This window comes from Mytilus edulis, chromosome 3, assembly GCF_963676685.1.
Source record: "Mytilus edulis chromosome 3, xbMytEdul2.2, whole genome shotgun sequence".
Taxonomy (NCBI): Eukaryota; Metazoa; Mollusca; class Bivalvia; order Mytilida; family Mytilidae; genus Mytilus; species Mytilus edulis.
In genome coordinates this window covers 2,733,125-2,805,213 of record NC_092346.1, presented here as the reverse complement: position 1 = coordinate 2,805,213, position 72,089 = coordinate 2,733,125, and positions in this window count along the sequence as shown.

Sequence of the window (72,089 nt, the reverse complement as noted above, 5' to 3'; positions counted from 1 at the left end):
GGCTTCATTATCCATTTATAATTAACTCCATGGTAAACATACCCCTCTTACCTTTTGCAAAAGAAGTAAAATAACTTTTCGGGTTTTGTTTCATTAAAAAATGGTTAACGTAGATACAAGAATGTTAGGGAGAGTTATTTCGTACTTTGTTGAAATAAATGCATTTTTTATTTTTATGTTTATTAATTTTTTTTAACTTCTCTGTAACCTTTGTACTTTCATGATTTTATGAGAATAAACTATCTATCTTGAACCCCAATCGAATTTAATCAAACACTTTTGTTATTGTTTTGAGACGTCCTTTGCATCAAATAATCGGCATTGATAGGCAATAGAAGTGATTTCATAGATATGTCGACACATATTAACAAAAACAGCAGTGCTAGATATAGAAAGATGTGGTATGAGTGCCAATGAGACACTTCTTCATCAAAGTCACAATTATAAAAGTAAACCATTATAGATCAAGGTATAGTCTTCAAACCGGATCCTTGGCTCACATAAAAAAAACAAGCTATAAAGGATCCCAAAAAATTACTATTGTTAAACCATTCAAACGGGAAAATCAACAGTCAACTTTTATGAAAAACGAGAAACGAGAAACAATTATGAACTACATAAACAAAAGACAACTACTGAACATCAGAAAGCATGCTTTTATGTTTCAAATAGAAATTCCCGTTAACGAGACTTTAAACAGTTTATCTTGATTGTTGATGAGATCGATCAGTGGAAAACTGTATTCGAGAACTTGTTTTATCTGTTTACAGAAAAAAATTAAGATATGTAAATCAAGACTGTTACATGGTTGTACATTTTTTTCGTTAACTGTAAAACGAACAATTTTTTTTATGATAACGACCACAACAGCGGACGGACATTTCTGGGCTTTTTCTTGTTACATTAAAGGTTTGTAGCGAGCGATCAGGCATTCTTTACTCAGTAAACATTTTATTTTTTCTCAATGTTAATCATTATGGCGAATTTTGAAGTATAGTTTTTAAGGCTTAATTACATTGAAAATGTACAACAAAAGTATCAAACTCCAAGAAATTATAAAACGAAAAGTCACTCAAATGGCAAAAGCATACATAAACTAGTTGAATGAAAAACAACTGTCATAATTCTGACTTGGAAATAAGTCAGACCGATAAATCAGAACGACCATTATACACTTCGTGTAATAACAGAACATCTAGATCTTTACCTGGTAGACTAATTAATATAGTCCATCACATAAACGATGATAAAATCAATCATTTGTCTTTTAAAATAAAAACAGGGGGCAAAGAAAATTAGTGAAGTACTTCATTTCATTGTTACCTACCTGAAATTTTACAATTTGTTTGATAATTAATGTTAGTTATCATAAAGTTATACGAATAAATTAACGGATTTTCTACACATTGGTGTCGTAAAATATCAGCCGTATGGATTGGGTCAAAAAAAGGAAGTATGGAAAAACTTTTGCCAGAAAAAAATCTTGTATGGAACCATTCTGGGAGGTTTAAACTACTAGGTATATGGTTTGAGCTTGCTAAAATGGATAAAACTCTATGTAATTTTACAGCCAAGATAAACAGTATCAAGTCATTACTCAATACTTGGGCTCATAGAGAACTAACATATATTGGGAGGGTTGTAGTTATTAAGACTTTAGCACTTCCCATTTTGGTTCAAGTTCTGACTGTCCTTCCTAACCCCCCAGAAGGGGTTTTGAAGGAGATTCAGAATATATTTTTTAAACTTCTTATGGAAAGGAAAACCTGATAAAGTGAAAAGGGCAGTGATAATGTCCGAACACTGTGATGGTGGTCTTAAGATGCCTAATACTTATTATTTTTGCTATAGTGTAAAAATGTCTTGGCTGTATAAATTATTAGATCCCCAAAATTACTCTCCTTGGAAAGTCTTGCTACTTAGTTATATACAAAAATTTGGGGGGGGACAAGATTTTACACTTAAGTCAAGAAGGTTTACTTTATTTAGCGGAAAAAGTTAATCCATTTTGGCATGATATCCTGGTAAATTTTTCCAAGTTGAAAAATAAGCTTCAAGCTGAAAACAATACTGAAATTTTGACCCAGTCCATATGGCTGAATCCGAACATCAAAATGGATGGCAAGATGATTTTGAGGTTCAAATATGTTGGCGAATTTTGAAGTATAGTTTTTAAGGCTTAATTACATTGAAAATGTACAACAAAAATATCAAACTCCAAGAAATTATAAAACTAAAAGTCACTCAAATGGCAAAAGCACACATAAACTAGTTGAATGAAAAACAACTGTCATAATTCTGACTTGGAAATAAGTCAGACCGATAAATCAGAACGACCATTATACACTTCGTGTAATAACAGAACATCTAGATCTTTACCTGGTAGACTAATTAATATAGTCAATCACATAAACGATGATAAAATCAATCATTTGTCTTTTAAAATAAAAACAGGGGGCAAAGAAAATTAGTGAAGTACTTCATTTCATTGTTACCTACCTGAAATTTTACAATTTGTTTGATAATTAATGTTAGTTATCATAAAGTTATACGAATAAATTAACGGATTTTCTACACATTGGTGTCGTAAAATATCAGCCGTATGGATTGGGTAAAAAAAAAGGAAGTATGGAAAAACTTTTGCCAGAAAAAAATCTTGTATGGAACCATTCTGGGAGGTTTAAACTACTAGGTATATGGTTTGAGCTTGCTAAAATGGATAAAACTCTATGTAATTTTACAGCCAAGATAAACAGTATCAAGTCATTACTCAATACTTGGGCTTATAGAGAACTAACATATATTGGGAGGGTTGTAGTTATTAAGACTTTAGCACTTCCCATTTTGGTTCAAGTTCTGTCTGTCCTTCCTAACCCCCCAGAAGGGGTTTTGAAGGAGATTCAGAATATATTTTTTAACTTCTTATGGAAAGGAAAACCTGATAAAGTGAAAAGGGCAGTGATAATGTCCGAACACTGTGATGGTGGTCTTAAGATGCCTAATATTTATTATTTTTGCTATAGTGCAAAAATGTCTTGGCTGTATAAATTATTAGATCCCCAAAATTACTCTCCTTGGAAAGTCTTGCTACTTAGTTATATACAAAAATTTGGGGGGACAAGATTTTACACTTAAGTCAAGAAGGTTTATTTTATTTAGCGGAAAAAGTTAATCCATTTTGGCATGATATCCTGGTAAATTTTTCCAAGTTGAAAAATAAGCTTCAAGCTGAAAACAATACTGAAATTTTGACCCAGTCCATATGGCTGAATCCGAACATCAAAATGGATGGCAAGATGATTTTGAGGTTCAAATATGTTGAAAATAGTATATTCTTCATTAATGATCTGATGTCAGATAATAATACATTATTCTCATATGATGAATTTAAAAAAAAGTATGATATCAATACTAATTTTGTAGAATTTTATAGTATTTTAAGTGCGATTCCAAAGAGATGGAAAAGTATAATAGAAGGTTGTTCAAAACTGGAAATTATTGAAAATAAATTAATAGATAAAGTTAAAAAGGAACCAAAATCTTGTAAATTTTTCTATACAATATTTTTGGAGGATAATAAAGTATTATCTTTATCTTCCCGTGAAAAATGGGAAAGAGATTTAAATATGCAGATTGAGGATTGGAATGCTATTTATTCCATGCCCTTCATTATAACCAGAAACTCTTTTTTGCAAAACTTTCAATTTAAGATTGTTCATAGGATTCTACCATGTAATTCATTTTTATTGAAATGTAAATTAAAAGAAACTGAACTTTGTACTTTTTGTTCAGAATTTAAAGAAAATATTTTTCACATTTTTTGGGAATGTAATGTATCACAAAACCTCTGGCTATCCGTTATAGATTGGATTAAAAATTATGGCATTCTCCTGCCTTTTAGTGCAAAAGAAGTCATGTTAGGTGTGTCTGAGGATTTTGTTAACAGTAAAACAGTTAACAATATTTTGTTGTTATTCAAATACTATATATACAAATGTAGATGTAAGAACATATCCCCCACAAAATATGGTGGGGTAGAATATTTAAAATATTGGATTAATATAGAAAAATACTCTGTATGTTTCTTAACCCCTGTACAAAAAGTAAAAATGGATCAGAAATGGCATATGTTAGAAGCAGCTTTTATTTAATTTATTTGATTAATTAACAAAATCTTTTTGTAATATTTATATATATATATCTTATTATATCCATATGACTTAATTGATTTATCAAGTATTACTTTATTTTTAAAATGTGTATCGAATACTGTAGTATGTAATTTCACATGTTTCATCATCAAAAATAAAATAATTACAAAAAAAAATATCAGACGCGAGCCACAATATGAACCTTTTTGGCAAATTAGCGTAGCGAACGAACTAAAAATTTCACATTGTCGAGCAGCTGATATTTTACGAAATCTATACGAAGAAAATCCAATTACTAGTATCTGTTTATCGTTCTATTATGAGTCTTTTTCCCTCTTCCTAAGACAGTTTTCCGCTTGAAGAAAGAAAGCTTGATAACGCATTGTGACGTCGCTGATTATGTCTGGTCTCGTTTTGAAGTCTTGATACGAGAATTACAGATTGACAGAGCAGGGTGATATAGGCGTAGGGAAGGACAATAATTGCATTTACCTTAATCTAATCGTATTTTTGTCACTTTTATACAATCCAAAAAATTACGTAACTAATAAACCAATTCAAAATATAACAACGTTTTGAAAATAAAACAAATAATAGGATTCATGTACAGACACATTTTTATATAATTTGTCCCAAAAGTAGTACAACACACTGTAAAATATTATTGAGAAAACGCAGGTGGGATTTTTTAAATTTTCATTTATTGTCTAAACGAATGCACTACGAAATAACTGTGTACTCGGACCAAATGTCTGTTCAAAACTTTGCCCATCAAACGCAGCAAGTTCGTTGTAAAAAAGAACCCGCAGTTATGACCTCTTGCTTGTATCAGTTTTTTGCGAATTATACTATATTTGTGACATCTTATTATGTTATGTTGTTCAATGTTTCTTACAGAACACATTTCCGTAAATAATTTGCACATTAAAATGAATTCAATAAAATGAATAAAAGAGGGGCGAACTATACCATAGGGACAGTTAAACTCATAGACCGAAAATAAACTGGCTCTGTGTTGAAGGCCGTACATTGACCTATAATGGGTTACTTTAAATTTATAAATTGTTATTTGGATAGAGAGTTGTCTCATTGGCACTCACACCACATCTTCCTATATCTATTGATAACGCAATGTCTAACAAAGAAAAAGACCAATAATATAACACAATACACAACATCGAAAACTAACGTCTAAGCAACACAAACCCCACAAAACACTGGGAGTGATCTTAAGTGCTCCGGAAGGGTAAGCAGATTCTTTTCCACATGTGGCATGATAAAATACTCTTAGTTAGCTAGTTCACTTCAATAGATATTAACTATATTCCTTGGAAATATCTTTTGTATTTGGAATCCAATAGGATTCCCGTTAAACATTTTCATACAGAACAATCCCTAATCGAACACACCTTCATTCTAAAAAAAACTAAAATATATAAAGTTGTCTTTATCAATACATTGTATAATGAATGAAAAATATTTTTTTGTTTATAAAGTTAATGGAAGCGATAGTTCTATCTAAATTGTCAGTCTTTATAAAGATAAATTCTAACAAGTTCTGCTTTCGATATTTCTGAAATTGTCAGAAACATGATATACTTAATATTTTCCCCGAAACAAAAGTAATAAATAGATCGATACACTATAAAAATAGACAGAAAAAAAGGATAATGGGGCGTTCATCTGCAAAGTATATTGAAAAAAAATCATTATCAAACAACGAAATATTACTCGAATCGTACGTATGATAGGTATGGGATGCGTTTGTTTCGTGATCTTATGTCTTGTAAATAAAAAAAAAAGGGATTCCGTAAAACCACTTGATTAATAAAAATGCAATATTTCTATCATTTTTCGTCAACAACAAAAAAAATCATATGGACGAATATTCCAGTGTGTGATTTTGGAATACTTTGTTTAAACTTAAGAGACGTGACAACCATCAAATTTGATTGAATACATAAATAACCCGTCCCATTACGTCCATTCATCGAGTTACGTACGTATGTCATTTTATTGGAAATCCTTAATATTAAGTGTTGAATGAACACAAACATAAGATCACAATTTCTGTCAGTCCTACAAGCATGAGGAATCATACCCCCACCGAGACATATTGTATCTAAGATTCAAACACAAAATAAAATTATATCATTTATATTTATACTCACATAGACACTAATTTTTTAAGATTTCTGAAAGTGTCATCCTTCACAAAAGTCACATTGTTTTCGCTTAAATCTCTGAAAAAATAAAACACGTAAGAATATGAGAGTTGTTTTCCCTTTGTTTGATATGTTTGAACTTTAAATTTTGCCATTTGATAAGGGACTTTACGATTTTAATTTTTCATGGATAATGGTATTTTTTTTTATGTTACATTTTGCATACAACGAAGAAATGTCATTATCACATCCGTGGTATTCTGTGTGATATACTTATAGAAATTGAAAATCACTCTCTCACACAAACAAACATTATTAAAATATACTTTGAAACCTAGCAGAAAGCAGGTGCATTCGACTACATAATTGTTTGAGTGGCAAAAGGTAGGTTTGTTCTTGAATTTGCTACGGCTTCCCCCCCTCCCCCCGAAATTGGCAATAGAGCAAAATAAAACGTATTTAAGGAGTAAATCATGAAAAAACGTTGATGAAGTCACAGTCAAACGACAAAATTATATCAATGGGCTGACAAAAAAATGCTCACAGCCAATTGTTTTTAAACTGTAAGTAACGGAATAAAACTTTTACTTCAAAAACTGTTGATTAATAAACTGTATAATTTTAAATCTTGACTAGTTTTATTATTAATATAATGGGACTACATTTAACATTGATATTTACTACGTAAATGGTAATAAGTATATAAATGCCTATCGCAGCATTACAATGCGTCTAATTGAAATTTTAGCCATAAAACTAAATTGGCTTTATGGGTGTCTTATAATGCATGGTGCTTGCAATAGTTACAGCAAAGGTCAGAATTTTAACTCACAATACAGAGTTCATTTTGTCATCAAGTTGGATATAAATAACATGAAATTTGTAACGTGATTTTTTTTAGAAAGAAATATCACAGCTTGAACTAGATTAGTCCATTCAGCATTTACAAAAGAGTACTAGAAAGCATTTGCTATCAGAAATTATCATTCTTATCATTGGTTATTACAATGTAATGTTTTTTGTGTGTTTATCTCGTAGATGTGCAATAATTTCTTTCTTATTCTTAAGCAGTCATCAACATGATCAACATCTAAATTTCGCATACTCACAATAATCTACATGGAGAAATATCAAACATGACCGGATTAATGACTTCTATTGTGTTATTCTTCAGATATCTGCAAAAGAATAAAATATGTTAACCAGTTCTTCTCTACATAATAACACACGTTGTATAAATTTAAAATAATTAGCAATTATATATATTCTTACAAAGCCCACAGGTAATTTCTACAGTCCTGAAAAAGAACACGTGTTGCATTAGCACTGTATCAAACAAATTATTTTACCAAATTTACTTCTAGAGAATTCACTAGGGTGTCTGGCATCTCGTTCTAATTTCTTTTTTTTTCTGTGTAAAGGTCTATAAATAACATCACAATATTTTATTTTAAAAAGTAATAATAATAAATTTAGTTTATCGAATAGAATGCAATTGTCGTTCACTTATAATGCTTATTTGTGCAATTGTATTCGTATGTTTAAATTAATTTCCATAAGGACATATTCGGCTTTTGGTTTTGTCTGAAGGTTCTTATTGTAACAACATCAACAAACTGTTCAATTTGTCAAAATACTATGATACTATAACACAATTACTTTTGCTCTATGATTTTAATATTCAAAGTTAATCCGACCTATTGTCTTTTAGTTCATTCAACTCATTAATATTATAGACGCTTCGAATGCATGAACATGATCAAGATCTATTTTTAGTATTAACTAGGACATGGTCGATATATCTACTGGTGGATTATTGGTACCATTAGCTAAAATGTCAGTAATTTTGTACTGCAATGATTTTTAAAAAAAAGAAGAAATTGTTTTGTTTTTTTTTTAAATGTATAGTCATATTCCTCCGAGGTCTACTTCACCAGGAAAAATTAAAACGTTAGTTCTTTACAGTGACTTGACTGTTAGTGTTGCTTTCCACCAATTGCAACTCATTCAAAATTTTGACCAAATTGCAATTTGTTTTATAAAATCAAATTGTTCAACTGGTCAGAAATTTGAACCAACTGCTGTAGAAAACCACAGCCAAGTAATGAAAGTGCAAGGTGATAAAATAAAACATACTTACAATCCTATAAGACTTTAACTCCACTTTAATGATGTTGTGACAAAATTAGTTTATCAGTTTGTATAGTTATATTATATTCATTTCCATGCTGAAGGGGAACTGTTTATTTTGAATTGCTATTAAATTGTCCAAACTAAGCATTCATATAGTTTTTTTTTTTCTAAAAATATTCTATATTTATAAGAATCAGACATTATGTGAATTAAAACATTTCATATTCAGTAAAATATGTGTAAAATTGCAATATATGTTTGTAGGAAGTTTCCATGAGGGAGATAATAACTTTTCTTTCAAAAAGTCTTTATTCAAAAGAATAATATTTTAGGTTATCTCCCCTGAAAACTTATCAATAGCATATTGTTATTCCACACATATTTTACTGAATATATGATGTTTTATTTAAAATGATATCTGATTCTTATAAATATAGAATACTTTTAGAAAGAAAAACTATATGAAAGCTTAGTTTGGACAATTTTATAGCAATTCAAAATAAACAGTTCCTCTTCAGCATGGAAATGACTATAATATAACTATACAAACTGATAAACTTATTTTGTCAAAACATCATTAAAGTGGAGTTAAAGTCTTAAAGGATGGTAAGTATATTTTATTTTATCACCTTGCACTTTCACATTTTGACTGAACAATTTGTTCAATATTCTGACCAGTTGAACAATTTGGTTTAATAAAACAAATTGCAATTTGGTCAAAATTTTGAATGAGTTGCAATTGGTGGAGAGCAACACTAACAGTCAAGTCACTGTATTAGTTTTTTTTTCAAATTATCAACGGAAAATTTTATAATTACAGAAGCAATGACAAAAGAGATTTGCTTTACAACGACACGACCCTGTTTTAGTAACAGAAATTAGCACTATGATGTCTGTGTCCGACAATTTTACGAAGAATTTCTTTATTATCAGTGTCAAAACGTTGATTTTATTTCAAATCTGATTGTTATGTACTTTTCACGAATGTGACCTACCGAATTAGACTATTAACCAGATTTGTTATAACATGAGCAATACGACGCGTGCCATGCGCAGAGAGGGGTCTGCTTACTCTTCCGATGCACATGAGATCACCCCTGGTTGTCGGTGGGGTTCGTGATGATAAGTCTTTAGTTTTCTATGTTGTGTCTTTTGTACTATTATTTGTCTGTTTGTCTTTTCTTTTTATCCACGGCGTTGTCAGCTTATTTTTTATCTATGAGTATGAATCTCCCTCTGGTATCTTTCGCCGTTAAATTACACCTAGATATTTCGAGATCAAATGGTTTCGTGGATGTGGTTATGTAGGATGTATTCGTACATATGTAAGACTCTAAAGTGCGATGGTACTCTAAATTGCGATGGTCACGCTAAAGTACGATGGTGTTTCACGCTAAAGTGCGATGGTTGTTTGTTCGCTAAAGTACGATGGTATATCACGCTAAAGTGCGATGGACCAAAGGGTAAGGTTCTAGGGCTTTATAAAGAAAAACCGTTGAAGAACACTCAATGCAACAATAGTCCTTTTGTATAATCTAGTTTTATAATCTAGTACATAGATGTGAAAGGCAGTATAATTTAACAGTAGTCGTAAGTGAATTATTCTCAAAAAACGACCACGTGATAATTCCTTAAAAGGTAATTTAGGTGTAACAGAACACCATATATTTCTGGTAAGTGAATTTTGGACAACTCGTGCGTATTAATATTGTTATAATTGGTGTAGGTTGCCGTACACAGTCTATCGCTTATTGGAACACCTCCCCTTACAATCGTTCTTTTTAAAAGATACAAAACTCGATTATTGTCGGAATATGTAACATGTATTTGCTTAATTTAAATGAGAGAGAAAGGCGATGTTTGCCGAGGTTAATTTTCTCCTTTTTTGTAGCAACTACACATTCATGTTATATTTTCCGGCAATGTACAAACTAATGTTTTAGCCGGTGATTTATAACTTACGCATGAAAATATTTACCTTTATATTGCACACGTTACTTTTCAATAAAAGTGACATTTTAACGGGAACCGCAAAATAAACTGCAACATAAATTATGTTTTAAATTCATCCGTTCTGTTCCAATAAAAGCAGGATACAGGATATATTTGTGAATACTACTTGTATCTATAGGGAATAAAGTAAAACGGTCGACTGCAGGATACAAGTTCTTCTTCCAGCTACCAAAATAAAACACCTTTGCTTTAGCCGACTAAGCACGGTAATGTTTAAATAAATTAATTCATTAATATTTGGTTGAAATTTCTTAATCAAATATATGTATATTAATGAAATTTATCCTGTTGAACTTACTTTAAATAAAGCTAATACTAACAATGACCACTGCCCTTTTTTCGATCTTGATATCTATATCACTAATGGAAAGCTGAATACTAAAATTTAGGATAAAAGGGATGATTTTTCATTTCCTATCATTAATTATCCGTTTTTAGATGGTGACGTTCCCTTGTCACCATCTTACGGTGTTTATATATCTCAATTTGTACGATTCGCTCGTGTATGTAACAATGTTTTAGATTTTAACGAGAGAAATTTATGTATTACTGAACAATTATTACACCAGGGTTTTCGATATCACAAACTAGTCAAAACATTTACTAAATTTTATCATCGGTATAAAGACATCATTCGTAAATATAGCTCAACATGCAGACTTCTAATACGTTCAGGTATTTCACATCCAATTTTTTATGGAAATATTCTTTATAAAGCACAAAGGTGTCAGTATTCACCTCAGAAACTTACAAAACCTTTGAATAGACTTATTAAGAAAGGATATAATTACGAAACTGTTGTCAAGTCATTAAAGATTGCATATTTTGGCGTTAATATTGAGTCACTGATAAGGTCTTTGCATCGGAACTAAACACATTTATTCTAAAAACAGTTATTGGCATGACACGGGTTATGTTCTTCTTATATATGTTATGATGGTATGATACTAAACCCCTAACGGGAAGGATTGTGCCTGATGTTCATATGATGAAATCATAATCTTTCAGTCAGTTTAATTGAAGTCTGGAGCTGGCATGTCAGTTAACTGCTAGTAGTCTGTTGTTATTTATTTATTATTGTCATTTTGTTTATTTTCTTCTGACATCAGACTCGGACTTCTCTTGAACTGAAGTTTAATGTGCGTATTGTTATGCGTTTACTTTTCTACATTGGTTAGAGGTATAGGGGGAGGGTTGAGATCTCACAAACATGTTTAACCCCGCCGCATTTTTGCGCCTGTCCCAAGTCAGGAGCCTCTGGCCTTTGTTAGTCTTGTATTATTTTAATTTTAGTTTCTTATGTACAATTTGGAAATTAGTATGGCGTTCATTATCACTGGACTAGTATATATTTGTTTAGGGGCCAGCTGAGGGACGCCTCCGGGTGCGGGAATTTCTCGCTAAATTGAAGACCTGTTGGTGACCCTCTGCTGTTGTTTTTTATTTGGTCGGGTTGTTGTCTCGTTGACACATTCCCCATTTCCATTCTCAATTTTATTTGTAATTTGTTTTACGGGGTGTTTATTTTTAGTTTTTATAAACGACTGATAACGTCATAATCCAAATACATTTCTAACGTCTATATGTTCGCGGACCATCGGACTTTAGCGTATGAAAGCATCGCACTTTAGCGTAGACCATCGCACTTTAGCGTGATCATCGCACTTTAGCGTCCCCATCGCACTTTAGAGTCCTACACTTATATCATGTAGTACTAGATGGGTTCCTTTAGTGATTTCTTTTTAAATTACTGTAGCTAATCTTTCTCCAGCTTCAAGTTCATTTAGATTTGATAAATCATATAAGTAAATACTGACATTACGAGCACAGTTTAGTTTTCTGAGTGTTAGAAATGAAAGTTGTATGAAGAAGAGACAGTATTAGGACAATTGCAATGCCCCTTAGTTATCTTGTTGTTACTTGCACTGGTGTTAAAGAAAACACCACTATTTCATAATTAATGTTTGTGTTGGATCGTTTTTTTTTTCTTTGTTAAAAACTAAGAATATGATTATTTTTTTTGCTAAAACCTCAACCATTTGTGAAGGTAGAACTTATGGAATATCTTTTGTGTTATTAAACTATGATTGTTTTTCTTTAGGTTTTGTTAAAAATGTTTGCCAATAAAAAAAAATCTTCGGGTTAGCAGTTTAGTTACATTACAAATTGCTTTGTATTTTCAACTTATAAACCGTCAATCAAATCTGTATTCGAAAAAGTTCCAACAAAATATATTTTAAAAGTTCAGATAAGCTTCACAAATATCGTGGTATAGAAAACAATGTATTTTTTTTAGTCACTTTATTGGCTTTATAAACTTATCCATCAGTTCGAATTATGAAGTAGCGTGTTATGTGCCACAAAAAGAACTACTTGATGTCGGTTAAAATCAGTGCAACAGTAGTAGCATTTTAGCTGCTCACAAGGAAGCTATTAAACCAAGAGTTCCAAATGGTGAAGTTGAAATCATTCCTTCGTAAATTTTACAGACGCAATCACGAGTTGGTTGACCGCTATGGAATAATCGTTTCACAAATGATATCGGATATGTTCGTTACGTCGTAACTACTATCCCTTTCCCTTTCATGAATGTGACCTACCGAATTAGACTATTTACCGGATTTGTTATCACATAAGCAACACGACGAGTCGCAAGTTGAATTCATCGGTAAATGTCCAGATCTTTGTCTGCATTTTCAGGACTGCTGCAGACAAGAGGACAAGTCTGATATTCATCCATCTTTAGGACAAGTCTGTCTAAGACTAGATCTTAAGAAAGATCTAAGTTATGCTCCTGACAAGACCTAAGGACAGGTCTGTTTATAACGGAATGCCATGTTTAAACCTGTTCATATCAGAACGACTGGGTTTTTAACATGTAATCAAAAATCGTATTAGTTTCTTTTTCCAGTACAGCAAAATACTGTACTCGTTAGTGACTCTTTAAACATATTTATACATATTGAAATTTCTTTTTTTTTTCATTTTAAATTCTATACACATAAACTAATGACTATAAAATATCACACTGATTGATTGAGATATATACATGCAGCTGTCATAAAAGACAAGAAATTTATGTTTAATTGGAAAGCGGATAGAACGGTTGGGAATATAATTGATATGATGGGTGCGTACTAACATGAGCAACATGACGGTTCCTGTGTGCCCTTCCGAAACACATGAGATCACATCCAGTTTTCGGTGGGGTTCGTGATGCTTAGTATTTTGTATTCTGTGTTGTATTTTATGTGCTGCGGTTTGCTTGTCCTTGACGTTTTTTACCATTCTTTAGATTTATGATGATGTACCCCTGGAGTTGTTGATAAATTTATGTCTGTATGTCAACCAAATGTTCGAATTTGTATTGCCACTATTTCATGCATATACGAATATAAAATAAAGAAATCATTTAAATATCTGTATGATAAAGAGATCTCAAGAGTATCTTGTTTACTTGTATTTGAAAATAAAACAGTACGGTGAATGTTTATTTAATTAATGGTCAAACTTGATATGAAACGTCTATAGATTTGGTCAGGAGCTTACATATTCTCAAGACCAGTCAAATACAAACCTGTTCAGAGTTTTGGTCTTGAAGGACATGTCCTGGTCTTGAGCAAACTTATTTCGAGACTAACCAAATAAAGGCAAAAGTAGAATACCGCTGTTCAATTGTCATTAATCGATAAAGCAAAAACAAATCCTGGTAACAAACTAAAATCGTGGAAAGTCGTCAACTATGAAAGGAAAACAACTGAACGACAGAAAAACTGACAGCCTAAACTACAACAAAAACAAACGCCAACATACATAGAGACGGATCTATTGAGAAATTTAATACTCAATATACATTTAATTTACAGATAGAAATGTATGATTTTTAAATTTTTGTTCTTGTGTATAATTCGGAGTTTAGTATGACGTCCATTATCACTGTACTAGTATACATATTTTTAAGAGGCCAGCTGGAGGACGCTTACGGGAGTTTCTCTCTACATTGATTACCCATTGGTGGCCTTCGGCTGTTGTCTGCCCTATAGTCGGATTGTTGTCGCTTTGACACATTTCCCATTTCATTTCTCAATTTTATATCAATGATAGTGCATGTCAGCACAAACGTAATGTCCTATGTGACTCTTATTAAAAAGTTGTAAAGCCAAATCAAATATTATAAACTCAAATAGCATTAAACACTCGCAAGTCCAAACAGTGGTGCCATTAACAATGATAATGCTACGGTAATTTGAACATAAGGTAGACAACAGTTTAGCTTTTTAAATACGTTTACGGCTATTCCACAACTATTTATTTTAATCGATACCATATCTTAATAATTTGATAAGTGACGAAAGTTTAAAAATCTCTTGGATGTGTGGATTGTAGTTTATGTTAATTGGTGAATGGTCAATTCCAATGATACAAATTAAAATATAACTTACAAATTTGCGAAATTGTATAAGTTGTAAAACGAATATGTCTCTATCTGCACTATTTCATTTCCATCAAGGTATCTTAAAAGAAAACAAATATTGATATTACTGTTAAGTCTAATTATTACTTTTTGGATACATTCCAGGGTGATATTCAGTATATCGAGAAAAAAGATCGCGAAAGAATATCTAACGGTGGTTAAGTATTGCGATTGGGTCGTGAAAGCTCTGGTATATGATCGTGAAGAAAATCTTATCGAAAAAACATTTGAAAGGCCAATTCCTAAAATAGTTAATGAATTATATGGTTAAATTTACAAATTTACAAAAAATGTAAACAAACATAATTTTATTTCATTCCTCGAATAATGAACCCCTTTTTCTTTGAAATTTCAATCCAATCTAAGGAATCTAATAGTTCTTACAGTTTTGATGGTGGTTTTTTTGGGGGAGGAGGGGGAAGATGGAGGGAGGTTGTCAGCATTAAACTAGACAGAAAAAAAATTGTTTAAAAGCTCATGAAAATGATCATTAAAGATCTGAAGCTACAAAAACGTTCAAATCATTTTTTAATTATATGATAATTTACAGTTTTGATTGGTATAGCAAATATCAGATTTGCATGACTCATTTTAGCTTTCTTTAGTTGGTGAATAGAGCTGTAATCTGTTTAATGGAATTAAATCTTAATATCTTATAATACCACACCGACTAGGTTCCTTATAGCGGTATCAGTCTATTTGTCCGTCCTGCATATTTTTTTTTACTGCTTAAAGTCATATGGAACGAGCACGTGTATTACATCTACAACACGATCAAAGTTTATTTCAATGTCACATTGAAACCAAAACATGTATACACATTTAAACGAAGTAACATTATTATGAAAACATTAAGGCATTTTGGAATTTGAGAAGCAACTGTGACCTGGAAAAATTACGTTTGTGCATGTGGCCGGGGTTTTGATTGTTATTTACATTTGTGTTTTTGGGAGATACTTGAATATAATAATTGTCATTTTTTTAAGTATGTACATGTAGTTGCATTAGAGGTGCATACCACGTCTGTTTAACTTCTCCTAATGTTTCATCGCTAAGACATTTTCACTTTGCTGGCTGTTTGTTCACATAATGAAGTTCGTCTTGTGGTCCGGGTTTTGATTTTTATTCACATTTGAACTTTTCGGAGATGGTTGAACTTTGTCATTTTTGCAGTATAAAATTGCATAATAGGTACATAGCTCTTCCGGGTAACCCCTCCTACAGTTTGAATGCTAAGAAATTTTCCCTTTACTGGCTGTTGAACATTTCTTAAAGGTGTGTAGGTGGTAAAGGTTTTGATTTTTGTTAATGTTTTCCCGTTTTGAGATAATTGAACTTTGTCATATATTATTTAGATCCATCTGATCCATAGTGATTCTTCGTGTGCTCATACATTGTATGTGCAATTTTATGTATTTTGAAATAACACTTTGCTTTTGCGGTGGAATCATTTGTTGTTTTTTTTCGGACATAATAATAAACTCAAAGAAAGTATTACATTGACTTTGTTATAATACCGTTAATTCAGAGTGGAATGCAAGAGCATCACTTTGTCTTGTTTATAGTTAGATAATATCTCTGAAGGAAAAGGGTTGAAGAAAATCAAAAGTGAAAAGAAGTAAAAGCATTAATGTATGTTCTTATTGAAATAATTACACGCTTAAACTAGTTGCAAGTATGCTATCTGGTAAATGAAATATCGTTGAATAATTGTCTCATTAAATTTTTTTTATATTGTTATAATTTCTACATTGAAATAATTTAAGAGTTATTTTGACTCTCAATCATATGTATACTTACAATGTATGAAGATATGGCACATTATTAAACGTTTTTGCTTTTATAATTGTTAGTTGGTTTCTACTTAGTTTCCTGTAAATAAAAGCAACAGAAGTAATGGCTTTTTCAATAGTCATATATCGATAAAGCGAAAATAAATCCGGTTTAAAACTAAATCTGATAAAAACACATCAAATATGGAACTGAAACACTGAAGTGTAACAAAAACAAATGTCAACATATATACATAGTGGGTAAACGATGATTATTATAGTATGACACGTGTACTAACATAAATAAAACAATGGCGAAAATTCCGTTGACAGTAACCAGTTTATCAAATGATCAAACTGTATTTAAATTGTAAGAATTTTGTCTTAATATACTAAGTTTTATATGCCCCAAATCTTGCTCACCGATGGCTTAGTTTCATTTTAAAACAATCAGAGTATTATTAACGTTATGTCTTAACAATCTCATCGCGATTTTAAGTCTTAATACATGTCTTTTATACAAAAGAAAGAAACAGCCTAATCACAAGGCATCTTTTATTTAAAGCAGGGCCTGATTTTGAAAACGTCACGTTTCAAATTATTGACAAAGGACAAAAATTGGGATACACAAAGAAGACAAAAGAGAGAGGGATTGTTGATGCGCTAGTTACAAACTCTTGAACCCGATGGACTCAATGAGAGAGACGAAAAAAGATTGAAAAAACAAATCTTAATAATAATCTTAAACTCATACAAATTAATTTATAGAAATTCATACAATTTATTGAACATCAATAAATATGTTAAGCTTTTCTCCAACTTTATGTAGTTGTAGCCACAAACATATATTTGCTTTATAGATCATCAATAAATATGTTAAATATTTACTCAAATCTTGTGTAGTTCAAGCTACAAAAATATTTTTTTGTCACGCATCCGATTTGAAATTGAGAGATGCACTCGCCTGATGAAGCTTATTTGTTTAAATCTAATAGAACTTTTTAAAGTATTAAATAGCGTGTTTAAGTTATATTCTTAGACAGTTATATAATTTTAATTCAGTAACAGTTATTTTCACGCCTAAATAGATTGAATTTTATTGTTGCTTTTTGTAGACATTATATATATATTTAATTTCAAAATGGTTTTAAAGTCCTTTAATTTTCTACATTTTTTCATCAACCGGTTTCACATCTTTGTGATAGTCATTGATGATAACGTAGCGCCACGATAATAATTCCGTAACAATACATAAAAGAGAAGTAACTATTACAAAAGTAGCGTCTTATCTGTTTAGGCTTGGTTTATAGTTTTGGATGAACATCTTTTCTTTATTTATTCTCATTTCTTCAGTGAATGGTTTGTCACATTGGTAAAATGGGAAAACATACTATTTTGGTAAATTATTGGTAGCGCATAAATCCAGGTGTTCACTTACGTTAAGTATCTTAGTTCCTTTATGTCGGATTTATTGACGGTAAGCTGTAAATCTCTTACGTTATAAGTTTCCTGTTTTGAAAATATAATATTGTTGGCACCCACTACATTTAATTACATAAATTGAATTTTCCGATGCGCATGTAAAAGAATTCTTAATAGTAAAAATCTCTACCGATTTAAATTCATATGGTTCTCCTTCCATAACATTTTTACAAATATCACACTTTGAACGTCCGCATTTTTTGACAGAAGGAGATATATCATCTTTGTTTAATTTCGCACTGGTGAGTAACTTCTTTAAAGATTTTGACTGTCTTTTACTTTTGATAGTTTTCTGTGTGGCAAGGGCTCTTTTCATTCTGTGATCTTTCATCAGTGTTGGTACATTTGATAAATAATGTTACACGTTTCTCAATTTCCCGGGTTGTATGATGAGCCGTATGGAAATACTTGTTGCGTATCAATAACCATATTTTTCGGTCTTCTTAGTTCATGGATCTATAGCTTTTGCACGTTCTATTCCATTATAATTTTTTTTTAAATCTGAAACTGTCTATTTTATAGCGTTTCGTTAATTCTTGTTTCTCATTTCAATACTCGGGACAATAGTACATATTCTTCTCACCAAATTGAACGGTATTTTCGTTCTTGTGTGTTTTGGATGACAAGAATTGAAAAGTAAGTCCTATTTGACGTTTGTCAGTTTTAAGTATATATCGGTTTCAACTTCAGTATCTTTTCGTATTATTAAAATATATAGAAACAGTAACTGTTTATCGCTAAATTTCATGTACATTTGAGTTTCCAAATACGATATTACTAAAATGACATAAGTTGGGGCAATTTTTGTTCCCATTGCTGTACCAGATATCTGCCTATAAGATTCTCTGTTGAAATTGAATTTAATAAATGTCTTTCCTTCAGTAATTAATTCCTTCTCTTTCCGATCAGGTACATAGGAAGAGAATTTTGGCTTGAAAAATTTTCCCATTCCTGACGACTTGAATTTGGTCGGCATTTTGGACTTTGTATTATTTTGTACTATTACTTTGTTCTTTGTGAACGCTGTTGCTGGTTCTGTTCAAACCTATAATTTGGACTGTCGTTTATATTTCCCTGCATAAATCTGTTTCGCTGATTTTGCTGGTTGTGGAAATTGTTACGTTTTCTGTAATTGTATGAATTGGTCTGACTTTTTCTACATTGACATATTTGTTTTTATATATTGACTGGGCATATGTTCTATTTCGAATTACATTCTTGTTTAAATCCAGTTTCGTAATTATGAAACCAATCGTCACTCTTCTCACAGCATTGTAGGGGTGATAGTTCTTCATTTTTGTATACTTCTTTCCAAATTTTAATTGATACCTTGACTTTTTACATTTATAAAACTAGTTAACGAATGTTAAGAATAAGAAATAATTTATACTTATCAAACTTTATTAATACTTTTCATAATTCAAACACTGAATCCATTAAGTCTTACACAAACTGATTGACTTTTAAGCGAATATATGAACTATATTACCATGAATATCGAATAAATATATATATCAAAAGACAAAACAATGAAGGTCTATCTAATGTTTTCAAAGCTAAATGGGAAGATCACTTCAGAACATGATGGATATTAAGAGAGTGACCCAAAATAAACTATGTAAGTAATTACCTTGTAAGATATGTCACGCAATGGGTGGAACGCGAAAAATAAGACGCAAATAATTTTTACGAATGGGTTACGGTTGTGACGTCGTTGATACAAATTGCAACTAAAACCCTGAATGGGTCTATGTAGCAATCATCAATCTTGGTCGTTTGTAATACTCACTGTAATTTCTATGGTACATAGGCACATACAATTTGAAATTTTATTAATAGTGTGCCATAGCCTAAACTTATTCGTTTAAAGTGTTGTAATGTTACACTACTGTCTCCTAAATTATGTGTCTGTTGTTCAGTGGTTGTCGTTTGTTGGTATATATGGTTCATATGTGTTTCTCGTTTCCCGTTTTTTATATGTTTCAATGGATTGACCTGTTTTAATTGTTTTAAACTAGTCATTTAAGGACCCTTTATAGCTTGCTGTTTAGTGTAAGCCAAAGGCTCCAGGTTGAAGGCAGTTCTTTGATCTATTATTTTTTTTTTTTACATTTTGATCTAGACCGAAAGTCTTATACCACACTCATGCCACATCTCATACTAAATATTCTTATTTATATTGACTATTTACTTTGGAACTCAGCATATACTTCTACGGCATCCTAGATAATGATTGATCTGTTTTATGTTTTATGTTTTCTTTGGAATTTCAACTAAATCTAAACATGCTAAAGAACTCTATTTTTTTTATTTATGTATTGAATACCTAACCTTCATTAGTTTCCTTGCAAACAACGGTAAATTACTGGATTTTCCAAGTGCTCCACGAAATTTCTCTCTACATTACACATGAACATTTATTAAGGTAGCACAATACAAAGATTTTATCACTCCCAATCAGATAACTTTAAACTGATGTAATTCATTTCATCCTTCTTTATATTTTATAGATGAGGTACCAAAAGAAAGAAAAAAGATTCATCTTTCAAATTGTGATAATTTCATTATGTCATATTTATTACATAATCAATTGTTATGTAATTAGTTGCAATATTGTGATGTCCACCCTTTAATTAATTTAGCGTCTTTGTTCGTTTTTGAAGATGAGTTGCATGTTCTACATTTGCCATGAGTTTGCTCACAGAAAGATGAGGCCATATTTTCATAATTAAAACTTAAACTATATTGCGAGACTGTACATATGTTACGGCATCAATCATCATTTTGCTATGCACGTATTGATTTTTGGACATGGATGAATATTCCATATTTTTTCTTTGCTGTGATATTTGAATTAGAATATTTTGGAGCAAATCATAACCTTAAATCATGTATTGGCTTCCCAAAACAAAGTCAACTGCAATTGACGGGTTATATTTTAAAGTAAAAAGTTCTATTTAGCCAAGGTAAACTAGAATCTATTTATAAAATATTAAAGATTTAACATTCATTTTAGTATTCTCATAGTTTGGCCTTATTTTGTTCCGCTTTAAGTTTATCCACTCATAAATTAATTGCTGACCCTAATTTTCTTTCCTTAACCTCCAACCTGCCAAACCTGCCAAACCTGCAACGTATACTTACAATTCATTCAAAAACGGTAGATGCTTGAATTCAAAAACACCAACTTTTATTTCTGTTAACTTATTGCCTTCGAGGTTTCTACAAATATGACATTTGATAAATTAGATTTGCTGTCGAACACTTGATTGATTCATGTGTCATTTCCGTTTAAGAATAGATAATATTAATATCTCTATATTCAGGACTAAAGTGTTTTGTTGCTTGTCTTTCAATTGTGCTTTGTGGCTTGTCTGTATGCCTTTTTATGTTTCTTTGTTACATATATGACGTGGAAATGTAGTATATAATGTACTTAAACACCCCGTCATTGTGTTAATGTACTATGGCAAATTTATCAATTCTTGTCTTTACTTTTTTGCTAATATGCTGGGTCTATATGCTGTTTTGTACTTCTTTGTTACATATTTCTTTTTTCTTTGGTGATTATGATTATAAATGTTGACTGCTGTATATTTGAAATTTTACCGATTACTTCTGTGTTTCGTTTGTTTACGCATCGTTGTCGATATGAAGGAATTTGATGCAATTGTCAGTAAACTTTTTCGAATTATAAATCGCAACCTCTTTACTTGTTTGATAATTCTATTCGAAATAAAGCAAATCAGATAACAAAATACAGCTCTTTAATTTTTCTTATGATTAGAGTATTTATTTAAAGTTTTAATCTTTTTTTCTGCTCTTTATACAGTGAAACCTGTTTGAAATTACCAACTTAGGATGAGCAAACAAGTACTCTCCTTAAACAGGTGTTATTTTGATACAGGTTAAGTCCATCAGAAATTTACTACAGAGGGATCGACATAGTCTCATATCACAGATTTTTGCGTAATGCAGGTTGTCTCTTGAGCAGGTTTGACTGTATATGTATACTAATGATCATTTATGTGTAACATATTTGTTTTTCGTTCATTTGTTTACATAAATAAGGCCGTTAGTTTTCTCGTTTGAATTGTTTTACATTGTCTTATCGGGGCCTATTATAGCTGACTATGCGGTATGGGCTTTGCTCATTGTTGAAGGCCGTACGGTGACCTATAGTTGTTAATGTCTGTGTCATTTTGGTCTTTTGTGGATAGTTGTCTCATTGGCAATCATACCACATCTTCTTTTTTATATTAGTCTCAAATCACCCCCGGTGTTTGGTGGTGTTCGTGTTGCTTAGTCTTTAGTTTTCTATGTTGTGTCTTGTGGTGTACTGTTGTTTGTCTTTTTATTTTTTAGACATGACGTTGTCAGTTCATTTTCAATCTATGAGTTTGACTATCCCTCTGGTATCTTTCGCACCTCTTTTAGTCTTGTTATGTTCATCAAAAACATACATACTAGAAATATGTATATGTTTCAAAATGTCCATAAGTATTGATTTTCATGTAGAAAATTGATCATCTCAATTTATGATTGATGGTGATATCAGATGTATGAGAATGAAACGTTAATGTTTATGAGTTGGGGTTTTTTTTGGGGTTTTTTAAGAAATGAACATAATGTCAATTTTTCATTTTATTTCGGATTATCTATTGCCTTTAAATTTGTAAGAATTGGTGGACTGCATATATGAAAAATTGTTATCTTGATTCAAATGAATACACATCCGTACGTTAGACAAAGGCAAAATATACATCGAAAACATCCAATGGTCATCAGACGAATAAAACTGACAACGCCTTTGAAAAAATTGGATGAAAACGACGAAAGACAAAATAGTTTACAATCTACCAAGAGCAAAGACTGGTGTACACAAACCCAAGCAAGATTCGGTGACGAATTCTTCACATAGCACCAATTATGCTACTCTGTCAATTTCAAATTACTATTGTAATCATGATTAAAATACAATACTATACACCGTATGTGTTTGTAATTTTTTTTTATTGATATTTCGATTTATACTGTCAGTCTTACAACTATTCCTAACATCTATATATTAAGTATTGTATTTACTTACATGACGTGAAGTGCTTCTAATTTGCTGAATGCTCCTATTTCTAACGTCTCTATGTTACAATATTCCAAATACCTATAAATATTGTCATCAACCAAATATTAATCCAAGCTCATCATCTTGCAATAATTTTAGTTTGTTTTGTTGTTTTTATCTTGTATTGATTTTTTTAGCTCACCTGGCCGAAAGGCCAAGTGAGCTTTTCTCATCACTTGGCGTCCGGCGTCCGTCGTCGTCCGTCGTCCGTCGTCGTCCGTCGTCGTCGTCCTGCGTTAACTTTTACAAAAATCTTCTCCTCTGAAACTACTGGGCCAAATTTAACCAAACTTGGCCACAATCATCATTGGGGTATCTAGTTTCAAAAAATGTGTCCGTTGACCCGGCCAACCAACCAAGATGGCCACCATGGCTAAAAATAGAACATAGGGGTAAAATGCAGTTTTTGGCTTATAACTCAAAAACCAAAGCATTTAGAGCAAATCTGACATGGAGGTAATATTGTTCATCAGGTCAAGATCTATCTGCCCTGAAATTTTCAGATGAATCGGACATTTCGTTGTTGGGTTGCTGCCCCTGAAATGGTAATTTTAAGGAAATTTTGCTGTTTTTGGTTATTATCTTGAATATTATTATAGATAGAGATAAACTGTAAACAGCAATAATGTTCAGCAAAGTAAGATTAACAAATAAGTCAACATGACCAAAATGGTCAGTTGACCACTTTAGGAGTTATTGCCCTTTATAGTCAATTTTTAATCATTTTTCGTAAATCTTAGTAATCTTTTAGAAAAATCTTCTCCTCTGAAACTACTGGGCCAAATTTAACAAAACTTGGCCATAATCATCATTGGGGTATCTAGTTAAAAAAATGTGTCCGGTAACTCGGCCAATAAACCAAGATGGCCGACATGGCTAAAAATAGAACATGGGGTAAAATACAGTTTTTGGCATATAACTCAAAAACCAAATCATTAAGAGCAAATCTGACAGGAAGTAAAATTGTTGATCAGGTCACAATCTATCTGCCCTGGAATTTTCAGATGAATCGGATAATCGTTTGTTAGGTTGCTGCCCCTGAATTGGTAATTTTGAGGAAATTTTGCTGTTTTTTTGTTATTATCTTGAATATTATTATAGATAGAGATAAACTGTAAACAGCAATAATGTACAGCAAAGTAAGAACTAAAAATAAGTCAGCATGACCAAAATAGTCAATTGACCCCCTAAGGAGTTATTGCCCTTCATAGTCAATTTTTAACAATTTTCTTAAAATTTGATGATTTTCAATTACATTTTCCACAGAAAGTACTGTTATAGATAGAGGTAATTGTAAGCAGCAAGAATGTTTAGTAAAGTAAGATCTACAAACACATCACCATTACTGAAACACAATTTTGTCATGAATCCATCCATTGTTTAATATTCACATAGACCAAGGTGAGCGACACAGGCTCTTTAGAGCCTCTAGTTTAAATGATATAACAATAGAAAAATGATAGGTGCCTTCTCTTTCCGAAAAGAAGCAATACATTATATCAAATGTTTTGTTGGACGTAATTGCAAAATGTGCATTTAGAATATTTAGAATTGATAAATACTTCATGTACAGGTGTTTTCAACGTCATCTCTTCAACAAATTATCAAATCGAAGCATGCAACCACTATGATTTTTCATCCAGGACCGAACTAACCCATTTAATTCTAATGTTCAATCATTATAGAACGATCGATGCAAACACTTACAATTTTTACTTAAATCAACATATTTAGACAAAATACAAATCAAGGTACCGAAATAACTTTTTATTGTTAAATTTCTACCAGAGATAGATTAAGAGGATGCTAGATTAAAGGTAACCATTAGGTTCATACCAGCACCAATACCGTCAAGTCATAAAAGGTCCTAAAGTAAATGAAGTATAAAATATGGAACAAATAAACTGAACAAATCAACGACTTGATTAAAGAAAACAATAACTAAAAATATGACATCCAATCAAGAAAACTGCTTATTTAGACATTTCAGACTTAAGATGTCCACATTTGAAAAATGAAGGCAACAGTAGTATACCTCTGTTCGAAACTCATAAATCGATAGAACAAAAACAAATCCGGGTTACAAACTAAAACTGAGGGATACGCATTAAATTTAAGAAAATAACAACGATACAACATTAAAATGTAACACACACAGAAACGAACTAAGCATTAGACAAAATCCGACGAGAATAGCACTTATAACATCAACGCTAGGTATATGAATTTGGGATAGAAAGGTACCGTGACACGTCTTATAGTAATGTGAATTCACACTCAAATATAAGAGGAAACATTCGACACAACAGAAACACGAGGTAAAAATGTAACACATATGGAAACGAACTATAACATAACAATGGCGGGTTGAACCTGTTTTTTTGGCATGTCAAACCTCCCGCGTTAATGGCAATGTTAAATATAACATTAAAATGACAACATAACATTACAGGACTACAATACAAATAAATAAGAGAACATATTGGACAAAGAAACATGCACACGAATAATAGCTAACAAAAGGCACCAGGTTTAAAATTTAATACGGCAGAAGTGAAAAAAAGAAGAAAAAAACGTGCTGGAAAACATGTTCTTGGCCCCCTATAAATGTCTCTGTGTTGTAGCGATGCACAATAAAAGAAACTGTTAAAAGCAGTCAACTTGCGTCAGCTTAGAACAAAATAATAGCATAAAGTAATACCAAGACGAATATATAAGGAATATATAAAACGAATCTTGCAATTCAAAACCAATACATACTAAAGTGTCATGTAGTGCACACATATCTGACGCATTTAGTATTAAAAGGTTATATAAAAGGCCGATAAAGCATAACCTTGTGCACTACCAAAAAACATGTACAGAATATTCACAGAATTTGTTTTTTACACGTTTTAAGTCATCCAAAACAAAATCAATGTTTGTACCAACGAATACGATAGTCAAAAGTATGTCTTAGCAGATGAAATGATCAAATAAATTCAATAGATAAAGTTTATATCTGACAGCACACAATATATAAGTATAAATATGCTTATAGCATTTCGATGCCCATCTTACAGAAAAAATAACAAAAGTTAACTCTATTAAAAAGATGTTTGAACAAAAAGCTTATCTTCGGAGTTTTTTTAGGATCCATTCCTAAACTTTGTTCTTTGCCTTGATCCTGTAAATGGACAGAGTTTCGTTAAAATTGGTTTGTTCTTTTCTTGACGACTGACGATTTAGATATTTGAAATTGTGTATACACGTGTCTTTTACTTTATACTTATTTACGTGTATTATTCTCGGATCTTGCTGTCTTATTCGTTTACATTCTTATTCTATGCTATTTATTTCAATATGTTTGATATTTGCTCTGGTTGAATGCTGAATTGGTATAGCACACAGATATAAACTGTATTCTTATTTATTTTTTATTTAAACAGTGGTATTAAGAAGCGGTCATAGGCTATGGTTGTGCTAGGAGCGTTTATATCATTACATATGTCTCTCTTGTGTTGTATCAAATAAACATGCCGACTGGTGGTTAGGGATAAAAAAAATCTTTCATAGTTTAAACAATTTATATTTTGTTGATCTTAATAAATAAATACAATTAAATTTTGCTAAGTTCAGTATTTTTGTGATTTTACTTTTTGCCTCTTTGTTTTGCTATAATATCAATTTTCTAAATTAATCTGTTGATACTAGTAAGACAAACTGAAGATTCCTGCCAAGATTGTGGTATTTTTCATCGCGAATCTGAGATCCAATTGTCGAATTGTTTAGTAATCACTGATCATCACACAACATATAAAACAAATAAGGAGGGTTCATTTTTCATGGGAAAAACTTGTTTTGAAAGAGATTTGAAAAAAAAAACATTGATACTAACGCCATTCACTTAAAGAACATCCAATAATCGGTGTCATGTACAACAAGGAAGAACAGTCATAAGTTGAGTTGTATTCAAAATAATTAAAACTACGTTTTTGTCAATTGCTTTATAGTGATTTGTTAAGTGTATACTACAAAACTTACATTGTATGTACTATATATCCTGTAAACGTATTTGCTGTCACTGTTTGAATTGTATTATACTGCAGACGTCTGAACATTTAAATAAAAAAACAAGTCATAAACAAAGAATATACAACTAGTATATCGCGTAACCTTACTTAGCAATTGATGTTGCCATATTTAAAATGTTTATCTAATTACAGCCGATAAGAAGCCGAACATGTATGTCGAGTCGAGCGTGTGTGTGTGGTTTTTTTTTCTTCGGGATATTTACCTGTGATTGATTTTTTATTGTCGTTTAAAGTACAATAAAAACATGGGAAATATTATAACTGACAAAGTCATATTTATAAGTAATAACGATTGCTCTTACATTTCTTTAAGACTTTGCTTTCCTCCAATAATACCAGCAATACTGTTGCCTTCCAAATTCCTGAAATGACAGGATAAATATTATGAAAAAAAAATATATGGCATAATTGCCGATGAGAAACATTCCAACAAAAGACCAAACTACACAGAAATCAAAATACAGTCACAGAAATCAGATATTAATATAATAGACAATGTACATGTAAACTACTCTCTCACAAGCAAAAAAAAATATCCGTAAAAATATATAGATATACACAGCAGGCATGGTACTTATTATGCGAGTGACATTCAGACATAAAAAAACATTTTTAATGCACCTATCTAACACACAGCTATATTATATATCATTCGAAAGGAAATAATGTGTAGATTCCATTTTTCCCGTTCGTAAAATTGAATAATGGTGCAATTCTTTTTTAAATTGGGTCAAAGGTCATTCATAAAAAATTGAAAGAATAACACTTTTGTAGTATATTGTCTCATTTGAAGCAGCTGATAATATAGCTAATTCAAATTTTTACTTTACACGATACTATGATAACGTCTCTCTGATTCTAAGTTGCATATCGTTCATGGTTTGACGATAATTGACGTCATTTTGACGTTTTCACTCTGCTATAGGTAAAACGGTACTTTCTACAAAAACGACGTATAATAACAAATATTTGACCTTAAATGTGTTGACATTTACTATAATTGATGGTGTGCCATGCAAAATAAAAAAATCTGATGAACTATTTGTAAGTTGGAGAGAAAACAACGCAATAAAGACAGTAAAAAGTGGACGTCTTTGTCCCAGCAACAGTGACACTAGTCTCCTGTTTGTTAACAGCCTACAAACCGTGTCAAGATCGGAAGTCACTATTTTACGTGTTTAATACAACCACAGGGAGTCATTGCCCTTTATAGTAAATTTTTAACAATTTCATAAATTTTGGTAAATTTTTTGAAAATATTTTCCACTGTAATGACTGGGCCAAGTTCATTATAGAAATAGATAACTGTAGCAAAAAGAATGTTCAGTAAAGTAAGATCTAAAAACACATCACCATCTCCAAAACTCAATTCTGTCATAAATTTATCTGTGTCCATTGTTTAATATGCACAAAAACCAAGATGAGCGACACAGGCTCTTGAGAGCCTCTAGTTTTATATTACGACTGCATTTATTTTCACTCACGTTTCTGCAATCAAAAGGTTTGCAGTTAAAAATGCAAGCATTAATGTCTTACCAGTATTCAAAACTTAGATATATATAGATATTTATCAACTAATAAGAATTTGAGGGATATAGTTCGGCTAAACCTATATATAGTTTTTTTTTGTCATTCTGGAGGAGTTTCTGTGAGTAATCTATTTCTTTAAAAGAAACGAAATAAATCTAATTTATAACAAATAATGCAATTTTCTATTTTGTGATTTTTAACAATATAAGACAGTCGAAAACTGAGCCTGTGAAGCTTTTGCTTTACTGGAACAATTCTTCATACTTCGCAATTACTGACATAATTCTGTGTAACAGATGCTTACGATGATTTCAGTACATGTACAAGTTCCCTAATGCATATATTTTTCCTTCACAAGAACAAATTTATCAAATCCTGAAGAAAGTATGACGTATTAAGACCACTTTTGTCATCCGTACTCATACTTAGGTAAACCTACTGCCGTATGTGTTTGTTATGACGACATGTCTTTGTTTGCCAGTTTTCAGAACATGTAGTTTGAATGATGATGCACTTGATGGTAGGCGTGACACGATGGCAATTTTTGGTTGGAAGTCTGATATTATGTAGCTTGCTCAAATCGTCTTGATTAGACTTATACATACTTGTTTTTGGTTTTGGACACTTTAGAGTTTTCTTGCAGCACCGATTTACGTGTCAATATGAATTTTGTTCAATTTGTGATAGACCCGTCATCTATTGATGATTTCGAAAGCATTAAAAGAGAGTTTTCTTAAGAAAAAAGATAGATAATGAGCTATAGAACCCGTAAGAGCATGAACTGCTGGTAAAGGTACATATATCTAATAAAAGAAACTATACATGCACAATAAACATGGTGTATCGCCAACCATAATTCCCACTGGTTATAGAACTCGTAAACAGCACGCAGTTGTTCCATGTCTAGAATACAACGAAGTGTCAGGTCATCGTTGACTCTCTGACATTAATCCTCTTAAATTGTTAATCCGTATTTAGAATAAGAAGCCTGATGATATCACATTATATGCCCGTTACCTATTATATTATATGATTAAAAGGACACTATTATCTATGTATACCAGAGACTAAATGCTTTGAGGTAAACAACTATAGCTTATCGTATGGCCTAAAACAAGAAGCAAGAGCCAACACTGTACAATAAGCTGTAAAGGTTCTAAAACAATCTTAATTAGATACCCAAAAGCTTGATTCATGCTCAAAACTACAAACAAAAGCAAAAATCATAAAAAGCACCTTACGACAACCATAATGAATAACAAATCAAATCAATCAGGCATATGATCGATTGTTTACGTTAGACACGCGTTTCGTCAACATGTCGACATAAGACTCATCGGTGACGCTCAAACCAAGTAAAACTTCGAAGAATATTTAAAAACACATAATCCTATTTAAAATACGGCTTAGGTAATAAATACCCCCTGAGGTAGAACATTTATTGTATTTCAAATATCTACGAAAAATTCAAAATTGTCAACTGAATGAATAGATATCCTCATATATTAAAGTATTTATAGCATGTCAACATACAGGCTCTTGACGTGGCCCTATCACAAACGCCATGCATATGCTTCCTCTAAAATACTGACCAAATTTGCACCATCAATAAGTCTACCGTATGCGATGGTTAAAACGGTAGGAAATTTAAAAGGTGGACATATCTCACGTTCAGGTTCATGGGGAAAATATCAGATTTGACACATTTCGGCGTACTTTTAGTTGCAAAACTAAAATGATCCAATTGAGAAAGAAATATTTTTCAATAGTTATTCATAATCTCTGCTTTTTGTAAGTGCAAATTGACTAAGAACAATACCAAGAAAAAAACGTTGACATTTCAGCTTCTTTGGTCCTTTTAATTTAATTTTTTTACACTTTTAGTAATATTTGTACCAAAAAAAATACCTTCATGGTTATTCATACCCTTTTTCGAAGCGTTTAGGTCCCTTAACTTGAGAGAAATTAACAGAGAAAGCGATTTCGGAAATTTGATTGTAAAAATGTATAAAATCCAGAATAATACAGTGATAACGATATGTAAACAAGTAACGATCTTTTGAATAATACGAGCATCATTAATTTGGGTTTTAAGCCGAAAATATCTAAGAAATGAAAAAAAAATATAAAAATTGGCATCATTTTTATAAAAGATTCCAAAATTGTTACAAATATCTTTTTTCCGCAAAAATTACTTCTTTAATTTTTGAAAAGTATTTTTTATACATTGACATGTTAAACGTACATAATTTTTGCATTGTGACAACAGAAAATGAAGTTACATGTTAATTTTTCACGCTTCAACACTGTTGGTAATTTTTCAATTTGGAATTATTTCTCGATTTTAATTCATTTTTCTACAAAATTGCACCGTACGATTTTTTTACGACCGACCAAAAAAGGAAGTTCAGATATTATACTATAACATATAAAATATTCAGCTGTGTGTTAGGTGAGTGCATTAAAATTACTAACTAAGCGTCTATTCTGAAAATATCACTCGCCTATTGTGAGATCATTTTTGAAAATTCTTATGAACAACAAAATTAAATTAAATTAAAAGAGCATATTTTAATGCTTTTTAGATTAGATGTACCTGAGTTCGAACGTCCCGACACCATTGATTACTAAATGCAATTACTGGTATGCTGATTTGTTTCATTACAAGAAAGATTAAGCGTAATGTTTCACTTAAAATGACTGTTAGTTTGTTTGAATAGAAGACATTTTAATGTGAATGCTTAATTTGCATAATCAAACATAGAAAACATATGACATTAATGTAGAAAATGTGAGGAACTATATGTTTCTCCTACGCATTCACAATTTGTTTTGATCCGACGTTATCGACGTCTTGACAACGCCTATTGTTGTATGACGTCAGAGAGTGAAATAACCACGTTTATTTCACATGTGAAATTATCGGTTTTTATTTAACTGGGAAATCAATGTAGTTTATTGCAACCAATGTAATAAATACAAATATTCATAGACAAATATTTTGTACATGACATTTTAGGGACAAAATGGTTGGTTGAACGTGGTTTATGGTACCATACATGATCATTTTCACCAGTGAAATCGAAACAATGGACTCTAATGGAAAAGGCAGACGTTAAATTTTGGATTTTGTCTTCCTTGTAACCAATGTTAACTAAAGTATTGATACATTTGTAGCATATCAAGTCACCGTATTGTATTTCGGTGTTCTTAGTGTTGACATGTCGTCCCTCATACAGATATATTACCACGGTTTTTTTTCTATAATAAAATGTCATTGAATCAGTCTGTCGTATTAGATTACAGTGTATCAACGAACCTCATCAAGGGATGCATGACTTAGTCTCACAATCTTAAACTATATTTTCAACCTTATTTCTTCATTCCGGAACATATTCGATCGGCAAATTATAATTTGAATAGATATACTATTTCCTCGCTGCATTAAAGAACTATTGGTGACCTTCTGCTATTATCTGTACTATGGTCGGGATGTTGTCTCTTTGACACATTCCCCATTTCCATTCTCAATTTTATATTTCAAGAAAAAAGTATAACATCAAACAGTAAATTTGCTTACGACTGTATATTTCAGTTAACAGTCTCATTGATTAGTCTAAATATTTCCTTTCATAGTCAGCTTTTCAGAACTAATGACATTTCCAAAATTTCAAAAGTCATTTGTTGCAGATGACAAAAGAGGTGAAGGATATGAAACATGTCAAAGAGAAATTCAAACTCATACGTCGAAAATAAACTGAAAATGAATGGCAAACAGACAGACAAACAATATTACACTAAACACAGTATAGAAACCAAAGACTGAGCAACACGTGTCTTACAACAATTGATTTAATTTTTCAATGTTAGTTAAAACATGAAGCAGAGTTAACCGTATCTGTTGAATCCTTTATCTCACAATCGATTGGGTAGATGCGTTCGACATAGTCACCAACTTTCAAATTATTCAGTGACAAAACATTATTATATTGCTGAAGGTTAAATTTCCTTTCTGAGATATTTCTGTATACATGGTATAAGTCAGCCTCATATGAACAAAGTAACAAGTCGGCAAAAGGAGCATAGATCATTCCCATGGGAATATCGTTGTTTACTGGAAAACACATCCTTACAAAGTAATAAATATTTTGTCAATCAATAAATCAAGCATATATAAACTTACAAGTATCATTTATCACATTCCTTAGGGTATAAATGTTAAATTGTTTTGTGAATTATTTCAAAAATTCTTATGAAGAAAAATGTATGGCTAGTATGTAGTTAGCAGACCTACTTACAAGATAAGTTGTCCACCTATGTTTACTAGTGGATTATGTTCTATAACTGATATGTTGTTGTATTCCAATTGTCTGTGAAAAGAATGTTATAAAGTTCAAATCTTTCAAATTCATTCAAATATTTTTTAATCATGAATTGCATTATTTTGACGGCTGTCTGCATTAAAATTGTGATTGGATTAATTTCAAATATGTGTGCTTCCTTTTTCAAATGCTCTTTTATTTTCTCAATGGTAACCAAGCCACTGTTGTGGATATCACATTGGTGAGACTAGTCGAAATATCCAAGTATGTTTTATAATTTGCATCTCAATTATAAACCGTGGTTGTCAATACTATAATATTATGGTAAATAGTGTTTTTGTTATTTGAAATACAAAATGTACAATTGACAGTAACAATATAATATGAACACTTCTTATACACCTTGTTACACATCTAGGAACAGGTTAATTTTCAATAATTGATAAGGTTAATATCGTTCATGGAATAAATGTACAATGAATTTTAAATTTCAGAATAAACTAATCAAATTGGTACAAAGAAATCCATAACGATTAAAGATCAATTTGAAATCAACAAATTACATCGGATTGGTAATTTAGCTTAACTATTCAAATAAGGTTAACAGAATTATACCGCTGATCTCATCGTTTGAGAGAAAACAAATCCGGGTTACAAACGAAAATCGAGGGAAACGCGGGTACAACAGGAACATTGAAGTGTAACAAAAACACACTTCAACATACATTGAAACGAACTATTTGATAACAAATGCCATATTGCTAACTCGGTATAGGATATTTAAAGAAAAATGGTGGGTTTAACCTGGTTTAATTACTATCCAAACCTCCGGCTAAAAGGAAAATAATATCACTAAAATGACAACACTGCGTGACATGAATCGACACAAACATACGCAAGAGCATTCATTATAGAGAAACGCATCTTCAAATGATTCAATAGTCGACAAAACATGCAACTGCATAATAACAACGGACATCTTCTATCAACGACAAAAGCCCATGACATCACAAACAGTGACGCACTAATTTAACGAATATGCAACTATTTTAAGGTGGTACACAACACCTTCACTAAAATTGATCAGGTTCGTTTAATTTTCATAAAATTTTGACAAAGTAATTACTTTGACTCGTTGACAAAAATATAAAAATTTCAAAATATTTGAACCAACCAATTTATCAGAAAAATGACACTGGTTATATAGCAGTTTAACAAACTCTAGTTTTGATCATTGGGAAGCTTAATATTCCCTTAACAACAGATTTTACAGAGCTATCTCCCTGTAGTGTTAGATACCACCTTAACAGTCCAAATATTATAAAAGTGTGTTGAAATGTATACATACAAATGCTCCAATATCGGTATGTCTTGAAACGCTTCATATTGTATTGTGGTAATTTGATTACTCCTCAAATTTCTGAAACAAACAAAATTTACGCTTTGCATTTGAAACAGTATGTGCAATAGCTGTAAAATATTTTCACTTTGTTATTTGACTGTTCATTTATATTATGTTAATTTAATTCGTAATAACGATATAAATGTTGGATTATATGTTTCGACCATCAATGTTTGTGCTCCGAGCACTGAGCAAAATTTTATGACTTCAACCTCTAATATGGTCAAATAAAGTAAAACATTTATTAAGACAAAGAGGAGTGTCAAAGAGAAAACAATACAAGGCTATCGACAGATCTTCAACACAGCGAGAAAAATCCGAACCAGGACTCATGATTCAAAAATGTGTACTAGTTAAGTGGTTGTCGTTTGTTGATGTGTTACATATTTGTCTTTCGTTCAATTCTAGAGTTAGGCCGTTAGTTTTCCCATTTGAATTGTTTTGCTTTGTCCATTTCGGGGCTTTTTATAGCTGACTATGCGGTATTGGCTTTGCTCATTCTTAAATGATGACGGCGACTTATAATTGTTGATATTTGTGTTATGTTGTTCAGAGCTGTCGCATTGGCAATCATACCACATCTTCTTTTTATAGTTCAGTAAAAATTAACGTCACACTAAGGAACATAAAAGTTAACTTAAATAAAACAAGATTAGCAAAAATGCGCTGGGTGGAATTTGTTTTGTGAGATCTCAAACCACCTCCTAAAACACGGTCAAACGAACAGAATAACGCAGCTCAAAAGAAATCTCTGAGTCCGATGACAGTATAGGTAACAGAAATAGCTTAATACAATGTCAATGATACATAATTTAACAAAATGACTATTAGAAGCTACTGATATAATAGCTTCACACTACAATATACCTGGTTACATAAGATAACATAGATATAAAAAGATGGGGTATAAACCCCAATGCGACAAATTTCCATCAAAGTCATCATCATTTGATAACCGAGCACATTCCCTCATTTATTTACAACCACTGGGTCGATGCCACTGCTGGTGGAGATTTATTTCCCCGAGGGTATCACCAGCCCAGTAGTCAGCACTTTTTTGTGCTGACATGAATTATCATTGATATGGTTATATTTATAAATTACCTGTTTACAAAATTTTGATTTTTTTAAATACTAAGGCTTTTCTACCTCAGGCATAGATTACATTAGCTGTATTTGGCAACACTTTTAGGAATTTTGGTCCATAATGCTCTTCAACTTCGTACTTTATTTGGCCTTGTTAACCTTTTTGGATTCGAGCGTCACTGATGAGTCTTTTGTAGACGACACGCGCGTCTTGCGTATATACAAAATTTAGTCCTGGTACCTATGGTGAGTTTGTTTACAACCACTGGGTCGATGCCACTGCTGGTGGAGATTTATTTCCCCGAGGGTATCACCAGCCCAGTAGTCAGCACTTTTTTGTGCTGACATGAATTATCATTGATATGGTTATATTTATAAATTACCTGTTTACAAAATTTTGAATTTTTTAAATACTAAGGCTTTTCTACCTCAGGCATAGATTACATTAGCTGTATTTGGCAATACTTTTAGGAATTTTGGTCCATAATGCTCTTCAACTTCGTACTTCCCTAGTTTTTGGTGGGGTTCGTGTTGTTTGTTCTTTAGTTTTCTATGTTGTGTCATGTGTACTATTGTTTTTCTGTTTGTCTTTTTCATTTTTAGCCATGGCGTTGTCAGTTTGTTTTAGATTTATGAGTTTGACTGTCTCTTTGGTATCTTTCGTCCCTCTTTTATTTGGCCTTTTTAACCTTTTTGGATTCGAGCGTCACTGATGAGTCTTTTGTAGACGAAACGCGCGTCTTGCGTATAAACAAAATTTAGTCCGGGTATCTATGATGAGTTTATTTACAACCACTGGGTCGATGCCACTGCTGGTGGAGATTTATTTCCCCGAGGGTATCACAAGCCCAGTAGTCAGCACTTTTTTGTGCTGACATGAATTATCATTGATATGGTTATATTTATAAATTACCTGTTTACGAAATTTATAATTTTTTAAATACTTAGGCTTTTCTACCACAGGCATAGATTACCTTAACTGTATTTGGCGAAACTCTTAGGAATTTTGGTCCATAATGCTCTTCAACTTCGTACTTTATTTGGCCTTTTTAACTTTTTTGGATTCGAGCGTCACTGATGGGTCTTTTGTAAACGAAACGTGCGTCTATCGTATATACAAAATTTAGTCCTGGTATCTATGATGAGTTTATTCACCTTTAGTGGTCATACAATTTATGAGAAGAAAAGAACCGGTTTCGTGCCAAGAACTGGTTTTAGAATAAATTGTTCAGTTTTTGAGGTGAATGACAACATGTGTGTGTTTTGTAAAGAATATTACCATTTTAGATTACATATGATAAATTTGTTTTTATATATATGAGGTAATACAATGTTAAGATCAACAACAACTTATTTTAAATGCCAAAATATTTCACTTATGTCTTTCCTTTTTTTCACTCAGCAATACCCCAACTTGTCAGAGTTAATCGAGATTCAAATTGCAACATTTACCAATTCATATCTCACTTGATAAAAGAATTAAAAAATTGGGTAAGTATATGAAGATTCGATGCTAAAATTCCTATAACTATAAACTAATTATTTCTTTACTTTTTCTTTAGTTCACCCTGATCTTACATTACATAACATTCTACTCCTTAAGTTACTTTAAAAAATGTTACGCAATTTTGAAAATATACATTTGTAGTTAATAAAACATCTACATCCCAATTGTTATTCATTTATTTGTTTACTGGGAAATATCGCTTCTTCCATTTCATAATTACTCGAATATTTAAACATAAAACAAGCTCAACAATCTTATTCAAATTCAATACGGTTTCACTTAGTCCAGAGAATATATACATACAGACGTTTGAGTACCGATAAATCTTGAAACGATCCGTGATGTATTGTAGTAACTGGTTGGTTCGTCACTATTCTGTAAATAACAAATACTGATATGAAAATTTTATCACATGTTTCGATTATTACCACATGTCTCTCCGTAACGTTATCGCATGGCACTCCGATAATATTCGACAAATTCCGTAAAATACACCTCAATGCTACGTTTTCAGTTAAAAACATTATAAGTAGTGTACAAAACAATTATTTCGATACTGGAAAGTATGTAATGCAAAATAATAATAATAATAAAAAAAACAAGCAAACAAACAAACAACATGAACAACTTATTAAATAAATGCATTTTGAAAAGTTTCAAACAGGATTTAGAAAGTTACTTTAAAAATGTTGACCTTTTCAAACAGTGTTTATTTTGCATATTTTTGTCGATTTGTCCATTTTTAAATCTTTTTCGTCTCTGTTGAGGCGTATGATAGAAAAATTTCATATTGAATGTATTAAATTTGGGGTTCGACGTCAGTGAACTTTTCACTCTTTAGACTTCTATTTGGGAACCACGTTAAAGGATCAATATATGAATCTATTATTTTTCTCCATTGTTGAGGCATACGATAAAAAGATCGTAAGATGTCATTTTTCATACCGCATGTATTATCAGCACTCGGTCATGCGGCTCTTGTGCACATATTTAACCTCGGGCTGATAAAAGAGGGACGAAAGATACCAAAGGGACAGTCAAACTCATGAATCTAAAATAAACTGACCACGCCATGGCTAAAAAAGAAAAAACAAACAGACAAACGATAGTACACATGACACAACATAGAAAACTAAAGAATAGATAATACATGCGATATGAAATATGCCATGTTAGTCTGAAATTATTTCATACAGGATATTCTTTTTTGATTTATGGCATGTTTTAATATCTCGTTATTTGGACTTAAGATTTCAATTTTCAGGACACGAATATAAAAGTAAATTAAATTTCCCTGAAAGGTTCTCTGAAGATCTTTCCACGTCAATTTTCTTACTAATTGATAAAAAAAACTTCCTCCGGTTTACTTTAAGTTTCAATTGGCATCAAAGATAAGTTTCCACATACTGATATGATATAAAATAAATATTTTCTCTTTATATTTTTGTGGGAAGTCAGAGAGATTTTGCGATACTTGCGGTTAAGTAAATGTCACTAACAGTCTCATATGATAGATTCTGTGACGCTGATTCTCTAAATATGTGTTTTTTTGTAATTTCAAATTTTTTATCATGCTTGTATCATGTTTATCATAAATCTGATGAAGAACAAAAATGGTCCCTGTCGGTTGCAGACAATTTTTTTTTATATGAGCCAGCTGGAGGTTTTAAAAGTACTGATTGTGTGTGACATGTCAATATTTTGAATAAAAAGAGGACATGCTGGTACCCTGACCTGATGGAGACAAGATTTTGGAGTAATGGTGTTCCAATGTTGCTGTCATTTGTATTATACAATCCATCCTGTGGATTGGGAAACAAGTTATAAAGTATTGCAACTTATATTGACCCCTCTCCACTTTTCAAGTGCGAGTGCTGCCTTGTATCGGCATGAGCCTGCTCTTTTTCAAAATCTATAAGGGTGTATTTTACGTGCAAGAGAAACTGCTCTCCGTCAACATGGGTCAGCCATTGATTGTCCCTTCCGACGTTCATCAAGACCATACTCACAAATGGTGTTAAGGGGAGCCTGAAATTTTCTCCACGGCACGGTGATCGAACCAGGAACCTTTGAGTTTGTAAGCATTGTGTTCTGATATTGCTGTCTTTGTATCATGTCATAAAAATTTACATAATAAGGTGCAAATATGGAAAGTTTTTTGTTGATATTGTCAAATATTTTTGTTATATTAATAAGTCTAAGGTATAAAAACTACTGAAATGTTGTTGCGAGTCAATATTTTGAATTAAAAGAGGATTGTTTGCGCTCTAAATCGTTGCGGAAAACATGTTTAGTCATTCTGTTCTAATATTACATAATCCATCCTGACATAAGAAAAATCAGTGGTTAATTATGAAAATTTGAAAATGCCTGTACCAAGTCAGGAATATGACAGTTTTTGTCCATTTGTTTTTGATGCGTTTTGTTATTTGATTTTGCCATGTGTTTATGGACTTTCCCAATTGATCTTCCTCTCAGTTCAGTATCTTTGTGATTTTACTTTTATGCAGCTGTGTAATTTTATATGATAAGGAGCAAATCGTCTTTTTGGTTGTTGAGGTCAGATAATATAAAAAAAGAAGATATGGTATGATTGCCAATGAGACAACTGTCCACAAGAGACAAAATTGACACAGACATTAACAACTATAGGTCACCGTACGGCCTTCAACAATGAGCAAAGCCCATAGCGCAAAGTCAGCTATAAAATGCCCCAATAAGACAAGGTAAAATTATTCAAACGAGAAAAATAACGGCCTTATTTATATAAAAAAAAATGAAGGAAAAACAAACATGTAACACATAAACAAACGACAACTACTGAAGTACAGGCTCCTGACTTGGGACAGGCACATACATAAATAATGTGGCGGGGTTAAACAAGTTAGCGGGATCCCAACCTTCCCCCTAACCTGGGACAGTGGTATAACAGTACAACATAAGAACGAACTATAAAAATCAGTTGACATCAGATGGACAAACATGCAAGTGGACGTGGCCGGGTACTTATACATCCCGACACAAAAAGACACAATGAACAGATCTGAGAGTACTCGCAGTTATCTGACAGCTAGTTCAAAGCCACTAACAACTAATAAAAAAAATCATGCATCTAAGACTAAACTAGCAATCCGTACACATCCAAAATTCAATGGATTTAGTATAAAGACGTCATAAACAGCCAGAGAAAAACATGACCTTGTGCAATGCCAAGTTACAGGTATCGACAGATTGTAGATCCATGAATATGTATATGTATATAACATACTAGTAATATTTAGTTAGCTTTTAATTTTCTGAGCACAAAATCAATATGTATACCAATAAAACAATATTCAATGATCTTATTACAGTGTTGAATAGGTAACCTTTTAGAATAAGTTTATTTAAATGAGCGACAAGTTTTCATGGATCATTTCTCAATTTCCGGGCACGGTTAACAACATTTCCGTAAAATGAGGATGTCCTATCCCGTTTGAAATAAGTAAACCAAACTTCAACACCAAATCTTTATATCTATGGAAAAATTTAGTAAAGGTTTTAAGTAATTTATGGTAACGATATCCCTGGTTTAATAATTTATCAGTAATACAAAGACTGCGTTCGTTGAATTCAAAAACGTCACAACAGACACGGGCATAGCGAACGAGTTGTGAAATATAAACACCGTAAGATGGTGCCAAAGGAACATCACCATCTAAAAATAAAATTAACAATAGGGAACGAAAAATCGTCTCTTTTGTCGTAAATTTTAGTGTGGAGTTCCCCTTTTTTCCCGTTTAGAACCGAAATATCTAAATCCAGGAAAGGACAGTTATTACCGAATAAATTTGATTTATTTAAAGTAGGTTCCTTGGGGTAAATTACAGCAGTATATTGAGAACATTCTTTATTATTTAACGAAAAATTTCATCAAGATAACGGTAAATGTTGTTGAATTTATCAATTAAATGCAATTTCGACGGGTCTTTACTGAGATTAGTCATAAACTGCGATTCGTAACAGTACAAAAACAAGTCTGCTATTTAAGGGGCACAATAAGTGATCATGGGAATACCTACAACCTGTCGATAAACTTTGTTGCCGAAACATAAATATTATCAAGGAGAACATTAACAGCTATAATCGTCTCATCACACCTCCAGTAAGTATATCTAGCATATTTACGTTTCCCATTAGAGAAGAAGGCTTTAAATGAGTATTTGCATTCAGCTTTACCAAACTTTTGTTTAATAAGATATTGTGGACGTGTAGTGTAAAGAGTAGAAAAATCAAAACTGTCAACAGAATTTAAAGGACCATCAAAAGCACGTAATTTATCTAAAACATCCAAAGAAAATTTTTTCACTCCACAAATGGTTCATAACACTATGTTCATATATTTTATTACAATAGTTTATTATAAGCTCGATCTTTAATAGTAGTTAATGAACTAGTTAAGAGCACTGAAAGATTAGTTGTAGAACACTTACTAGAGGCCGAGATTAAACGATATTTAAATGTGTTTTTGTGTAGTTTAGGTAGTCAATACATAGTAGGGACCTTCAAATGTTCAGAAGAAGCCTTAAGCTTTGATGTGGTTGTGGTATGTTTGTCTACTATATGACTCTCTGTGGAGCGGATGGACTTGAATGTAGATGAATTTAAAATTTCTTTCTTTCTTTTCTTTCTGAACGTCCGTGCAGTATTTACGGCATACCACCACCACATTGTTGGGTGCTTTGTCGGCCGGTACAAACACAAACCGCTTTGAAAGTTCTTGAAGTTTATTTCTTATTTTGGAAATAGGTGTATTATGTACTCTATTATTTACCTCTAAATTATTTTCAAAATGTGATATTCTCTTATCTACCACATTCATACATTTATTTAAGGTAGATCATAAGTAAATCTTTTCTGAGACAGAATTTTCTTATACTTCGCCACAATGAAGATTTTAATATGCTCTTTTCAAAAATATAATAAAAAGTAGGGGTCACCGTGCTATTTTTCAAGCTATGAGTCGTTGAAAATTGCCTAAATTTGGTTAGATTGTTAATGGAAAAACACAATTGTGTGCATAAAAAATAATCTATGAGATAGAATTTTGAAATAAATTGTGAAAAGATAGGTTTTGTAATATGTTTTAAGAAAATAAAAAGAAAAAATGGTGTCACCGAACTTGTTTTCTTGCTACAAGTAAAAGGAAAAAAATTCCCTATCTGTCCAGTATAAATTTTTTACTAAAAGAGTTATCTTCCCTTAATGGTTCATTTGAAAAAAATGAATCAAAAAGCAAAATAAAATGATATTTGTTTAATTATTTTGAATTATACAATAAATTGCCAAGTTTTCTTTATATTATTAAACAGTCTAACCATCAAGTTGCAAATCTGTCTCCAAATTTGCAGATTTAGGAGAACGATATTTTTGTCATTTTCTCAAAAAGTTTCTAACCCCATGTCCTGGACGATACTGAGGTCCCCTGTAATAACATGGCCATAGGGAACATATCTAAACTTCGACGATTCACAGTTTCAAGTTAAGGGAGTATTAATATCTATATTAACGTCCGATGTAACCGACGTATAATTACAAATTAAACTTCTGCTGGTTTTTTTGTATGTGTATGAAATTATAGGTGGTTGTATAATTACAAAATAGGGAGGTATAAATTGTTGAACGGTAGAGTCATTAAATATACTAGATAAGTTGATAAAATCAATACCTCTGTTAAATATATTTAATTTTCAGAAAATGTCGTTTATCATCTTCAGGTTTGTAGATACGCGGGAACAGCCTATGGTGGCAAAAAGCTGTAATTATACGAGAATATTCATACAGTTGGCTGAAGAATGAGATCGTGTCACACTATTTGAAAATATCGTGTAATTTACTAATGGGTATGTGACCCAGTTTACATAATAATTTATGCCTACCATTGTTTTTAGATATAGTTAGATTACCAAGTGTATAATTTATACGATGTTTAACTCGTTGATTTCGATTGATACGTTTCCCATGAGACCTATTATTTCGTTGTTTTTATCAATAATATTCATGATATCAATAGAAGAAGTGGAAGATATGTTCCCTTGTCCAAGTATTTTGTCATTTAGACCCGGGGGATAAGCTGTTTGAAGTCGTTTAATCCAAGATAGTTCGTAATAGGAGCCAGCCTAAAGCCTAAACGTCTGATTTTTTTCACGAGTCAATATGTTGAATAAACATAGGTTATGCAGGCAGTCTTAAGGTGGTATGGGTGTCTTCCTCCATCTTGGATTGTAAAAAACAGAGAATCAAAGGTCCAGATTTTCCATCAAGTTAGCAAAATTTGATGCAGGAATGCAGATGTTTAATGTACATTTTCACTTAAAAGTACCAATTTATAAGAATATAACTTCTAAATATTGATATTTTTGCAAATAGTAATTATTTTTGGTTGTTTTTAAAAAAAAATTAAAATTGGCATTTTAAGGGGAGGTAACTCTAAATAAAGTGCATTTTCTGAAGGATTCTGTATGGAATTTTCCTATTTTGTATTTTAGCCGGAAAAAACGTACGGTGACCCTATCTTTTCTTTTGATATTCTCAAAGCAGTGTCTGAAAGCTATCTTTTCCTGAAGTATTTAACAATTCTATCATTTTGTTTAGTTTCTAATCACAAAATGGTGTTTTTTCCTGTATAATCCATACAAAATGTGTCATTTTGTCCCGTCCTGTAGCTTGAGAAAATGCGCGGTGACCTATCATTTTTATTACATTTTTCAACATGTATCAATAGATACAACGTTTTGGCAAAGTATGAACAAATTCTATCATTTTTATTTTAGACTCCCATACCACCTTAAATGCTGTGAAAGATGTTGTAATTGATGGTGTTCCAACACTGCTGTCATTTGTATGATACATTTTTGTTTACATACAAATGAAAACTATGCATTTTTTTACTTCAATTCAAATAATGTAAACGAAAAACAAATCCTCCCATTTTTCAATATTTGAAATTGAGTTGGAACCATTGGAGCATTAACATTTTTTAATATTTATGATAAATTGAGAAAAAAGGTTATGGCAAATATTAGTAGCGGTACACCAATGTTGCTTTCATTCATTGGGATTAGTTTATTCAATCTTAGAACTATTTGTTATTACCATTGTTGCCGATTTTATCAGATAATCAAGTTTATAAGATTTACGCTACATTTTAAAACTGTTTAGAACTTACAACATTACATATACAACACATGTAAATACGACTTTGAGAATTTTATATTTATTGTAGATATATATGCAATGCCCGTTAGCATTGTGAGCAAAACCGTTTTCAATTTTAAAAAGGCAGATCACCAAACATTTTGTATGTCAAGCAAAGTTTTAGGATTTTTTATTTGAAAATGTATTTACTCTATAATTTATTTATATCATGGAAAAAAGACATTTAATAATATTATATAAATCGACCTACAGGGTTAACTTATTTGAGGTGTAATACAACCAAATCATAGCTTGCATAGTACGTAACATCCGGATGTATACTTTTCAAATATTCCCTTGAATTTGACAGTTATAAGTAATGAATATTTAAACATATAGCTGGGGTGTTTAAAAGCACCTTTATTTATTTTTTGGTGTTTCCATAAGCTTTAGCTCGAACAATAGTTAAACATAGGTGAAAATTTAAGGGTTAACTCCCAGTAATGGTTATTTTCTTATATGCAATGAAATGTAATGTGCATTTTTTCCTATAATACTGCACAGGATAAAACTTTACTGATGCTATAAAGATTGAAAACAACACGTTTAATAACTTCCTGCGTCCGAAGCGCTTTTCTTGACCCAGCTTCATCAGGAACGCTCAAAGCCAAACATTTGAAATCCGAAGATGTATAAGTACCGAAAATTGTTGAAGAGCTATTTGTTAAAAAATACCTCAAATAAATAGCAAAATTAATCTAAAGCCAACTTTGCCTGAGAGAGTTAAAACCTTAGCTTGATAATAATTTCCAAATTTATAATCAGAAAATTTAGTAAAATTGTCAAATCATGTCAGTACCGAAGCACTGACTACTGATCTGATGATACCCTCGGGGACTGATAGTTCACCAGCAGAGGAATCGACCCAGTGATTTAAAAAATTGAAAACAACACGTTAAAAAAATTCCTGCGTCCGAAGCGCTTTTCTGGACCCACCTTCATCAGGAACGCTTACAGCCAAAGTATTTGTGCAAAATAAACAAACAATTATATGCCAATTTAAGCTTGCACTTATGGTTGAAGCATTGGAATTGGAATAAAGAGCGATAGCTCTCTGTACATGATCAATCTCAATTGTCTCCTAAAATCTCGTACGATTATTTTTTTTAAGTGGCTGACAAATTCTCAATATCAATATGATATCAATTTTTTTGTGTTTACAAAAAGAAAAATAAACATTTTTGTGTAACTTTTTTCGTTTTTTTTTTATATATTTTTTATACCGTAGAAATCACCAAAGTTTGGACGCACAAGTAACTTTTAATTTATCTTACGTGAAGAACCTAATCTTCCAAAACTGTATTGGATACCTAATAAACTTATCATAGATACCAGGATTATTTTATTTTAACTACATACATTGTAAGTGTCCTTACAAACAACGGCATTTGTACCAAGTTAGGTATATGACAGTTCTTGTCCATTCTTTTGTATGCGTTTTTTGCTATTTGATTTGGTCATGTGATTATGGACTTTCTGAATTGATTTTCCTCTACGTTCAGTATTTTTGTTATTTTACTTTTTGCTGGGTCTTCCAAGTACTCCACAAAACCTCTTTCTCAATTATTATCTATTTTATCATCTAGCAAAGCCGGGCATCAAAGTTATTGTAAAACTGTCTATTCTTGAAAAGAGAGGCAAAATATACCAGAGGAACAGCCAAACTCATAGATCGAAAATAAACTGACAACCCCATATGGTTAAGAATAAAAAGACAACGAGACAAGTAATATGACGCATTCCACAACATAGACAACTAAAGACTTGAAGTGGCGTGAATCTGATGTGGTTACCAAAAAATTCCATACATCTTTTTGAGTACATACAATATAAGTCTCTTTCATCTTGGAATAGTATTTAAACATTTGAAATTTTTTACACTTTACACAAGTATTCCCAATTCCAAACTAAAAGACAAAATGAAAAAAAAAGATATTGCTTTGTTTCATAACAGTTCTCTGAAAATGACATTATGAAGATGTTTTTTATTGATAACATATTTGTTACGTTTAGAGAACGTTTTTTTCAACAGACTGTCGGCATTCCCTTGGTAACCAATTGTGCCTCTCTTCTCGCGGACTTGTTCCTTTAATTATTATGAGGCTGACTTCATACAGGAAGGTCATATGTAGAAAGATAAGAAGTTATCAATATCCCTTTACTTCACTTTCCGCTATATAGATGAACGTTCTCTTACTAAATAATTCAACATTTGTTAACTATGTTGAATGCATCTAATTCATTAAATTAGATACTAAGGATACAACAGATACAGTTGATATAAAAAAAAGAAGATGTGGTATGATTGCTAATGAGACAACTCTCCAAACTGACCCAAAAATAACTATAGGTCACGTTAAGGCCTTCAACAATGAGCAAAGCTTTTACTGCATAATCAGCTATAAAAGGCCCCGAAGTGACAATGTAAAACAATTCAAACGAGAAAGCTAACGACCTTATCTATATAAAACAATCAACGAAAAACAAATATGTAACACATAAACAAACGACAACCATTGAATTACAGGTTCTTATATTGACATACATTTAAAAGCTGACAATAAGGGTCATTTGAAAACAAAACTTTACTATGAAAGAGATGATTTCAGCTTCCTTACTGTGCAAAGTGCATTTCTATGTAGCAACATTCCATCAGTGCATGTATACGGAGTATATTTCTCTAAATAGATACGATATTCCCGGGCTTGTAATTCCTATTATAATTTCCTTGAAGGTTGATGCTCACAAGGAAAACAATTAAACGAAGAGTTACGAATGGTGACGTTGAAATCATTGCTTCGTAAATTTTACGGACGCGATCACGAGTTAGTTGACAGTTAAGGAATATCCGTTTTACAGATGATATCGGATACGTTCCTTATGTCGCAACTATAATCCAGTTCCCTTTTCACGAATGTGACCTACCGAATTAGATTGTTTACCGTGTTTGTCATAACATGAGCAACACGACGGGTGCCACCTGCGGAGTAAGATCTACTTTCCGTTCCAGATCAGTTTTTGAGATCACCCTTATTTTTGGTGGGGTTCGTTTTGCCTAGTCTTTAGTTTTTTATGTTTTATTTTTTTTCTGTTGTCATTTCATCTTTTAGCTATGGCGTTGTCAGCTTAGTTTCGATATATGAGATTGGCTGTCCCTATTTGGCTTTTATGGGAATATTTGCTAAAGATATTTCATATTTTTTGGATAGTTATACGGTCTTTTGTAAAAGAAAAAAACATTTGCTTTTATTGAAACCATCGGCAATAGTTCGACCACGAGATAAAGTCGAGACACCAGAGACTAGATATTTCTGATCTTTTAACGATTTTTTTAACCCAAGAATAAAATTTTAACTGCAAAGTTTCTTTTTATTTATTTTGTTACCATGCATTTATGTACAAAATTGCTTGAACACGGGTTCTCATTATTCTAAGGCAGTGCGTTCACCGACTAAATTAAAGAGTTATTTACTTAGCTTTACCGCTTACGGCTAAGTATCTACTAATAAAGGGAAGCACTCAAGTAACACATCCTCTACCTTAAGAATCATCATTCCATGATGATTCTTACAATATAGTCTAGCAAAAATTTATTTCTAACCAACGTAGATTTTATATAGTTGGGCGCCAAATGTAACACGAAAGCAAGAATTTCTGTACAAATTTGCATGTCTCTACTGGGACTAAAAGACAGGGCCTATGTGTCATAAGGCAGGCTGACTGAACTTAATACATACTTCCTTAACTCAACCACTTATAGATGCTTTAGTATAATAAAGGGAAGCAATCCCATCACAATTTTATCAAAATAAATATCTTAGACTTTGAATGAAACCATTCCAGAGTTTAATTTGTACCAAAAACTCAAATCATACATAAATTTAAATTAATTTCAAAATGTTCACGATCAAAAGCACATGTTAACTTTAGATAATTAAAACAAAAAAATGAGCTTCATGTAGAGAAACCATACGCTGCCTAAGTTGTACGGTCAAATTATTAATGAAGCAGCCTATTTAGTCTTAATGTCATCGAGGATAACAAATCGTGAGCGGGATTCTGCAAGCCAACTTTTATAGTAATACAATGAAAAACTGCATTAACCATTACTACAAAAGTCCAAAAGTCTGAAAAGACCATTTTTTGTCTGAATTTGCATTAATTTTTACTCGACATTCTTTTTATTTGTCTGAATTATCTTTAAACATTCTTAACATAATATGAATTTGTCTAATAAGGTTCTTAGTTTTTTTTAACAAGCGTCTTGAGAGAATGGACATTGTCTTCAAATTTTTCGACACTTCCTGTATCATCTTGATTAATCTCGACCAATTCTTGACTGTCTTAAATTTGTCTCGATCAGTCTTGAAATATTCTTGTACAATTTGGAGTTAAGTATGGCATTCATTATCACTGAACTAGTATATATATTTGTTTAGGGGCCAGCTGAAGGACGCCTCCGGGTGCGAGAATTTTTCGCTGCATTGAAGACCTGTTGGTGACCTTCTGCTGTTGTCTGTTCTATTGTCGGGTTGTTGTCTCTTTGCCACATTCCCCATTTCCATTCTCAATTTTATTGCCATTCTAAATAATGTTTGAATATGTCTTGACATATTCTTGACAGTCTTAAAGCTGTCTGAATATATCTCGAAAAATTATTGACGATCTTAAAGACACTATCTCAACAGAATATAGTTAGCCTGAAATGTGTACAGACACATTCGCACTGTTTATGACTTTCTATCATTGATGGGAACCTTTAAAATAAAGTTTTCTATTATTCAAGGAGAAGATGATAATTTTATTTTAATCTTTGGAAAATCATTCAATTTGTTTTTAGGTTAAAATATTTCATTACATAATTTTTATGAAGAAAATCAAATTAATTCATTTTTTTTTTTAAATTCAAATGATAATTATCGTTTTTATCTATCAACAAACTTTTGAAATTGTAGTGTCTTGGTAAGTCAACTAAAGGTAAAGCAGTTATTTTCCATATGATAGTTGTGTGTACGCTGGAATGTTGAATACCTTAATATTATGGGGAACATCCTGTCCATGTTTATTACTAAACATAGATTGCAACATATGACATGACATATTTTTTTTCTGTTAATCAAGAAGAATGAGGGTACAATAATACTTTACCATTAATAAAAATCACATTTTGGTACAATAATTATCATTACCATATAAACATTGAATATTTTGCATGGAAAAGGAAATTAGGTCTACAGTATGATTGGTTTGTTAAGCAATTTTCAAAAGTTTTAGGAATCAATATTTTGAATCCCCCCCCCCCCTTAAACGTACCCACATTTGTATTGTTTTGTTACTGTTTTGCTGAGTGTGAATTCGTTTTGCTTTAAGACGTGTCACAGTACTTTTCCATCCAAAATTAATTTGTTGCGTTTTGATGTTGTGTTTGTTGTTGTCATCGGATTTTGTCAAATGTCTTAACGTTTGTAGTTGTAAATTGTATATTTTTGTCGGTTGTATTCGTGTGTTGTGTTGGAGATAACTACTTATCCAATTCATTTGGTTGATTTCGTTGTTTTTTTTAATTTTTTATTGATCTTTTTTGGTGTTCAAACTACAGTGCATACATACATTTTTACAATACATAAGTGAATAACATGATATTTTTTTGGCATTGTTATACTATTGATATTTTACGAATAAGACATAGTAAAAAAATTACAAGTAAATGATGTGAATACTCAGTATATGATACCTCTTAAGGATACTTTGGAATGCATTAAATATATATATGATCATATCAAAAATAAATTTAATTAAATAACTTCCATATATCCTCCCCATCTGTCGACAAATGACTCGTATTTGTCGTTAGAAAGATATAAATATTCTAATATCTCCAGCCTTCTTTTCAAAAATTTAAGAAACGCTTGCACAGATATTAACAGTCTGTCTAATTGTGTGTTCTTAACACAGTTGATGTAATACTTTGCCTGTAGAATACACTAATTTAAAACTATGTTATCAGAATTTAATACACCGAAAATTACACTGTCTTTATTTAAAAATATTTTTACTCCAAATACTAAATACCACCAATTAGAAAATTCTCTCCAAAATCGTTTTATTTCTGTACATTCAAAAAATTTATGCTCTATAGTTTCTATTTCTTTACAACTGGCACATTCATTGGTTAATGAAAGTTTATATTTTTCAAGAAGATAATTATGTGAGACTATTCTGTGTAACAATTTATATTGGAAAGCTTGTAGTTTGCTTTCTATAGTACATTTAAAAGCTAGTGAATAAATATTTTTCCACTTTTCGTCACTAATTTCTATATTAAAACTTTCTTCCCACCTTTTTTGTGAAATAGGAGAAACACTTCCCCGATCGATAAAAAGTGAATATACATCTTTAGCGAATAACTTACTGATAGGCATTTTTTTATTCTCATGCTCAAAAACGAAACCAAATGAGTTGCTGTTAGGCGACATGTGTTGTTGTAATATCAAATCTTTCCAGTCACGTGGTATAGCAAGTTTAATAGATAGAATGTCTACAAAAGTAACATTCAGGTTATATTTTTTATCAATAGCATCATGAGACAAAAATTCGCCTTTATCATCTACAATATCATTGATGAATCGTATGCCTTTCATGTACCAAGATCTGTGAAAAATACTCGTTCTGTCAACTTTGATAAACGGATTGAACCAAATAAATTCTTTTCTAACATGAAATGTATTTAACGGGATGAATATACCCTTGAAACGTTTCCAGGCAGAAAACACTTCTATATAAAAAAGAGGAGCTTTTAAATTTAAAAACTCAATTCACATCTGCTCATAAATAAATCCTCTAAATCAAAAAGGGAGAAAAATGATTTGGAAACATGTTTCCATTTGGAGTCATGTTCTGACAAAAATCTTTTTACCCACATAATACGAAATGATAACAGCTGTACTTCAAAATTTGGGGCTTTCAGTCCCCCCTCGCTTGATTTAGTTTTGGATCAACGAAATTTAAACGATAAATTTGGTTTGCAGTTTGATCAGAAGAAACACCCACAAAGTTAGATAATACAATTAATCATCTAATTACTACTACAATTAAATAATAATCAGTATTATAATTTTCATTGTTATTAATATTAGTAAGATAAGTCCTACAAATCTGATCTTGAATTTCATATGTGTTTTTATTCTACAGCTAGTCACCACTTCAGTGTAATCATGTATATCTAATATATAGTCATTAAATAAAATTTACTGTTTGCAAAACTATGTATAATTCTTGATAATAATGATGTTTTTGTCCCAGGCGGATAACACTTCAAACTGATCAGTGTCAGAATTGACCAGTTTTTGTGCTCGACCAGTAAAATCGAGCACACATTTTACTCGACTAGTCCCGACATTGCCTCGTTTCTACTTAACTGTACTTAAGTGTACACGACTAGGTCTCGACTTTGCTTCATTTGTCTGATTCAGACAGTACTTGATGATCTGGGTGTAGTCTGAAATGGTCTTGACCAAGGCTCGACAGGTCTCGACCTGTTTCGACTCAGTCTCAACCAGTCTAGACCTGTCTCGACTAATCTTCACCTTCAAATTTAGTTTTGACTGGTGTGAATCAGCCCATTTAACTTAATTAAATATTGATCTTACAAAATTCAAGCTGATATGGTAGTTTGATTTATTGCTGTGAAATGAAAGAATTAAATTTAACAATAGATAAAAATAAAAATTATTATTTAAATTCAGATAGGCATCTTTAATTTTTTTTATAATTTTTTCGATTAACTTGGATTTTTATCAAACTATGCAGCTATCTGGGATATATATTAAGCTTACTGAATCCCAGGTCATTTTGTTTTGTTGTATTGCTGTAAAATTTAAGAATTAAATTAATCTTGGGAAAAAAAGGTAGGATTTTCAATTCGGACAAAATAGTGATAGTACACTTTAATTCTTTTAATAACTTTTTCAAATCAATTGGGATTTTCATCAAACTATGCAGCTATCTTAGATATATATTAACCTTACTGAATCCCAGGTCATTTCGTTTTTTGTTGTATTGCTGTCAAATTGAAGAATTGAATTAATCTTGGTCAAAAAAGCTAAAATTTGCAGTTTGGACAAAATAGAGATAGTACACTTTAATTCTTTTAATAACTTTTTTAAATCAACTTGGATTTTCATTAAACTATACAGCTAACTTGGTGATATAATAATCTTACTGAATCCCAGGTTGTTATGAAGTTTGGTGTATTGCTGTCAAATTTAGGAATTAAATTATTTAGGTAAAAAAAGCTAGGTTTTGCAGTTCGGACAAAATTTAGATAGTAAACTTTAATTTTTTTTAATACTTTTTCAAATCAACTTAGATTTCCTTTAAACAATACAGCTATCTTAGTTATATATTGATCTTACTGAATCACAAGTCGTTATGTAATTTGTAGTATTGCTGACAAATTTAAGAATTACATTGATGTAGGTAAAAAAAAGCTAGAATTTGCAGTTCAGACAAAATTCAGATAGTACACTTCAGATTATTTCAAAGCAACTTGGATTTGCATTCAAATCTACAGCTATCTATATTATATATATAAAGGCAACAGTAGTATACCGCTGTTCAAAACCCATAAATCCATGGACAAAAAAACAAAATCGGGGAAACAAACTAAAACTGAGGGAAACACATAAAAAATATAACATCAAAACCAAATACATGAATTTGGAATAGATAAGTACCGTGACACGTCTTGTAATGTAAATTCACAAATATATATATTATTCTTACAAATAACAGGGTATTTGGAAATTTAGTTTATTGCTGTCAAATTTAAATATTTAAGTTATAGGTATCTATAAAGTTCTGAAATCTTAAAAAAGACACCTTTTTTTGTTGAAATACGGATTTAATATCATGAACTTTCATAACAATCCTTGATAACCTTTTAAAAAAGAAAATGTGTTCCAAAGTAACAGTAAAAATTTATTTTAATCAAATATTAAAATATATTTTTGTCAAATTTAATGACATGGCACTATACATAATTTAATAACATCAGTACAAGCGAGTTTTACAGGTAAAAAGAAAGCCCTACTCTTCTTAAACTCGTGTATTACTTATCTAGTGAATTCAAAAAGCCTTGCGATTTATATTTAATAGGATTTTGCAACTTTGACTGAATGTTATTTATAATTTAAAACTCTCTGGTAGGTGTGATCTTCTTAATAATGTGCCCCACGCAGGAGATATTGCTTTATAAATCACCATAAATCAGAAGAACTTTTTCAATATTTTTTTTGATATTTCATTCCTCATGTTCCTTTTTGATATATTTATATAATATACATCAAAAAGGAATAAAACATTAAAGGAATTATATACGGAAGCGTATAAGCGCCACACATTTTTTTCATGTTTCTTCCTATGTTTGCGTTAAACCCAAACATTTGTGATATAACGCAAACCTAACAAAATGCATTTTTAGATGAGTATAAATTTTGATAAAATGTTCTCTGTTCTTCCAATATTTTGAATTGATCAAAGATTTCATCTCCATTCTCATTGATAACTTTAAGAATGTATTTTTCATTATAATGTCTTTTTTCTTATTACAATAGTAGTTTGTATATTTTTCCCCTTCTGCTTCCCATTTTGCTTTTGCTCTTGCAATTATTCCATTTATTTATTTTTTCTCTTAATGTTTTTAAACTCCCCTCTGTGTTTTGAATTTCAGTTTTTAGTTCCTGATCTGGGTGTAGGTCATATCTGTTTTGTAAAATGTTTAATTGTTATTCAAGTTCAGATCCTTCCCTTTGACTTTTTTTTAGATATGAAGTATAAGAGATAGATTTCCCTCTTATTGTACATTTTAATAACTCCCAAAATATATGGGGGTTTACAGATAATTTTGTTTCTTCCCCAGTATCTGTATTTGATAGGTTATATTGATTAACAGTGTCTAATATACATTTTTTAATCTCAGCCACATAATAAGTATCATGTAGTAAGCTATTATTAAATTTCCAAGTACCCCTCCCCTTTCTTGGTTATACAATTTTAAACTGAGAGAAACAGGAGAATGGTCAGAACGATAGCTAATATCTATATCAGATTTATTTACTAAGGATTCAAAATCAGTGGATATCAAAAATAGTCTAAACGACTTTGTTTATGTTCTGGGCCTCTCCATGTATATCTTTTCTTGTCTGGGTTATTTGCTCTCCAAACATCTACCAAGTCTAAGGAGTTCTTTATTTCTATCAGTTTAGTATGCGCTTTGACATTATTTTTTGTTTTATAATTAAGTGTATCAATTTCATAATCTTGAACTACATTCCAGTCTCCTGCCATAACTATTGACGAATTTTGAATATTTGAGATTATATCCTGTACTTCTGTGAAAAAAACCTGGATTATTATTATTTGGGCCATATATACCAGCTAAAGTTATTCGATACTCATGAATGGTCATATCCAAAATTAAATAGTTTCCCTCTTTATGTTTGTATTCTTTATGAACAATAACTTTGAATTTATTATTTAGAAGTATAGCAACTCCCCTGCTGTGTCCCGTGAACGAGCACAAATAGGCTTGATATCCCCATTCATTTCTCCATTTATTTTCCCTTTACTTTGTACAATGTGTATCACATAAAATAGTTATATCATAATTTTTATTACATCTATCTTAAATATCTCTGCGTTTTACTTTTTCCGACAGTCCCCTGCACTTAAGAGCCTTTAAAGTAACTGCCATAGTATTAAACTAAGTTGTATATATGCATATATACATTGTACATGTATATGTAATCAAATAAATCAATTGCTTTAACAAATAATAATTGTCAATAAAAGATATAAAGACTTTAATCAATATATCAAATTCATAGGCATATTCAAGTTGTGCAGTATGAAAACAAATAGTTTTCTTATCCCTATTCCCTGACACTGAAAAGTTCAACCTAAACACAACAAATCTTATGCATACAAAAATGTAATAAGTGAGAAAAAAAAAATTTTGAAATAAATAAACCTAAGTTGAACCCCACAGAGGTGATTCCCTGTGCAGCCATTCAATATAAAGGACAACAAAGACATACTATGCTCTCCGGTTCTTTTCTATTTAGCTTGAGAATTTTGAAAACTACAGTTTATGTAATTTTGTCTCATGTAAGAGAATGAACATTTAAGGGAAAAATGATTTAACAAAATAACAAAACACACCCTTGGCATGGATGTAAATGAGTTACCGGAATTACCTTTATCCTTCACTGTAAAGAAGCTTTTATTGAAACATTTCAAATGAGCCTACTGCCGGATTTGTATATACATGTGAGTATGATGCATGCATTGCAAAATAGAAATTGTTTGCAATAATTTATAAATTTTGCCAAATCGCGGTCAAACAAAAAGTTATTGTTGGAATGTTGCCAAGTTGTTCTTACCGAGCGCCCATATTTATGAGTCTAGTACATGCCTGTAACTATTGTAGTGTGTGGTGATTTCACCTTAAACACTTTGGGGTAACAAGAAATTTTCAGGCGCACGGGAGTCGCTATCTTTGTTATTGTTTTTTGAACGCGGACCTCTTTGAGAGCACTTGTATATTTCAATTGTACAAACAACTCGTGTGATTCAAACAGCTGATTTTTAAAAACGAGGACACCCAGGCAATACACAATTTAGAAATTTTGTATAAACACAAGGCCAGACAAATAAGGTTGGAATAAATGCTTTTGCAATATCAAAGGATTCCAATCTAAGGACAAAGATAATGACAATAAATGTAAATAACACATAGTTCAAACATAGATTAACTGAAAAAAACAAACTTTCATTATGCACATTGTAAATTAATGTTGTAATCTATGAACGCTTGGTGACAAGCTTCAAAAACGGAGCATCTCGTAGGTATACCAATTTTGTTTTCCTTCTAGATTCTGGTAACAAATCCCGTCGTTCCTTCAAAAGTTCACCTCGGCGAACGGAGAGACTGGGCGGTAGATCTAGCACGACACTATATCCTGAGCGAGGAGGTAATTTTATGGCTACCTTTAGAATGTCATCTCGGTCGATCAGACCCGATAGTCTTAGCATAATACTGCGTCTGTCCTCATCACCAGACGGAAGACAGTGGACTGCAGTGAAAAGCATGTTGTCTGCACGTTCTGGTGGGATGTTACGTGCATTCTTCAGAAAGACTCTAGTGAATGTCTCTGTAAACTTTGGCAGTTCCCGATGGTTGGGGTTTCCTTGTACACCTCTGATAACAACATTCCACTTACGCCCCCATATTTCTTGCTTCAATCGTTCAGTTTGTTCCTTTTAAATCAAACTCTCTAGATTTGGAATGTGTGTGTTGTGAATTGCATGTAGTTCAGAGTTCATGAATTCATTGTGATTTTCTATGTGATCAACCCTTCTTTCGGTTTCAGTTTGTTTTGTCTTCAACATTTCAACCTCACTATTAATGTGCAAATGTAACTTTTCAAAACACTTTACAATGTCCTCAAAGTCCTTACATTGATACGACGGGGGTGTATCACTTGAGTTGCTCATTGTGCTCGTGTTGCGGGAAGGAGTTCAAATAGAATCAATTTTCAAACACTAAATTAAATGAAAGTCACCAAATAAACGACAGTTGTTGGTACACCGATGAATAAAGAAGTGTTCTTACTTATCAGTTTTCAAATTCTCAGCAAGGTAGATGATTTTCTAATAGAAATACCGTGTTATTCAAACATGGCAGTCACCGGAAGTCCCCGATAATGGAATACTTGAAATGCAATTATACATAAAATCAAGACTGATTTGTGCATCAGTAAAGTATATAATTTAACAAGAAAATAGATATAGTTTAGTATATAGTCATATTTAAATTGAAAGATCAAACATAATGTCATACAATTGAGAAACCTCCGAGTCAAATAGACAAAATGATCTTTCTGCTTTAAAATGAATTGTTAATGAGGAAACATTTTTTTTTTAAATCTCAGAATATGATCAAGATTCTTTGATAGAAAGTCATTGAATTTTCATTTCAATATAATGAAGTATTTTTAAATTTTTTATGAGGCTGACTTCATGCAGGAACTTCTTAGGAAGAAAGATAAGAAGTTAGCAATATCCTTCAACTCTACTTTCCGCTATATAGATGACGTTCTTTCACTAAACAATTCAAAATTTGGTGACTATGTGGAACGCATCTATCCCATCGAATTGGAGATAAAGGATACTACAGATACAGTTAAGTCGGCTTCATATCTTGACTTACATCTAGAATTTGACAATGAGGGTCGGTTGAAAACAAAACTTTACGACAAAAGAGATGATTTCAGCTTTCCAATTGTGAACTTTCCATTTCTAAGTAGCAACATTCCAGCAGCACCTGCATACGAGGTATATATCTCCTAATTGATACGATATTCCCGTGCTTGCATTTCCTATCATGATTTTCTTGAAAGAGGGTTACTGCTCACAAGGAAGCTATTAAACCAAGAGTTCCAAATGGTGAAGTTGAAATCATCCCTTCGTAAATTTTACGGACGCCATCACGAGTTAGCTGACCGTTATGGAATAACCGTTTCACAAATGATATCGGATATGTTCCTTACGTCGTAACTACCATCCCCTTCCCTTTCATGAATGTGACCTACCGAATAAGACTATTTACCGGATTTGTAATCACATAACCAACACGACGGGTGCCACATGTGGAGCAGGATCTGCTTACCCTTCCGGAGCACCTGAGATCACCCCTAGTTTTTGGTGGGGTTCGTGTTGTTCATTCTTTAGTTTTCTATGTTGTGTCATGTGTACTATTGTTTTTCTGTTTGTCTTTTTCATTTTTAGCCATGGCGTTGTCAGTTTGTTTTAGATTTATGAGTTTGACTGTCCCTTTGGTATCTTTTAAGATGCTTGGGTAGCAATTTAAATACAAAGAACATAATTTTTTAATAATTTTCATTCTATACATTTATTGCCAAAGGGTAGCTTGTTTGAATCTAACCTACTTTACACAGTTCTCAAACGAGGTCTTACTTTGGAAGTATATTTATATTCGGTTATAGCTATACTAGCAGGGTTGATTTTTTTTCTTCGGTACAACCTCAATTTACTTAATTTTCTTTGTAATATATTACGCAAAGATAGGAACAAAAATAAACAAATTAAATGTTTGGCGCTAAAACGCTTCCCTAATTATATAACTATTTTATATATACTTTTTCCCAAATTATAAGGAAAGATATATTTCTAATATCATAGCTTTTTTACCTAGATTATTTTTTTTAATTTGACAACAATCAGGAATATATTATGTTCCTTGCAGCAATCCGCCACACTAATGAAACTTATGAAAAAAAGCAAAGTGATGTACCAACTTTGGTGACCATTACCATGGAAACGAGTCTGGTGACATACTTTTTTTAACCCAAATTTTTATGGAGCCCATTGCATAGTATATGTATGCAAATTTTAAGAAAAATTCAATGGTGAAAAAAATTTGCTATATCACTAGGAATACACCTTAATATATATCTAAGGTAGCTGCATAGTTTGATAAAAATCCAAGTTGATTTGAAAAAGTTATAAAAAAATTTAAGATGCCTATCTGAATTTAAATAATAATTTTAATTTTTACCTTTTGTAAAATTAAATTCTTTAATTTCATAGCAATAAATCAAAATACAAAAAAAGCTTGAATTTTGTAAGATCGATATTTAATTTAGTTAGATGGGCTGATTTACACCAGTCAAAACTAAATTTGAAGGTCAAGACTACTCGAGACAGGTCGAGATAGGTCGAGCCTTGGTCAAGACCATTTCAGACTATACCAAGATCATCAAGTACTGAATTAGACTAATTAAGTAAAATCGAAACCTTGTCGAGTACACTTAAGTACAGTTAAGTACAGTCGAGACAATGTCGAGACTAGTCGAGTAAAATGTGTGCTCGATTTTACTGGTCGAGCACAAAAACTATACAATTCAGACTCTGAGCAGTTTGTAGTGTAACCCTGGCCTCACAACTTTTCGGAACTTTTGAACCTCGGCGATCATCAACTTTGTAGTTATTATGGCTTTCAAACGTTTTACATCTGAGCATAGTTTAGTGTGAACGTAGCGTGCGTCTAGCGTATAAAAATATTGTTTAACCTGTTACCTTTTGACGGCTTTTATTCGTTTCTTTCTCTGTCCTATATTTTTTCCCGTTTATCTGTTTATTTATTGTAACCTTGTCGTGTAATGGTGTCATTTTAATTTTTTAATTAACACTGCCATTAAAGCGGAAGGTTTGGCATGCCACGAAACCAGGTTCAACCCACCATTTTTTCATAAAATGCCCTGTACCAAGTCAGAAAAATGGCCATTGTTACAGTATAGTTCGTTTCTGTGTGTGTTACATTTCGGTGTTGTGTCTCTGTTGTGTCGTAGTTCTCTTATATTTGATACGTTTCCCTCAGTTTTAGTGTGTAACCCGGATTTGTTTTTTCTATATCGATTTATGAATTTTGAACAGCGGTATACTACTGTTGCCATAATTTATACTTTAGATTTTAGAGCTAAATAACGGAATTTGATGAGACTGTCATTAAAGTGAGAGGGTTAGCGCTATAGAACCAGGTTTAATCCACCATTTTCTACATTTGAAAATGCCTGTTCCAAGTCAGGAATATGACAGTTCTTGTCCATTCGTTTTTGATACGTTTTGTTATTTGATTTTGCCATGTGATTATGGACTTTCCGAATTGATTTTCCTCTAAGTTCAGTATTTTTGTGATTTTACTTTTTGTACGGTAATGAATATTTATATACCCAAATTTTCGACTATTTTACATATCCAACTTTTGTTTTTGTTGTAACAAGTGTAACAAGTGTAACAACACTACATCATATAAAGAGAAATAGAGATGAAGTTATATCATGTATATTGGTCATGATTTGTAAAACTCAGAATTGTCGGGTAAATTTAAGACACAATTCAAAAAATCCAGAATATGTCAGACATACTCAGAAAAAATAAGAATGTCGAGTATCTGTTGAGAAATTTCAAGACAGAATTCGAATGTCAAGAATTTGTCAAAAAGTTTATTCTCAATGAATTGAATCTCAAAAACACATTTTATCAGTTTATTGCCTTGAAATATTACTCTAGCAGGACTATTAGTGTAAGCAGAACTTTTCAGACTTTTTGTCTTTATTTCGTATATTCTGCTACAACAGAAAACATTTTATGTATGTCCCAAAAGACACATTATAATAAAAACAAAGAGGCCTATAAGTGATTGTTATTTCTTTAAGTCATATTTTCACTCATATTCAACTATTTGTAGGCAGATGAGATAAAATTGAGAATGAAATGGGGAATGTGTCAAAGAGATAACAACTCGATCATAGAACGAACAACAGCAGAAGAACACCAATAGGTCTTCAATTGCGCGAAAAATTACCGCATCCGGAGGCGTCCTTTAGACGATGAGTGTTTGATCATTTATTGGTCCACTCTATATTCTATCATGATGCTGCTTGATATAGCTTTTTCAAAGAAATTTTGCTCGAATGGTTGTAGGTGATGTATTATATTACACTGATTTTTTTCTCAAACTATTGTACTCATTATGACAAATTTTACAGTAATGCTTGAAATAACCAGTATTAAAAAGGCAAACCATTCAGTTTATTCAACAAAAATATCTTCTTTAGGCGTACCCCCCACCACTTCCCCCCCCCCAAAAAAAATATCATGGAATGTCACATCCGGTTGCATACGAAAAAGGGTCGAAAAAAAAAGATTTTGACACTTGAAGGCAATATATCCTTCACTTCTTTATTTCATTGCAGTATACAGGTTATAGGAGGCGAACATTGGATTGAATAATTTTCGACCATGAATATTTTCTTATATGCAATGAAATGTTATGTTAAATTTTATCTAAAGTACTGCATAGGATGAATAAAGGCAACAGTTGTATACAGCTGTTCGAAAGTCATTAATCAATTGAGAGAACCCAAATCCGGGTTACAGACTACAAATTAGGTAAACACATCAACTATAAGAGGAAAACATAAAAAAAACAGAAACACTGAGGTGCAAAAAAAAATCAAAACAGTGCAACACACACAGAAACTAACTATAACATAACAACTGCCATTTTCCTGACTTGGTACAGACCATTTTAATAAAACAAAATGGTGTGATAAACCTTGTGTTTAGACTAGCCAAACCTCCCGCTCTTATGGTATTGTCAAATATAACACTAATATAATAACATCACATGACAGGACTACAGTACAAATAAATGCAAGAACATAACGGAGAGATAAATACACAAATAAACATTACAATAGGACATTTCAACATAATACACCATACGCGCGCTTCGTCTACATAAGACCAACCAGCGACGTACAGATGCAAATAGTAGCAAATGCCAAAATAGTACAACGGTAAAGGGCACCGATTACCCAAACGACCAAAAAGTAATGCAAAACACGGCAAATTTTAATCGCAAAGTAAAATTAAAGAATTTTGTAAGGTGCTTTTTTTTTGTAGAAGGTTCTGAATGAATTCTACTTCATACGAGTATGAAAAAAATGGCAAAATAGGTGCACAATTAGTACCTGTTGGAATACCAATTGTCTGTTCAAATTAAAACCCTCCAAACTCAACAAATATATTGTCGATCAAAACGTCCAGCAATTTTATGATATCATCTTCAGTATACTTCTGGTAGTTTCAGTGTGGTTCTTCACAAAATAAGAATTATGATAACCCAAAGCAAGAAATTTGTATCTTCGATTCCCATTTCTATATAAAAAGCTCTGTTTAAGGAGGTACCAAACGACTTCACTTAAACTAATTTGGCTCGTTTAATTTTCATAAAATTTTGACGAAGTATTTACTTTGACCATCTGACAAAAGTATAAAAATTTCAAAAAACTTGAATCAACGATTTTATCAGAAAATTTACACTGGTTATATAGCATTTATATAGCAAAAAGTCGTAATTTTGCTGCTGTATTGCAAATATTGCGATTAAAGAATAATCAGTAGTAGATCTTTAAAAAATTTGAGAATCCACATCTGGTTAACACCTTTGGTAGAATATATCTCATCACAATATTTTTGAAGGCCATCTTTCACTGAAAAGAATAGTAGTCAGTATTTTAGAAAAGTATTTAGTCGAACATTTTGGTGATCCAGCTATGTATCGTTTGTTATATAGATTTTCGTGAAGTTTTAGTATACACAGTATAATTATGGTAAATTTTCAAGCTTTATTCCAAGCTCTGTTGTGAGACATTGCAAATAATGGCTTTCCCATATTGAGACAATATTATTGGTGGCTTTATCTGCTGGAAAAATGAGATACCAAAATATTTTGGGATGCTATGAAGAACAAAGAAGCTAAATTCATTCAAGTGTGGACATCACAATATAGCAACTAATTACATAACAATTGGTTATGTAATAATTATGTCATAATGAAATTATCACAATTAGAAAGATTAATCTTTCTTCTTTCTTTTGGTACCTCATTTATAAAATATAAAGAACGATGAAATGAATTACATCAGTTTAAAGTTGTCTGATTAGGATTGAACAAATCTTTGTATTGTGCTACCTTAAAAAGCTATCAATGTCATTATTTAGGTTGCAGTATAAAAACAATATTAGGTCAATGTAATAAAATAACAAACTGTTTTGTACTCGGCGCAAAACTGGGGATATCATCGGTAAAACATCGCCCTTCCCCAGTTTTTGAGCCTCATACAACAAAGTTTTTTTTGTTATTGACCTAATATTGTATATTCATTTTGCGAATACACATATACTAAGTGTTTACATATTTTAACCAGATAAAGGACCATAACCGGAAACTTCATTTATGAGTTTATTCTAAATCTTCTGTCTATAGATGGACTGGTCTATGAGCAAACTTGTTAAACTCCGCGCAGTATAGTAAAATAAATCGAGTAATACCTCTAATAGTTCTTTTTTTGCATATGTGTCGTAGACTAAGTTAAGGGGGTACCCATTACCATACCCCAAAACAACGTTAGGTCTAGCTGAACAGCATCTGTCCTCTTCCACTTGTATTTCTATCCATCTGATGAGTTAATAGTTCTCAAAGGTACCAGAATTATAATTTAGTACGCCAGACGCGCGTTTCGTCTACATAAGACTCATCAGTGACGCTCATATCAAAATATTTATATAGCCAAACAAGTACAAAGTTGAAGAGGATTGAGGATCTAAAATTCCAAAAAGTTTTGCAACTACGGCTAAGGTAATCTATGCCTCGGATAAGAAAATCCTTAGTTTTTCGAAAAATTCAAAGTTTTGTAAACAGGAATTTTATTAAAATGACCACATAATTGATATTCATGTCAACACCAAAGTGTTGTCTACAGGGCTGGTGGTACCATCGGGGATGAAACGTCCACCAGCAGTGGCATCGATCCAGTGGTGTAAATAGTTATCAAAGGTACCAGGATTATAGTTTAGTACGCCAGACGAGCGTTTCGTCTACATAAGACTCATCAGTGACGCTCATATCAAAATATTTATATAGCCAAACAAGTACAAAGTTGAAGAGCATTGAGGATCAAAAATTCCAAAAAGTTTTGCCAACTACGGCTAAGGTTATATATGCCTGAGATAAGAAAATCCTTAGTTTTTCGAAAAATTCAAAGTTTGATAAACAGGAAATTTATTTAAATGACCACATTATTGATATTCATGTCAACACCGAAGTGTTGACTACTGGGCTTGTGATACCCTCGGTGACGAAACGTCCACCAGCAGTGGCATCGCCCATTGGTGTAAAGAGTTATCAAAGGTACCAGGATTATAATTGAGTACGCCAGACGCGTGTTTCGTCTACATATGACTCATCAATAAGTTAAGCCTTTTTCAACTGAATTTTATATTTTATTCTTAAGTTGTACGGTTACATAAAAAAATGTTCTTAAGTTGTATAATGTCAATTTTATCATGGAACACTTTCTCCAATAATCTTCATATCTTTACTTACATCTAGAAATTGACAATAAGGGTCAGTTGAAAACAAAACTTTACGACAAAAGAGATGATTTCATCGATTTCAACTTTCCAATTGTGAAAAACTCATGACCCAAAATTGCAGTTATCGTCCTCGAGGTCAAATGCAGGTCTCAATTGTAAAGGACACAGCACCTAATGAAAATACATCCACAGGCCAAAGATGTAAGGAATAGGTCAAAGGACGGAGAAGTTATTTCCTGGTTGGGTTTCTTTTAACAAAATAAACAAAATAAACATAAATATGAAAAGAAGATGTGGTATGATTGCCAATGAGACAACTCTCCACAAGAGCCCAAATGACACAGAAATTTACAACTATAGGTCACCGTACGGCCTTCAACAATGAGAAGAGCTCATATTACAAAGTCAGCTATAAAAGGCCCCGAAATGACTATGTTAAACAATTCAAAAGAGAAAACTAACGGCCTTATGTATGTAAAAAAAAAAGGACGAAAAAAATGTGCAACACAAATTGATTTGGGAAAGGCACATGAATACAAAATGTGGCGGGGTTAAACATGTAAGTGGGATGCCAACCCTCCCCTAACCTGGAACAGTGGTATAAAAGAGGGACGACAGTTACCAGAGGGACGGTCAAACTGGTTTGATTATTTACTCTGAAAGAGAGACGAAAGATACCAGAGGGACAGTCCAACTCATAAATCGAAAATAACTTGACAACGCCATGGTTAAAAACGAAAAAGACAAACAGACAAACAATAGTACACATGACAAAACATAGAAAACTAAAGAATAAGCAACTTGAACCCCACCGAAAACTATGGGTGATCTCAGATGCATGTTTTTTGTTTTAGCTGTTTTTAGCTCTAAACTAGCTGTCAGTAAAGAATTGAAAACAATTCGTTTAATAATTTAAAGCGTCTGAAGCGCTTATCTGGATTTACCTTCATCAAGAACGCTCAAATCCAAACATTTGAAATCCAAGGATGTATCAATACCGATACCGTTGAAGAACTATATGTCAAAAATACCTACAATAAATAGCCAAATTCATTTAAAGTCAACTTTGCCTGAGGGATAACTGGAAGTACTCTCATATATGTACCTAGGGTTTACTGTGTTGTGATTAACAAAAATCTGGCAATGGCCATTCTGTTTCATATGTATTTCCATTTGTATTCATTCGATGAAGAAAAGCAGAATCCAAACCCTCCCTTAACCTCGGACAGTGATGTAACAGTAGAAAATGAACGAAATATACAAATCAGTTGAAAAAGGCATGTTTAACCCCGCAAAATTCTGTATGTATGTGCCTATCTCTAGTAAGGAGCCTTTTATTCAGTGGTTGTCGTTTAATGCTTTGTTATATACTTGTTTTTTCGTTCGTTTTTTACTGTACATGAATTTGGTCATTAATTTTCTCGTTTGAAAAGTGTCACATTTAAACTTTTCGGGCCTTTTATAGCTGACTAGGCGGTAGGGCTTTGCTTATTATTGAAGGCCATACGGTGCCCTATAGCAGTTAATTATTGTCTCATGTGGTCTCTTGTGGAGAGTTGTCTCATTGGCAATCTTACCACATATTCTCTTTAAATTTACTTCAAAATTGCATTTACTAATTTCGACAGATAAAAGATAAGAGAAGAAATTTCGCTATCCCTTTGAAATTAGAATTTGATCAAGCAAAAATTATCCTGTTCTTTTTTATAATACATGCGTAGTTTCAGTTTCAACCATGGTTTGAAATGTAAAACTTTCGTTCCCCAAAAATCGAGGACGAAAAAGAAGACATCTGTTTATTTTCTAAGCCTGGTAGGATAAGATTGAAAGAGTTGAATGATATATAATGTATTGTTTCGTGGACTGAATCTGATTGTTTTTTTTTTTTCTTTTTGTTGCCTTTGTTTCTTGACTTGTAAATGATGCACTGGTGATTGATAACCCTCTTGGTATATTCCAACTTTAATATGAATATAAATATTGTCCCAATTTTTGTTCAATTTCATAAAGAAAGATTCTCACGTTATTTCAACACACATCCTACAACTTTACACTATTAAGTGCATTTCCTTCACAACTGTGTTTCGTTTTTTTTAGTATCGTGGAGTCACTTTTTTAGTATAATCAATTGTGTAAGAATAGAAGCATAGTTATTATCCTTGGTTTATTTATTTATTTGGTTTTAACAGATTATTGTTAGGCTTTTTTACTTTACTTTTTATACTTTATATTTTATTGTATTATATGTATGGCATTGATCAAAAAACGAAAAAAATATATATTCCTTTCTGTTTCCCTTCATTTGCCAATTTGAAAAAAATCGACGTTCTTGTTTTCTTCCGAAAATTTATTTTACTTTGAAATTTTCACAGTTTGTCCATTTGAGGACTCATTGGATCATCTGTAACAATAATCGGATTAAGGGGGCTCGCGGGTCTAAATCAATTCTTTTTATTTAATATAAGATTTCTCTATATTTTTCTATAAATGAACTTTATCTTATACTTAATAGAAAAATGAAATTAAAATATGGGGTCACCATTCATTTACGCTCACAATCTGCCTTCGAAAGAAGCATACAATTTTGTTACTGTCCTTTTTTCTGTTGAACTAATAAGAGACATAGCGGTAATATCGAAATAAAAAAATAACTAAATTACAGAAATTGCCTAAATTTTACAATTACTTAGTTTATGTACAGCTTATTCGAAAACATCAATAAAAAATATAGGTCACCGATGAGTTAGAAAAGATATTTCAATTTTAATGCCAAAAAATTGCATTTTTGCACCAAAGGGAGATGATTTGGATCTTTTTCTATGATATCTACATTTTAAAAGTCACTTGGGGCCAACACGAATCGAATTTTTGGAATGATTTTTGTACCATATGATAAAGTTACAACTACAAAATTTAATATATAAAATATGCAATGAAAAATTAATGTTTAATTTTTTTTCTGAAAATCTTATATACCCGCGAGCCTCCTTAATGTAGATAGGGCCTCTTAATTATAATTAATAGAATTTTTTAACAATTTGTGAATTTAAAAAAATGAAGTTTTTATCATGCTTTTTTCAAAATTGTAATTAAAAGTATGGGTCACCGGACTCTTTGTTTACGTTACAGGCTCTTATAATCTGCTTTCAGATAAGAGAAAGAAAAATGGGGTCACCTAACTTGTTTTCTTGCTACGGATTAAATTAGGTAAACTCACAACACTTTCTATTATAAGAAATACTGTGTTATCTCCTCTTATTTTGGCAAAGTTGAAAAAAAAATTAATCAGTCACAAATAATGTGTTTTTGAGATATTACAGCCGTAACTATAATGAAACACACAATTATCTACATTTACATCAAAAGTCTTACACATAAATTAAATGCTACTCTCAAAATTAACCCATTTATTAAAGATCTAAATCAACATTATTTGATACTTCAACATCCAAGATGGAGGAAGACGCCAGAATCACCCTAAAAGATTAAATGCATAAGAAAAGGTGCACATCTGCTCTTAGCAACACAGTAAACATTTAAATCAGGATCTTTTAAGTTCTTGCATATTTGATGTGAGTGTAAAACGTTCCAATGAAAAATACTTTTAGTTAAATTATTTTTCTTATGTATTGTGTACCCCCTTAATGTCACCTGAAAGTGACCTTGAGTAAACTGAAAATAGCAATTTCGGCACATATATCATGAAAAGGAATAAGAAAACAGATACGTTTATAAACTAAACCAACCATTTAAAACCTACAGGGACTTCCGAAAAGAATTGCTAAATTAAATATCTGGTCTCAGGCAAAAATATGTTTAAACTATATCTTCTCAAAGGTCACTGTGAATAAAGTCATCCTATAAGACCGGAAATTCTACTGTACTTACCTAAAGAAGCAAATTGTCTCCCTTATTTTGTTGACAAATCACATAAATCTTTTGTTTTAATCAATATGAAGAAACCTTTGCATCGACACCAGATGCAACTTTGAGAGAGATGGAAGTAGCTTCGGATCAATGATTTAGAAAGGTAATGATGAAAAGACCTTCAATTGGTCTCAAATCATGCAACTGGTTTCTGATTTAACTTTACTTTGTTTTATCAAAATATTATTTTTTTTGAGAAAATAATGAAATCATTGTTGACCAAATTACAAAAAGAAAGCTAGCATCTAATGCTCTGTGTGTTCATATACAATTTCGAAAATAACAAAATCATAATCAGTAAACTGTTTAAATGAAATAGAATCTTGTACATATGTATACATACATATTTTCGAGCGCTGATAAGTGTTGAAAAGCTCCGTTTTGTATTGAAGTTATCGGGTTGTTGTCCAATGATCTAAAACAAAAATTGCCTTTTCATTATCAAGATCATTTATGTAATCCCTGATTTCCAGTCAGTTAATTTTACATTAAGGATCCACATCTTTATTTGAGAGCTTGTTCAGCTCTAGTTTGCAAGTTTGCGAGTTTTATAATACAAATTTGTAATTTCAATTTGCATGTAAATAATTGAAATCTAGATTGTAGACGGATACTTTACATTTCTCAATAGAAATACGTTTATTTTGTGTATTAATTCATTTCTATAAAAAAAAAAAAAATATCGGATATATCTTGTTTTCTTTTGTGCATACATTTAATCTCTAAAAAAAAACAAGGAACCGTCATTCTTGCTCTTTTAAGTCGATTTGAGTTTTTCACACACACGCCCATCATAGTTTTCTGGTTATGATTACTATTAATAAAATCAATTAACTATCTGTCATTGGCTTGAAAATGGCCAAATGTACAATTATTGACATCGTTTCAAAAATTATCTCTGAACAGTTTAACTATCGATGACAAATAAATTCAAACGATGATGAAACTTTTTTTCAAATTTTAACTATAGATGTCAGTATGAATCACCAAAATGATTTTTCAGTATTTAAAAAAAATCATTTCAGCAATTTCCCATTATTTCTGCCGGAGAATATGGCGATTGTTTAATAAATATTCAAACATTCTACAAATCAAAACAACGATGACAACTTATTTGCAAATTGCAGTTTGATTTAAAGAACAAATGTACATTCACAAGTTTGCTACATACCCATACTTATGAAACAGTGGTGACTAAACCGCAATGTACGCACTCAAAGTCGTTAGATAAGTATTTATTAACATCGACAGTAAAATTTGCAATACTACTTTACGTTGTGTATTTCTTTTTCAACGTACACTCAACGTACACTCAATTAATCGCCTTCTTGATTTATTTGGAAAAAAATGTTTAATTCTAGAATGTGAATAATATTATCGGTACTTATGTTTTGAATGCATTATTTATGCATTTCGACAACTATTAACTTTCACTGATGCCTGAAAATAACATATTTGCAGGTCCAAAACGTAATACAAACGCCGAAGAGCAGATTGAATCAACAGGACCTACACAAAACCAAACTTTGACATGCAATACAGTTACACGACATGGAATACAGTTACACATTTCTGAATGGTTGACTGTAAGTATTAATCAATTTACATTTGGTCAAACTTGTGGTTGCTTGAAAATATTGAATAGACATCCAATTATCTTAGCGTTTATGTATTATTGTGAACTAAAAAAAAACAATTTTGACATGCTTTTTTACTCAATTATAAACTTTTACACATGCATACATACAGATCTTTAAGCAGTGGTAAGTCTTTAAACGATCCTTGTGATAGTGTAGTAATATTGTTGTTCATCAAGTTTCTGAAATAAATGAAGCCGAATTAATTGAAGATAAAATTGAGAATGGAAATGGGGAATGTGTCAAAGAGACAATAACCCGAACATAGAAAAAAACAACAGCAGAAGGTCACCAAGAGGTCTTCAATGTAGCGAGAAATTCCCGCACACGGAGGCGTCCTTCAGCTGGCCCCTAAACAAATATATACTAGTTCAGTGATAATGAACGCCATACTAATTTCCAAATTGTACACACGAAACTAAAATTAAAATATTACAAGACTAACAAAGTCCAGAGACTCCTGACTTGGGACAGGCGCAAAAATGCGGCGGGGTTAAACATGTTTGTGAGATCTCAACCCTCCCCCTTTACCTCTAGCCAATATAGAAAAGTAAACGCATAACAATACGCACATTAAAATTCAGTTCAAAAGAAGTCCGAGTCTGATGTCAGAAGATGTAACCAAAGAAAACAAAATGACAATAATACATGAATAACAACAGACTACTAGCAGTTAACTGACATGCCAGCTCCAGACTTCAATTACACTGATTTCATCATATGAACATCAACCACAATCCTTCCCGTTAGTGGTTTAGTATCATACCATTATAACATATTTGAGAAGAACATAAGCCGTGTCATGCCAACAACTGGTTTTTGAATAAATGTGTTTAGTTCCGATGCAAAGACCCTATAAGTGAATCAATATTAACGCCAAAATATGCAATCTTTAATTACCTGACAACAGTATCGTAACTATATCCCTTCTTAATAAGTTTATTCAAAGGTTTTTTTTAGTTTCTGAGGTGAATACTGACACCTTTGTGCTTTATAAAGAATATTTCCATAAAAAGTTGGATGTGAAATGCCTGAACGTATAAGAAGTCTGCATGTTGAGCTATATTTACGAATGATATCCTTATACCGATGATAAAATTTTGTATCATGATGTATTATCAGTTTTGGAGTTGTATTGCAACGGCTTTACCTAAAGAGCACACTTTGTCCATTATTTAGCTCGTATATGACTCTTAAAATTGAGAATGGACATGGGGCTTCTTTTCTTTTCAGTGCTTTATTAATGACAGCCGTTATTATAGCGGTTACAATTTGTGCACAAACACATATAAACAGGCAAATTGATTTTCTTCTCATATGAAGGATACTTCATTCATTTTCATTTCATGTTAAGGAAAAAAAGATAAGCACCTTCAAAAGTTTGTTATTCTTCACTTTCAGGTAAATTGATGATATTCAGTCTCTAAACTATCCAGATGACTTGATGCGGGTGGAATTGATATGGTGATCATTCCATAAATTTCGAATTATATGGCCGACATCAAAACAGAGTCAATAACTTTTAATTTTCCTATTGTCAACATCCAATTATCTTAGTGTTTATGTATTATTTAAAAATAGAACAAACAATTTGGACATGCATTTTTGCTCAAACATAATATATTACACATGCATACATACAGATCTTTTAGCAGTGGTAAGTCTTTAAACGATCCTTGTTGTATTGTAGTAATTTTGTTGTTCATCAAATTCCTGAAATAATTGAAGTATATTTAATTAAGATGTGTTATTAGTTTTGGAGATGTATTGCTACGGCTTTACCTAAAGAGTACACTTTGTCCTTTATTTAGCTCGTATATGACTCCTTTCTATGCTTTTAATGACAGCCGTTATTATAGCGGGTACAATTTGTGCATAAACACATATTAACAGACAAACTGATTGTATTCTCATAAGAAGCATACTCCATCCAATACATTTCAGGGACAAAAAGATAAGCACTTTTTAAAGGCTCGTTTTTCTTTACTTTCTAGAGAATTGATAATATTCAGTCTCTAAACTATCCAGTTTT